Source organism: Sinohyriopsis cumingii, unplaced genomic scaffold (genome assembly GCF_028554795.1).
Source record: "Sinohyriopsis cumingii isolate HCF-2022 unplaced genomic scaffold, ASM2855479v2 utg000624l, whole genome shotgun sequence".
Classification (NCBI taxonomy): Eukaryota; Metazoa; Mollusca; class Bivalvia; order Unionida; family Unionidae; genus Sinohyriopsis; species Sinohyriopsis cumingii.
Genome location: NW_028315919.1, coordinates 754,771 through 815,718, shown reverse-complemented (window position 1 = coordinate 815,718; position 60,948 = coordinate 754,771). Strand labels below are relative to the sequence as shown.

General features: G+C 35.3%; 1 protein-coding gene across 3 annotated transcripts; it reads right to left on the bottom strand.

The window, feature by feature from the left end:
* Positions 1-277: 277 nt before the first annotated feature.
* Positions 278-23,003, bottom strand: LOC149773576 (uncharacterized). Of its 3 annotated transcripts, none has more exons than XM_089946356.1 (2): positions 22,928-23,003; positions 278-10,140 (listed from the first exon to the last, which is right to left on the bottom strand). In XM_089946356.1, the coding sequence occupies exon 2, from the start codon at positions 10,114-10,116 to the stop codon at positions 9,577-9,579; it is 540 nt and encodes a 179-aa protein (XP_089802482.1). In that variant the 5' UTR covers positions 10,117-10,140; positions 22,928-23,003; the 3' UTR covers positions 278-9,576. The 3 variants fall into 3 exon arrangements, with proteins under 3 accessions (XP_089802482.1, XP_089802481.1, XP_089802483.1); XM_089946355.1 differs by having other exon boundaries at positions 22,890-22,991; XM_089946357.1 differs by lacking the exon at positions 22,928-23,003 and adding an exon at positions 22,704-22,782.
* Between the last annotated feature and the right edge of the window lie 37,945 nt (positions 23,004-60,948).

Here is a 60,948-nt window from a genome sequence, read left to right as displayed (position 1 = left end):
AAGTTGCCAGCCCTCCACAAAGTATATCCCAGGTATGAAATTGAGAACTAAAGTTATTGTTCAGAAACCAATAATGTACATGTTATACACTGGTCATTGCTTAGTTTTAACACAGCATTGGCAAAATCATGCCAAGAAAATAGGTGCCTTTCACATAACACAATCAAGCAGCTTTGACTTTATGACACATGTATCTAGTCATCATCTCCTAGTAGGTTTTTATTGCCATAATTAAAAAAATTCTGATCAAACTTGGAGAAAAAAATGATGAAATAAATTTTTTCTTTTCTTTTAAAATATTTATTCCTGCAATACAATGGCAATACAGGTTTAGACACAATGACTAGGCTACATAATAAATAACAAGAATAGAGATTACCATAATATCAGTTTAACAAAAGCATACAGCCGAGATTTTATGCAAGCATACTCGACAAAAATATTTTTGTATCAACGTTTCTGTGCAATGTGCAACAAAATGTTTCAGTATTTCAAGTGAATTTGCCTCCATTTCATTAAATACCTTATATACTCATTTCTAAGTCAAGTCCAACCACAACAACCTAGCTCCTTCTTTGACATAGCATAATGTGCCTGTAGATAAGGGTATATGTTTGTTTTACTGATTAAACCTAGCAAACAGCACAGACTCAGATCTGCCAGTGCATTAAGTGACAGCAGATCTGGGTTTGTGCAGTTTGAAATTGTTCTTGTCTTATAAGCGAGTACATACACTAAACACTGCCATTAGCAATCTGGTTTGTCTCTGATGTCCCTTGTATGATGTGGAATTCCTGGTACTTGAAAGCTGTTTATGCAGTCCTATGTAGTACATTAAAACAGAAAAGTCAGTCAGATGACCTTTAGAATATGTGAACTGAATCAAAAGGGTCATGGTTAAATAGATGATAGTGCTGGCTGGGTCTCTTCTTTATAAACTTTTTTTTTAGGAGAGTCAATAAATTGGTGTTATAATAGCATCACTACAGATGGAGCCGTTTGTGAGAGTTGTCTCCCCTATTCTGCACATACATTAGTTCTTGTGCTCAAAATGCATATGTTGTACTGGCAGCTTTGATTTCAGGAGGTACAGGTATTCACTTTCACTGCATTATATTCATTTTATAAATTTATAGAAAGAATAAATGCAAAGGTAGGTACAAACACAAACATTCATGCATACCAATCAATACCAAAAGCCATATGACAGCCAACTCAGGATGGGTATCACTGTTGAAATACATATATATATATTGGTCCCATATAGGTAATGTAAAAATGCCTTTGAAACATGGTAACATTAGTTACTTGTATTTATTGGTACATGTTTATGATGCATTTTTAAATTATTGACTTTAAATCATTAATAATAGGTCACAATTTTTTTTAAAAATTCATTAGATCAGAAGAGTACAAAATGCACTAAGACTGAAAGGTTGTAAATGAAACACTTAATATAACTTATCAACAGAAAACTGTTTCAACACAAACATCCCTAAAGTTTCATAATTCTACCTTTCCTCAGAGCCAAGTAACTGCAAACTCTGAGTGTTGAACTTGAATACAGACTCAAAATTTAGGAACATTTAAAGGGTTTGGTAAATTCCATGACCAGTAGCAACTTGAATTTCATATCGCCTTCCCAAAGCCCTGTATGCGTGGTTAAGAAGGAATGGTTTGAATTTTATTTCATGATAATTTCCATTCTGACAAAATATGTAGAATACCTTCTACTGTATCATAATATTTCACTAAACAACTGAAATTGTTAAAAACAACAGGTTCTTAATTTAAAAAAATAAGTTTGTCAACTTAAAAACTACAAAAGCAACTAATACTGTTCAGAAACAACTCTTTTTGCCCAGGTAGCAACAAGTAAATCTCACTGATGGACTACCGAAATTTCATGCATATAGGTCAGTTTTACATAGCAGAAAGAATTACAATTTAATTGTTTAGACCAAATCTTTTCTACATCATCGTTTCTGGCTTAGTATCGTGTATACTTGCTTAGAAGTCTAGTCCAGCTGCAAATTGCCAAATCTGCCATAGCATAATATACCAAGAGATCTGGGTCTCTACAGTTTCTTAGTAGTAATCAGTAGAACAAACAACACAGATCCTGATCTGCAGCACATTATGCTACAGCAAATTAGGGTCTATGTTATCTGCAGTTGGACTTAAATTATATTGGAGAATATACAGCAGGTCAAAACTGGAATTGTCACCCCAGTAGACACTGAAGATTTTCTTCACAGCCATGAGGAAATTACCATCTGCATTGATTCTTTCCCTGACTCTTTTATCATGAAAAAAACCCACATGAAAACCAGGATTCTGACATTAAAATTAAACTTATTAAACTCTGGATGTAAGGTCTATAAGACTTCTATATAACAAAAAATTGCCAAATACTTAACACAAGGCTTCAAATTTCATCGGGCAGATTTTCTAATCTTTTGCAACAGATAAAAGAGGTGCATGACAGCAGAAAAATGTAATTATACATTTTATTTTTAAAAACAATATAAATAAAATTATAAAAACGAGTATTAAATAAATGTACCTTGCACAAGATCCATCCACCATAACTAAAGCTGTACAAAACATAAGAGGAAAGAAAACAAAAACTCCTAAAAACTTAAAAGCATAAATCTACAATATTAACAAATTTCAAAATATTTATCCTCGGAGCTGGATGTTTTACTATCCATTCCTTTTGATTTTTTATTCAGGAAAACAATATTAGTGCTTGTTTGAAAAAAATAATATCTTCCAATTAACATGCTATAACAACGTAACAAAAATCTTAAAGCATCTGGATTTGTGGAAACTAAAAGCCAAAGTGCTGCATTGAAACCTAACACAAGTACAAACTGCTGAGTTTAGAAACAATGGACAACCTACTGCTGACTTTACCTTATTCTTTTTGAAAAATGAGTCTTACTATACAACTGATAGAAAAGATTTAAGAAAGCTGAAGAAGGGAGAAACAAATTTAATTAATGGTTCCACACCAGATAACCAAACTGAAAAAGCTGGTTGGATTGCAAAAACAACTACAAATATTTAAAGAAATCATAATTAACTTATCTGTTATTCAAAATTTATTCACTGGAGTTGTCAGTAATTGTGTGAAAACATTTTTAATCTGAAATTTCATATACAGACCACCAATTAAGTCATTTTTCATCATGGCAAACTCTTCTTTTCAACCATTGCCATCAAACACAGGTTATTTATCTAGGCTTTGACTTTGAGACTTTAGGCTTCCCAGCTTGAATTTTAAGCTGTTCCAGCCATCCAGGCAATGAATAAAAATTCAAATAGACTCAAAGCAGTTTATTAAAAAAAGGCTAATATTTTCTAATTATTTACCTGATGAAAGAAAAATTAACTAAACAAATATAAAACAATAAATAGGCAATAAACAAAGTAACAGTAATTATCAGTACAAAATCAAAAATAAAGGTCCCAAATAACCAAACAGTAAAGATACTAAAATGTATGGATTGAGAAACAAAATATTTACAGCAAATGTGCTCATTAAAGTGTCTCCTTGAATTGTGCTCATTATTTTTTTCTAAATCTCTGTTCAAAATAACAGAGCTTAGGAATGAAAAAACAGCTCAAAACAAAATTACCACAAATGAAACAAAATAAAACAAATAAAAAACAAACTTCATAAATTGCACATGAAATAAAAAGAAACACTTTAAATCCCATACTGGTAAAATGACTTATACTGCCATACTATTAATAAAGTTTTTTATTCAATTTAACAACAACAATTTCTGCAACTGATTCATTTGACAATACAAGGACTGTTTATTACCATTAATGTGAATACAGTTTTCCGAATTTACACGTGAAAATTGTGTCATGTACAGGAACTACATGCATATAATTCCTTCTGTTCCATAAAGAAAATATACTGACTTGATATAGTGTTGATTACATGACAGGTTAGCATCATGTTATCAGGTATGAATGACGGTGACATAATATCATTGTGCTGTTGTCATACTACTGAACTAAATGTTCTGAGGTTTGATATAAAGATTATTCTTACACACAAAATGATCTGACAAGCAAATGAGACATAACACTACTTAATGGAATCTAATTAAAATAAATAATGAGGCAAAAGTGTTTGAATTCCAACACTTAATCATTGAAATTATTGCTGAACTACTTTTCACCTCCAACACAGAAATGACTTGAGTCAAATTCTTAACTATGTTCATACCATGAAAAGGCAATCAAAATTGACCAGATTAAAACCTAACTGCAAAGGCACATAAAAAGTAATTCGTAGACTGTAAAAAGGTTCATAATAATGGTTGAAAAATAAATCAACAAATGTGAGCAGTTGGAAACATGGCAAAAAGCAAACATTTTTGTTTAAAATAAGTGTCAAATTATGTTATATATTATAAAATCCAATCAAACTGAATATCCTAAATGCACAACACAGATCAAATGTATATACAGCATATGCTAAATATACAAAATATAAAACAGTATATATGACAAGCTTGAAGGATTTCACACTAATTCAATGCATATTCTAAAATGTGGCACAAGTTACAAGAATGTACATTTTCCCCTGCAAAAACTGCAAATGCATTATGAATTATTTGATGCATTTAATTCCTCATTTAAAAATTCAAGAACACAGTGAATCCTTTTCAATAATCTAGAGTTAGTACTTTAATGAATTGTAGTTACTATTTTTTTAAATCCATGTGCAACTTCCACTGAACTGTGACACAAATCTACTCTCACACAGTGTACCAGCAGATCAGGGTCTATGAGTTTTAATTTAAAATCATAAGAATGAAAAGTGTAGACGATGAATTAATAGTGCAACATGCAATAACAGATCCAAGTATATTATTCTTCAGTTCAATGTGTTATGAATGTGCAAATATGGTATTACAATGTTCTGACAATGGCAGTGCATGAGAGTGATGTCCCCTTCCACGAGGAAGAATACAATACATGAGCATTTATACCACTAGCAGTTATAAATATAATATTTGATTAACATCTACCATATATGCTTGTAAGTTCAGTCCAACTGCAAATGGCACAGAACCAGATCTGCCATCACATAATGCACCAACAGATCTGTAGCAGTATGTTGTAATCAATAGAAAAAGCAGCATAGACCCCGACTGGCTGGTGATTAATGCAACAACAGATCAAGGTCTATGCTGTCTGTAGTTGTACTTGACTTATAAATGAGTATATATGGTACAAACATTTTGACTGACAAGACTACTTGTTGAAAAAGATTAGTATGTCAGATTTACTTGCAAGAATAAAATAATATTAAATTTGATATGCATTGCATTATAGATGAACATTTGAACCAATTTTCATATTCATAAGAATAATATTTCTATCACAGAAAACATTCAAATTGCACATAAAAATTCATGCAGAAAACTGACTTAGAAGTACCAATGTTTCTTATACATTTGTTTCCACTAGATTATAATTGTTTTACCTATAAATACTTGGGAGTAACAATCACAACTTAATTTCCACATATCTTGTCAGTAAAGCAAAGTGATCAAATGTATTCTGGAACATTTTCACTGTCTTACTGTGGCATTCACCATTTTGATTTTGTTTTCTTCAGAACAAAACAACAGTAAGTACATCATCATGTAAGTAAACAGCAGACCTTCTAAAGTAAGATGTAATAAAATTAAGAAATGATTTTGGTTTCAACATGATACAACAATTTGGAACAGAGTATCTGAAAAGGTTTGTAAGAGGAAAAGGCTGAAACAGTTAAATACATCAAATTTCATACTCCAGTATGAAATCTAAATCCTAATCTCCTCTTGTAACCAAACTAATCAAACAGTGGTCTCTCACAATAAAGAACCTCTGTATAACATGATGCCCCATATACTGTTGCTAATTTATTTCCTTTTATTTTAGATCATAATGAGAATCAATCATGATGTGATTTGCTGTTAAAATCCGATGAATTCTGCATTCAGCATACTTCTTTATGCTTGTCACTGGTCTTGGAATAAAAGGAACAAACCTTCTACCCTATTACTACTCACATAATCAGTACTATAATTAGGAAGCACCTTAACTAACAAATCCATCAGCCATTTTTCAAAGACGCTATAATCCCTTCATACTAGTTTGAATAAATTCCAATATTACCCCTTATCAGAAATGTCTGTAACTAATCAAGTTTCAAGGACATATGTGTATGCTATAGATACTAAAACCTTTAAAGTGTAGCATAATAAGTTTTTTTTAAGTTTTTCAGCGATAAACTTTCTATCTGTAATTTGATGTGACTTCTGACTTCGTCAATATGACTTTTAGTTGACATCTTAAGAAGTCTATTGGTGAAAATAAGTTGATACAATAATCCATTCAGGAGGAGTAGTGATTAAACAAATTTCAAGATAGCAACTTTGTGGTGGCCATATTGGATGTCAGAATAGCACCAAGTTCATTTAAGACCAACTGGACATTATGACAAGTCATTTTATGAAAACTCAGATCGATATAACTTCATTTTTTATCTCAAACTAGACATCATGTGAAGTCTTATTGAAATTCCCATGTTGATATTACCATCTATTGCAGAAATGTAGTGATAACAAGATTTTCAAGATGGCTGCTGTGGTGACTATATTAGATCCCAGATCAGCACCATTTTCATTTAGGGTATCACAAGGAGTCTTTTATTTAAACTATCATGCAGATATGACCTTCTGTTCAGAAGGAGTAGTGATAACATGATTTTCAAAATGGCTGCCATGGTGGTCATACTGAATGAAAGATTAGCATCATTCTCATTTAGGACCAACTAGACATCATAAGAAATCTTTTAGTTAAAAACACCATTTTGACATGAACATCTATTCAGAAGCAGTAGCAATAATAAGATTTTCAAGTTGACGCCATGGTGGCCATAATGGATGTCAGATCAGCACCATTTTCTTCTAGGATAAAGCAGGATTAATAAGAAGTCTTTTAGAGAAATCCCTATGTTGATATGACCATCCATTCAGGAATGTAACAATATTTTCAAGATGGCTGCTGCAGTGGCCATAATGGATTACAGATCAGTACCATTTTCTTCTAGAATAAAGTAGGATTAATAAGAAGTCTTTTCGAGAAAACCCTACGTTGATATGACCATCCAATCAGGAAGGTAACAATATTTTCAAGATGGCTGTTGTAGTGGCTGTTGTAATGGCTATAATGGATGTCAGATCAGCACCATTTTCTTCTAGGACAAAGTAGGATTAATAAGAAGTCTTTTGGATATGACCATCCATTCAGGAAGATAATAAGATTTTCAAGATGGCCGCTGTGGTGGCCACATGGGATATCAGATCAGCACAATTTTCATTTGGGACCAATTAGACCAAGGGATGAATGTATGTCTCAAGTCTCTTGGCAATCCTCAAAGTAGTTTAGAAGGAGTAATGATAACAAACTTGTGCTAATGGATTGGCAGACAACGGCACTGGTCTGGTCTATTTCCAGATGAGCTAAAACTTATCCTTTAATAAAAGGGTTATTAACAGCTGTGAATATGCAGTATGTGTAATTTGTACTAATTTACTCCAAGTAACGTAAGTACTAGGCATCGCTGAGATACTTAGATTTGCTGAGAAATTACCAAAAAGGTCCAAATTTTAAATCTGGTTAGTGATGTGAGTCCAATTCTAATCAAAAGGGACCTTGTATTATAAGTTGTCACCTTGATCACCCTGACCAAACTTGTCGTGGACATTTTCAATTAAAGGAGAAAAATTGTATTGACAAAAACATGAAAAATCATATTTGGATATGGTTATGGTTTGAGGGGCCTTGAACTTGAAAATTTTTACCTCACATTTAAACTTGCACAATGTGTCAGTGTGATTAGTAAATTGTATTTAACATGGTGCTTTTCAATAATGGCAGGATATGCAATAAAATGTACCATATACAATAAAACTATGCAGCAGTTAAAATACAGCAATTTTTGTAGCAATATGACATACTGCATTACCTACCCTACCCTAATGTACTTACTGTATACACATACAGCACTGCCTCCCTACCCTACTGTACTTATTGTATACTCATACAGTATTGCATCCCTACCCTAATGTACTTACTGTATACAGCATTGCCTCCCTACCCTAATGTACTTACTGTATTCAGCATTGCCTCCCTACCCTAATGTACTTACTGTATACAGCATTGCCTCCCTACTCTAATGTACTTACTGTATACACATACAGCATTGCCTCCCTACCCTAATGTACTTACTGTATACACGTACAGCATTGCCTCCCTACCCTAATGTACTTACTGTATACAAATACAGCATTGCCTCCCTACCCTAATGTACTTACTGTATACAGCATTGCCTCCCTACCCTAATGTACTTACTGTATACACATACCACATTGCCTACCCTACCCTAATGTACTTACTGTATACACATACAGCACTGCCTACCCTACCCTAATGTACTTACTGTATATGCTCACTTATAAGTTGGATCCAACTGTCAACTGCACAGACCCAGATCTACAGCTGCTTAATGCTTTTTGTTGAGACTAATCAGTGTAGCAAACAACAATGTGCTGGCCGACCTGGATCTATGTTGTTTGCACTGGACCCAACTTATAAGTCAGTATATATGGTATGCATTCTTCTAAACACTTCTAACCTTTCAGGCATGCAAAGGTATTAGCTTTGCAAAATGATTTTAAGAAATTCATACTGCATTTTTTTTTTTAATTTTAAATTATTAATAGTTTTGATAATTAAACCCTGTGTAAATGTAATCAGTGCTTAGCAAGAATGTACTAAAATGGTAATTAATTGCGATCACAGCATCAATCTTTTCATAATTTTATAATATTTAAATTAACAGTATAAAGTCTGTATTGTAAATTGTATTGTATCAGGATTGTACTGTGACATGTATCTAATGACAACATAAGAAATGATACATACATAGAGTTAGAATAAAGCACAATGAATAAAGCCAAACTATACAACAGAGACTGATTACAAGAATTAATAATGCAAATTTTCAAGTACATGTATTAGCCACAAACTAATGCCAATACAAACAAAATCAATTTTTGGGTTACTCGTGTGACTAGCTTTATTTAAATGCTGGAAAACTCTTATTCTACTGAATACTTGAAGATGAATTTTAACTGCAGTTTAGAAATGAATAACACATATTCCCAAATATATTGTTGGGCTTGTAATAACTATTTTCATAAAGCATACAAGAATTATCAGGCCTTCAGAATGTCCATTTTCCAGCACAAATTATTTGACATGGGAAAGTAAACATCCATATAAAATAATCCATTTGAAATGATAACGTGTAATATCAGCATTATCTATTAAAAGGGAAACTGAAAACTCCAAAAAGGTAAGCAAAAATCATCTATTAATCCAAGGGCAAGTATAACTGCAAAACTTGTTTTAAAGGCCTGATAATAAAAATAAAAATGATCCATTCTTACAAAAATATTTAGCCATAAAATCATAGATGTATGAATCAGTCTAAGATTTATCTGTGCTAAGTACGACAACTAGGACAATGATTAACGCAATGGCCATGCCTGTGGCAAAACTGATATAACTCAACAGCACTGCCCTCTTGCTGTCCCTCTGGGCAAGCCCATATAAGCCCTTGCCCTGATGGAGCTTGGCCTTAAGGGCCAACTTGGCAGCAAAAGCCCCAATGCAGCAGCAGAATATGGTACTGAGATAAGACAATACAATAATTTGGTTGAAACTCTTGTAGGGTGCTGGTGTCAGATCACAGCTAGGAACTCTCTTTACATAGTGTGGCACTGTGACTGTTGTCTCACGGTAGGGATTCTCTAGTGTGTTATGAAAGGCTGGCTCCATGGAGTAGCTCATGACGACTTCATTCTCTGTAAGCTCACCTTGATGGTGTTCAATCAGGGACTTTGCAGCATGTTTTATTTCACTGTTGTTGTTGGCTGCATGATCAATCTCATGGTCTGCATCTTGCTCCTCTGTGTTACTATGTAGGGGCTGGCGTTCTGGTTCCGAGTGTCCAGGCAAATTTGACATGACCTCAGTTCCTTGTATTTATTACTAAAAGAAAGAACAATTAAAGTAGACCCTTTCCCACTCTGATAGAATTTTCATGTGAAGAGATCTTCTACCTTAATATATAATCTGATTTTGAAATGCATCTTCCAGTTTTCTAGTGGCAATTTGTTAAGATGCCCATTTCAAGTCAAATTAACCATGCTTTAAAAGAGACCCATTATAACACATGCTCAAATTCTCCCAATCTCACTCACCTAGCTTATATAACTTAACAATTAACCATTTCACAATGCTGTCTTATGCACTACTTTATGAATACATTGTATGTGAACTATCTCAAAAATGTTATATCGTTTTTTTCCCCCAACCTTTTTAACTATATCCTGTCAGAATTTATTTCCAAAATTAATGGGATGATAAGTATATATAATCGCTTGCCCATACAAGAAGTCACCCAAAACCTTTAAAAAAGAAGTATACAGATGAATTTTTAATGTGTTCTATACAGTTTCTTGTCTATATTACAATTTGAAATTGAAAGTTCAGTCATTTTATTCTTTTGATTCTCAATCAAGTCTTAGTAAATAAAATGTTGGAGTATTTCAGGACAAAGCAGATTGTGTTGTTTTATCAAAAGTCAGAGAGACAAAATATAAAATCCAAATAATTGAAGATAAGAAGGCAATAAAATAAAGCACAATACATTTTATAACATTTAAAAGACAGATGTTTCAGGCACTTTTACATGGCAATAATAGGAACTCTCATAATCCATTTCATTTGCTTCCAGATATTTAAGAATTTCAACTCTGACAATGTTTTTAGGGAAAACAAATCTAAAAGTAAACTAAATAAACTTAGATGTGGTGCTTTTTATATATACAAGAAACATGTTATTGCTGCATTGAAGTTAATATCAGCATAAAACACAATTACTTGCAATTCTGATTATTGATTACAACATTGCACATTGTTTATGCTAGTCTCCAACTGTACATTTTCTCTAATAATATTTATATTTTATACTTTTGCCTCCATTCATAAATTTAAAATAATTAATTTTAACCCCTAAGGTGTATTATTTGCCAAATTTGTATAAACTGCTCTATTGAAATTTATGCATCTTGAATTCTAAATATTTTTAGATTGGTTTTCATGAGTTTCTGCAAGAGGAAGAATTAAGAATCATAACCCTATAACTACAAAATTCTACAATCAACATCATGGGTTATTTCCTTTGCTTTCATTTAGAAAAGAGAGAGCATACGTATTTTAAAGCCAAACAATATTTAAATTATAAGTGATTTGAAAACTATTTCTTTCACCAATTTCATTAATATGTAAAGATCCTGATCATAATAAAATTCACTTGTTTTAAGTCTATAAATAAAGTGTGCTCATAACGACATTTTAAAAAATTATAGAGCAGTAGCAGTGGATCTCACTCATGGTCAAATTCATCAAGAGATCTTGCTGATATCAGCAAATATGCCAAGTTTAATCAAACTTAGGTCAGAAATACGGACTCCTGAGTTGGAAACAAGCTTAGCCAATCAGATGCAAGATCATTCTGGGAATATGAACAGATGTCACTCACTTCCTAACTCATATGATATACTGATATCATATAAATCTATATCCCAAGTTTGATCAAACTGGATAAAAACATGGCATCGAGAGTGGTAACAAGCCAATGTTGATCAACAGATAGATCTTGCACAGTAACTAGAGCATGAAAAGCAGCTCACTGTGACCTTAACAGTTGTTCAATCAGGTGATTAATATTCCTAATATCAATACACCCATCAAATTTTCATGATTTAGAATCTCAGCTAATGTGAACACTTAAAGTAATCACTGAAAATTGAAATATAGGTCACAATGACCTACTTTTGCCAGCAGTTAGCAGTACCCTCCAATATGAATACACACATCAATTTTCACAACTGCATACCAGTATCCAACTGTGCTGATTGCTTTTGGGGTTTAAAGCCATTTCATAGCAAAAGTTAGGCTATATGTGGCAGCCAGTGTAGCTGGTGGAGGAAGAACTTGGGAAAAACCACTGACCATGGGGAACTACTGGCAAGTTTTCTTATATACCCACACTGGCTGAGCCCAAGGCTCTAGCCTGCACAAACAGAGGTGAAAAGGAAGTGATCAGAAAAGATGAGTGCCTTAGACCACTCAGCCACATGGGGCCCTCCAAATGTATAAAAGAAATTAAACTAAATGCAATAATGTAATCACTGTTTGCATGAAAAGTGGGTCAATGCAGCATACTTTTTTCTGTATTTAGTAGTACCCTCCAAGAGATGAATACAGCCTTCATGGTTAATGACTGCATACATGAGTGTCAGAAAACCTAAACTAAATGCAAAACCTCAACATACTAGCTAAAATAGGAAATTAGGTCACAATTACCAAATTTTTCTTACAGGACTTGTACCCACCAAGATATTTATACTCATCAACATTCATGACTATATATGTATGTACAATAGTGTCAGTAACACTGATAAATACAAAAACTTATTTAAGTTGCTGGAGCACAAAAGTAGGTCAATGTCAAGTCTGTAACTGTACATAAAAGCTATAAGAATAATGGCTAAATGCAAAAATATAACATTGATCCCTATGACAATAACAACAGTGCTGTCACAAAAATGATTCCTATGTCTTGTCAATGCTTTACAGATGAAACGAAAACAAAATCGTTAATAATAGTCCCTTCATTCAGTACCACAGACTCAAAGCATATCCTCTATTTTCAAGTCTTACCTGTACAGAAGAAAACTAAGGTATCTAAAGCAATGGAAGATACCGAAATCCAGTTTATAATTAATGATATTGCCGTGATATGATGGTGGCTCAATACTGGAAATTACAAAAACACTGGCTAACAAATGGTTTGGTATTTTCCCGTAGCTGCATACTTTTTTAGCAATACTAATACAACACTTGGTACATAGCTCCTGGGTACCAGTTACCATTTACAGTATGCATAAAACTGGTCATAGTGCTGTAATTTAAGCAATCAGACAGAGACTGATTATATATTAGGGTAATTATATAACAAACAACACAAGGATAAACTAGTAAAATGTCACAGCTGACAGAAAGTTTGTTTAACAATACTGCAGTAGTGAATATTTTTTTTACCATTTGAAGAAATATCCAGACATTAATCCAAACCTGAATTGCAGCTGCATGCTGCTGAGAATTTAGCTGAACAGCAATTTGTGACATGAAATTGTGATGCTGTCCATGAATTATTTCAATATTGGCATTTTTCTTCACTGCTTGCTCAACCATATTATTTAAGTTGCAGATGACATTTAATTTAATTTAATGCCCACCTAAAATATGGGCTGTTTTCAGAAATACAGGATAACTTTGTTGTATTGTATTTTCTGGCCTATAAGTCGATACTTTTTTTACTTAAAAGTCAGGTCTTTGTCTTATACTCTGAATCGACTTATCTATGGATTATGTCATTGAAATTGCATTGACTTATATATGGATTACGATACCCGGTAAGCTATTAAAATTGCTCTATAATCGGCATAATAGAAAACAGGTCACATAGAAGTACAAATTCTTGTTAAATGACTATGTCAATAAATTGTTATAAGCTAATACAACTGCATTTATATTTATAAGTTTTTTCATTATTTAGTTTGCATTCTGCGTGTAATTTCTTATTTCTCAAACATGAAATAAAAGAAAACAATTACCGGTATAAAAAATTCACCGGGCCACATAGCACACTTACGGTCTATATACTCTGTAGTGTACTGTACTAATTCAAAGCATATTGTTTATTCCTTAAAAAAAGATATGAAATAATTTTGCTTTATTCATCCTTTATAACCATACCTCATTCTTCCTATCACATTTTAGCAACTGGTCCATTGATATTTGATTTTCCAGTACATGTATAATATTGGACACACGCGAGTGATTACCGGCATAGCTTTTTCATTTATCTAATTGATCCTACGAAGGGATGTAATCCATATTAACTTGAGCATTCATTGATTATTTATAAAATATCGTAGATTATGCTTTCTACTGAATCCCCCAAATCATAGTTTATAATTGTATTTGACAAAGTATCTCAAATAAATATGGTTTAAATGAAACTAAAATCAGATAAAAGATGGACTATTCATAGATCATCAATGATCCAATTTTAGTTTCACATTTCAGTGTAATGCAAATTGTAATATTAACACATCACCTATATTAATTCTTGACCAGCTGTCATTTCCAAGTCTCTCTTTGATTATACCAGTAGTCGATAAATTGGTATTTGGCTTCCAACAACAATCAAAGCCAGTTGCCACAACTGTTTAAACCCTGATATTGGCTTTGGCTACCGATACTAGTTACCGTATTTCTGGTACCCCATTGTTCTTTATCATTAATCTGCTTCAATTAATATCAAATGGATTGAGAACCACATGATATGATGCCCACTCCCTTTTCTGGATGTAAATAATGAATTTAGCCATGGACATTGTTCTTGTTGCTATAGCACTGTCACATTTTAATGAGTTACATATGTTTTGATCAATCTTTTCAGTCATAATCATTTATATAAATATCCCTGTACAAATCATACAACTTATCTCACAATGCCCCCCCATCGAATCACGCAAGTCTTACACAGTGGCTTTCAAGCTGGAAGTTGTAAAGTTAAGCAAGATGGATTTTTATTGAGGATAAATTAGAAGAATATGTCTTGACACCACGCTGCATCATGGAATAAACTCTGTTGATCTCAGACTCAAGGCAAAGGAAACTGCAACTGAATTAGGAATTGAAAGTTTCAGTGGAAGTGCACCATGGTGTTTTAGGTTCATGCAAAGAAGGGGACATAGTATAAGACAACGCACTATTATGGCACAGAAACTACTAGTAGACTTTCTGGAAAAACTGAACAATTTCCACAAGTATGTCCAAGACAAGATTAAGACTGACAATCTGGAAATGACTAACATGATAAACATGGACAAAGTGACGTTAACATTCGACATTCCAATGAACAGAAGAGTTGAGCTTAAAGGATCTAACAGTGTTACTATGAGGACAACAGGTCATGACAATGCAAACTTCACTGTAGTTCTCTCATGTTCTGCCAATGGTGGAAGGTTACCACCAATGCTGATTTTTAAAAGAAAAAAACAATGCCAAAGGAGAAATTCCCCAGTGGAATAACGACTGAAGTAAATCCAAAAGGATGGATGGACAATAACATGATGGGAAAGTGGTTTGATACATGTTTCTCACATGGAGTTGGTGGAATTTTCCTCATTAAGAAGTCTCCAATTATGGATTCTATGCGTGCACACATCAGTGCCATGACAAAGGTGAAGATTGAAACCAAGAAGACATCATTAGGCATCATCCCAGTTGGTATGACAAAGTTATTACAACCATTAGACATTTCCATCAATCGCTGTTTCAAAGCTGAGCTTTGGAAGTTGTGGGAATATTGGATGACAGCAGATGAGCACAGCTTCACAAACATGGGACGTATGAAGCGTGCTACATATTCCCAGGTTGCACCTTGGGTTAAGGATGCATGGGACAGGGTTCCTGAATCGGCTATTGTGAATGGCTTTGCTAAAGCAGAAATTGTCAGCGGGATAGAGAAGCCAGATGAGGATGATGAGTCAGATGAGGATGATGAGATGAAGGCAGATGATAATGAGAACATTTCCAATGATCTGAGCCCAGAGATGGTCGCCATTTTTCATTCAAATATGGAAGATGAAGACTTCGAGAGATTTTCAGACAATGAGATGATAAAGTGAATTCTTAACCATCTTTTTTCTTAATTAATATGTAGAACAGTTCTACCACAGGTAATAAAATGAATTACAACATCAATATGCTTTCAGTTATAATTGACATGTTAATATTTATATAAAACTGTTCATTTGTGTAAATTTTATACTGCATTTCACAGATATGTTAAAGTATAATAAAAAGTATTTTTATTTATTTTTCGTTTGTAATTTTTCTGTTTTCTGTCTCTTAAATTTCTTCACATTTTTAATTTCCCTATGGATAGCCTCATTTCTCACTTTGCTCTTTGATAAAATACAACAACTTATTAAACTTACCAACTTATATTCACCAAAAATGAAAACTGCTCATAATTTAATGAGAAACATTTTCTCACTAGAAGTTCAAGATTTCACCTCGATACTGAGCACATTCTGTTTCAAAAACAAATTTCAGTAATTGCAATGTAATGCTTATTTTATTTCCTTTAAAAAAAATTAAACATCATAACTGACAATCACACACCTTACCTCTGTGAAGCTTTTCTGAAGTCTCCAAAAGCTGCTGTAAACCTGAATTGTCAGGCAGAAAAGATACTGACAACAAAATGTTCGTATCTTTTCAAAGTAAATTTTTGGGCAATTTTATACATTTTAACTTTTAACTACAGTCACTGGAAGCATAAGAAATAGATCATGGAGACATTGTTTTCCAATACAGGAATAGTACATCTCAAGATGCATCCCATCACTAAGTTTTAGGATTCTAGATCGGATATCATGTAGACAGCATGACAAAAACTCATGTTGTCTTGAGAAGACCCAAAACAACAAACATTTAAGCAAAGCCAGAACATTTTCAAATATAGGTCACAATGAGCTTTTTTTATTTTACATGAGGAGCTAGCTGCAGTGGCTCAGTGGTTAGTATACCAAAATCATGACAGAAAAAGTAAGTGTTCAAATCCAACCACTCAATCAGCCCGATCAGACACCATGGTGTGTCATTGGGAATGGCACTTTACTCTCATTGCCTCAACATTAAATAAGCTACATGTGTTGCTGTGCCTTAAAAACACAAAACCAAACAAGAGCAGTGATATAAATGTCTACTACCATCAAGTTTGATGATTCCATGGCCTGCAGAGAGCAAGTAAAATCTAATGCAAAATTTAACCAAAGATGGCTTTGACTTAAAAACAAGGACTACTCTTAGCAATCTATTTCACCATGTCTGTTAAACATTTCACATGGTACTAATCATAATTTTTTATATAGATATTATTTACTTTTATAGATAGTTTGTGATACAGTACAACTTGTCTTAAAACACACACACCTTCTGCCCATGGGGTAGGTACTTTAAAAATCAATTTTGGACCTTAATCATGTCCAGATGAAACATAACGATAAAATATGCCCCCATCTCTTCTTAAATATGTATTTAATTTTTATCAAGAACTGCTTTTAATCACTGGAAGCAATCGTTAAATAGCCAATAGTGTTTTATCTGCTCAGGTAGTTATATTCATGGATTATAAATGTGTTGCTCTGACCAGGCATATTGCCGAAACATGTACATCCTAAATTATGCATTTGCATGCAATGTGCATAATGTCTAGCGATAAAACTAATAAAACTTGATTTCTGTTTTGCAACATTGTTAAATGATGTTTATATTTCCTCAGATTTGCTCGATTACATGTACATCTGAAACCTATTTTTGTTTTAATTTAAAATGTTTCGCTCATGTTTATGTTCAGCACTACCTTGCTGTCAAGATAGAACTGACCCAGAAAATGCACTTTATATATTTCTTGAAAAATACAGTGCAAATACTTTGTAAATTAATACTAGTTGCATGTTGATATGGTGTATACAGAAGAATTACAAATGTTCAAAACACCAGTAATAAAAGCTTTTTGGTTAATGTATTGTTCAGGGGATACTATTAATAAATCAAAAAAGTGTCCCTTATGATGATGAATTGATTGACCCTAAAATTTGATAGATTTATTGAGTTTAATGAGAGAGAGAGAGAGAGAGAGAGAGAGAGAGAGAGAGAGAAATAGCTGTAAACTACACAGCATGTGTGGCACTTGTTTGATATATATCACATGGTTCTATTACTTCATCAACTGAGGATAATGGGGGTTTTCTTTAATAATTTTATTGTCAACACAATTAGCAAACAGGCACTGGTTCCTTATTTTATACCAAATGGTCTCCAGAATGGATGGAATAAAAAAATAAACACTAAGACAGATTCATACAAATTTGTTTGCTCCAGTGCTCATCATACACTGGACTTTATCACTGACAACATTACTGTAGCATAATCAATTAGAACTCAACATTATCTCAAGTTTATTTGGGAGGGGGGCTTTTGTTTTGTTTTGTTTTTAAGTAAAGGGAATCTACAACTTAAGTTCCTGTATATTCAGATGTTCACATAATCTGAAAACAGCTTTAGATTTTGTTGTAGTGTTGTAGAACAATTCATGCCATATTATTGTATTTATTTCCCCCCCCCCTTTATAAATCTTATGCTAAATGACTTGGAAATTAGGGATGGTCCATTATGAATATCCATATACATCTGTGTGTATATATATATATATATATATATATATATATATATATATATATATATATATATATATATATATATCATAGCAATTTCTGTGTATAGTATGTAGTTTGTATTCCCAAACCATTTTACTTTAAAGTTATATGGCATTGAATTTCAAGTTGATGTGGTAACGTTTGTCTTGTGTAAGTACATAAAAACATAGAACTAAGCCTTGAAAACAAATACTCCAGATTAAACAATTAAACAGGAAAGCAAGCACACTTTCAGGTGTGAAAAATGTAAAAAAGTGTTGTTAGATGTGCATCAATATGAAGTCTATACTTAACAAGAAATTAAATATATTCACATGTGTGTGTAAATACACATGCACACTCACACACATACACAAGTCCAGGGACAGACGAACATTTTAAAAAGGTTGTTTGCTTTGGGATAAGGAGAGTTCTGTACTAGAGTGGAGGCCAGTAATCAAACTGTTCGTTTATAACTTAATTTGAAAAAAGACAGCAGCTATGACCGATCATCTTGTCAGTTTTTGATAATCCACATGTACAAATAGAACACACATATATTTTAGCTTAAAGATTTTTTTTTATCTTTATGACATTCAAAATCCAGGAAATAAACAATGGCAAATATAAAGTCAAAAAAGGCACAGTCGCCCAATTTCTTTTTTTCTTTGCATTTTCTCTCTCTCTCTCACACACATACAGGGTTAGTCTGTCCTTGAAGTTCTAGAACATGAATGAGAGACAAATAAAACCCCTGCAGTCAAAGGACTTTGAAAGAAAATATAAACATTCATTTGTTGCCATCTTATGTTCTAAGGCCATTTGGGAAAACTATCCAGGTTTCTTCAACAGAATGTATTAGATGTAAGTCAAATGAGAAAACAATAATACAAGTAACACGTGATACCATTAGTGCCATGAAGCATTTGAATGGGCCATTTGTACAAGAATCTGAGGATTACTTGGAGCAATCAAACAGCAGTTTACATGGCATTGAGTTGAAAGAGACACAGGCAGTGAAACAGTATTTCAAAATTTTGACAGTTCAATACATCAATGATTGTGTGCAAGGTATTCATAACAAAACAATTCAGACACGTGTTGATCTCCTGGGGTATCTGAATAATGTCTTAAATCTAATTAGGCTCCCCAAAGCTGTGGTTGGATGGCCTAATATGGACATGCACAACTTCAGCAATTAGTTGAGGTGTATTTTATGCCTAATCAGATCAGAAGAAAACAAATTCATCCATTTATACTTTCGAATTGAATGAAAAGTGATTTATCAGTTCAATTTTTTTTAACTGTCAGACGCATACCACTTGCAGTTATTTGAAAAACACATCTTTCAGTGATGGAAGAGTTTCCTGATTACAGTACTTAGGCAGAAATCATGCTGACCATTCCCCATACATCTGTTCCTGGTGAAAGTGGCTTCAGACAATAAAATAGAGTCCAGAATAAACCCAGAAGTATGCTGATAAATGAAAAGTTGTCCAACAAAATGACAATAAAAGCAACAAGGAAAATGAAACCAGAGGTCACCAACAATACAGCTGATAATTATAATCAAGCCAGAAAAAGAATGAAGTTGAATTATTTGTTGTTGTTGTTGTCGTTGTTGTTGTGGGGTTTAATAACATTTTTCAGCACACGATAGGCTATGCATGGTGGCCAGTACTAATGGTGGAAGAAGAACCCGGGAAAACCCAGGAAGAACCACCGACCCACGAGAAGCTACTGGCAAGCTTTCTCACATACCCACACTGGCCAAATCCTAGACTCACACCCACACTGACAGAGGTGAGATGGCAGTGATCCATAACAAAGAGCACTTTAGACCACTCGGCCACTCAGGGCCCCCATTTTACCATGTGAGGTTATATATATATATATATATAGATTGCATGTTGCCATGTGAGGTTCTTTTGAGTACCATCAATTATGTTCCAAACAAATTTTATTCTCCCTTTAGGAAGAAAAAAATACATTGAACATGTTTTTGCATTACAAACAGAGTAAAATTCATATCTTGTGCAATAAAATCTTTTTATTGACAAACTTCTTCAAAAACTATTGCAATCCATTTTATTTCTCCTGCTGGAGACCAAGATCTAGTTTTCAGTTTTCTCTGTTGCTGAGGCTGCTGTGAAAATGTGTACTGAATAATTAATCAAAAGGGAAAGCAATTAAGTAATGAGGCCAAACACATTGTAACACTAATTTCAGAAATTTTATAGCTTGTGTATGTATGATTCACATTATTATTTTATATTCTGATGATGTTTGTCTAAGTTTAAGATTGTGAATTCATACAGTGGTAAAATAAAGAATTAAAATAATATATGCTATTTAAAATGATCAAGGAAAGCAAAAAGATGCATAGTAATTGTCATTGCTATCTCCATTCCTTATCTTTCAGACCAGGTTTGGCAAATAATACCATCAGCTGTTTTTTGCTGTTGTTGTGGGTAGATTTCCTTCCTGTGCCTCTTCTATATTAAACTACCCTCACTGCAGTATTTATATTTGCAATAAAGAGTGTCCCAAAATGCAATTAGAAAAACTGCAAAACAATTACCAATGACAGCTTACATCAAATGTCAGTTATTTTTAAGGAAAAGATTGGAAAATTTACTTTTTGTGATACTGTGCAGTTGATTTTTTAAGTCCATATGGCAACTTCATTATATTTATGACATAATAGATGTCAGCAATTCTTGTGGTATTAATATTAAAAGGTCACATTTTCAGCCATAAGTCTTTATTTATGACCAATTTTTGCTGTAATCAAATTCATTATGCTCCATCTAATATTCTAATAATATAAAAACCTTAAGCAAATAATCATCCAAAATTTTAAAAACTACCTATGATATGCCATAATGTTTTCTAAAACTATTTTCTGGTGAATGCCTCATTCTTGCCTACAAATTATGACTTAAGTATGGGATTTCCATATCCCACACCAGTGCATACAATGGATTTATATCATTATTGCCTACAAATTCTGACTTAACTGGTTTCCCCATCTTACACCTGGGGCCCCAAGTGGCCAAGTAGTCCAAACTTTTGCAAGTAGCTTCTCATGGGCCAGTGCTTCTTTCCAGGGTTTCCCAAGAAATCACAGAAAACTATTGCAAGCTAGCTCCTTTCAAACTTTTTTTAATAAGTGGAGATCCTAAATTTGCGTTAGCAGCATTTATTGGTTTGCAAGAAAAACTAGTACATAATTAAGAAAAACTAGTACATAATTTTCTCAATAGCAACAGATTAATCTGTCATGTTTCTGTTGGATCCCAAGTGAAAGGCCAGAAATTCCCAGTTATATAGTCTTTCAACTGGAGATGTGAATACATATATATATATATATATATATATATATATACACACACACACACACACACACAAAGGTATCAACACAAGAAGTATGGAACCCAGCATTTTTAATCTATGCTCAAATATTTCTGTAAACAGTGTTACTTGGACCCCAGGGTCTGAATGGGTCAGCAGGTGTGTCAAAAAATGAGTTTTCTTTGCTATATAATAAGGGGCTTAGGAATCATAAGCAAATGGAAAGTTTAACATCAAGATCAAATGAATCAATTTGTGGGTCTTCAATTGTCTTTGCTACATAGTTATTTAACCCAAGTATAAACACAATCCAATAATGTGCGTTTCATTCCAAATGGAAGTTTTCAGTGAAAAGACAACCTGTTCGCCAGTCATTTCCAGTTCCTGGAAAAGTCTATTTTCAGCGAAGCGGTGTATGTACATGTACAACTACACATGAACATGTGTAGAAGGAAAATAATGTCATCTGCTTCTGATATTTACAATGTCGAATTAAGCAAAGAAAAAGAATGACAATTACAAATTTGCATTTCACGTAGATTTAACAAGCAGTATAATTTCTATGTATATGTGTGCATATGATATAACTCTAAACTCGCAACATTATGGTAATTTACGGAATTATCTGGCAGTTACCGAATAGGATGAACTACATCACAATGTTGACTGAGGAAATCAACTTACCCATAGTGTAAGCAACATGGTGCCGTGTTGGTATGGAAAGTACGTTAAGCAAGAAAGGCGCATATAATGCCAGTTTTACGGCCACTCTGGTCACATTCAGGTTAGAAAGTATAAATCAATTAATGTATTGACTAAGTTTTGTGCACTTTCTATGACATTAAAGATTACCGTTATTGAAATCAGAAGGGGTCGGGGTACAAACAAACCGGGATGTATAGTCAGACTATCGTACGACGAAGAAAGAAAATGAGTCATTGATAAATGACAGATTGAAGAGGGGATAAAACGTGCTTCGCTGACAATACAATACAAATCTATTTGATATCGATTTCAAATTTTGAAAGCAAATCATACATAATCTTTCTTATGAGGACAGCGTTAATTTTATCCACCTCTATGAAGTCGAGTTCATTAAATTATTTGATACATCAGCTTCTTCGGGGAAGTGACAGAACACCGGAAGTTTGAAAGTATATACTAAAACTCTACACGAACATTCCAGATGGTGATGCACGGAAAAAACTTTCAGAACAATTATATCAGAATAATCGAAAAAAAAAACCAGCCCGACAAATGTCATAGCAGTAATACTTTTCGTTAATCAGATTATACTGTACTGTATCAGTTATTTAAATGCTTTATATTTAGATTGATAAATAAACAGTACAGTATATGAGCATTATGAAGTTCTTACTTCTAAAACTCACTGACTGCTGTAAGAAAAATTCTCAAAGGGCATAGGAATTATTTTTTAAAAATCTTATAATTAAGCAACAATATGTTCATGTTAATTATTTAAGGTAGCTGATCCTCTCGGAAAATAAATAGGCATTATACGAGTTTGAATACTGCTCACGTACCTCGGGGAGGAAAAAAACCCACCGCAAACATTTTTAATGTATTCATACGTCATGAGAATAATAATTAAAGGTGGGCATTTTAGTGAAAAAGATATACGTTTATTTATGTGAAATACGGAATAAAATAACACGATCTGCGAATTGGCGCCATCCTTGGTTTTGCGCCACAGTGGTTGACCGCCCCTTACTACGGTCAAGCAGACCGTAAAATACATTTAGTAATGGAGGCCAATGGTAGTTATGTCAAAACTAACGCGCCCCATTTTGATTTTTTTTGTTGTTGTTGTAGGGTTTAACGCCATTTTTCAGCACAAGATAGGCTATACATGGCGGCCAGTATTAATGGTGCCCCATTTTGAACTCCCTTCTTAAAAAGGATTGCTTAAAAAGGATGCTCAGGTCTATAAATAAACATGATGAAAATAAACAGGACGTCATGGCATAGGCAATGGTGAATATGTATTTGAAAACAGTCGAATAATAATAATAGTCTGCGGTACGACTGGATCACATATCTTCTAGTGTCTCATGTACGAATGAAGTGTTGAATCTCAATTAAATTTATTCAGATGTCATTTCCTTCGCTAGTTTCTCGTGCAACTTTGAAACTATTGCGTTTTTATTCATTCATTCATTCATTCATTCACTGTCTCGAGCTATACAGCGCATTGGCAGGAAGAAAGAAAAAGTAAGTATTAGCAGCACATGAGCCCATAAACAATCCAGAAAATAAACAACTACATGAACATAAACCTTGGAAAGACCCCCGATCCAAGCATATAAAGGTTGTGCGTAGCAGAAGCAACATGTTCTAGTCATTATTCACGGCAGTTGGATTGGTCCTCCGATCACTTGCTTCTCATTATCACTAAATAGAATTTGTCATCAAACTTATTCCCAGGTACTTTCGCATTTTCACTATTTTGGGCGTAAGCACTGTTTACTTCAACAGTAATGATCTATCTATCTATCTATCTATCTATCTATCTATCTATCTATCATCTTTAAACCTTTGGGGAACGAGAAACTGAAATAACACCCATAATTATTTGATTTTAAAGGATTCGGATCGATGGACAGTGTCGTTTGTATAGTGTCAGCTCATTTCATCGTTTAATCCTAGATGGTAAAAGGACTAGTTTAAGAGAGATGTGCGACATAGAAATTAAATCAGGTTACTAAAATTTCTTTAATTTACAGATTGTTATTTCTTGCGTACGGAGTGAAAGCAGATCCATTTTATATTTAGGGAAGTAAAATGATGATGATTTTATGTTTCCCTTTCTTTTTTTCTTTTTTTTTTTCTTTCTTAAATATACATCACTTCCCCTTCCATTAAAATCGACGGTGTCACCCTGGAAGCAGTCAACAACTTAACTTACTTAGGGCCAACCATCAGCAACACTCTTTACCTCGATGCGGAGCTGGACAGAAGGCTTGGAAAGGCAAACATCATCATGGCATGACTAACGAAGAGGGTGTGGGAAAACAACGCGCTGATAGAGCACACTAAGATCCAAGTCTACCAGGTTTGCGTTCTCAGCACCCTCCTGTATGGAAGTGAGACGTGGAGCACCTATATGAGGCAAGAGCGTCGGCTCAGCTCCTTCCATGTACGGTGCCTAAAAGGCATCCTGAAAATCAGGCGGCAAGACCACGTCACAGCGAGATCCTGCAACGTGCAAGTATTCCCAGCATGTACTCCCTGCTGAGCAAACGCCGCCTTCGATAGCTGGGACACGTCAGACGCATGGAGGATGGAAGGCTGAAAAAGAACATCGTATATAGACGGCTGGCCACTGACACCGGAAGAGTCAGCCGCCCCTCACTCCGTTTCAAGGATGTGTGCAAGGCATGAAGGCATGCGACATTTCACCCGACGCCTGGGAAGTAGAGGCCGAGGACCGAAGCACCTGGAGACAGAGCATAGCAGTCGCTGATGTGAGGAGAGGCCAGCTGGCGGCAGAGAAATGTGAGAGAAAGAGAAATGCGGAAGCAACCACAGCAACTCAGAATTCCCAGTATGTCTGTACCAACTGCAATAAAAATTAGTGACATCAGAAAAATATTAAAATATAAAATATATAAAAATATGTTTTCAAAAAATCAGAGGTGGAATAAAGCATGGATCTTTTTCTGAACTTCTGTTACATTAACTAATATATATATATATAGTTATTCGGAATTTTATTCGTGGATTATTCTTGGACTATTTTACTATTTTTGGATTTGATTCTTAAAACTGTAAGTTCATATTTTTTCATTTCTACGGAATTTGTCCAGGGAAATAAATTATATTTTTCAAAGCTTGTTGTTTTCACTCTTTCTTGTGTTACTGTTTATTCGAGCCAAAGCACGTAACACAGACACACAATACAGACCTTCAGTTGGTTGCCCTATGTCTGAGACTATGTTACGGACAACAACTGCTTCCTGTCAGCAGTGTCATCCTCTATCCTTGTCAACGAATTCCCGTCAACCCCATAAGTTTAATCCTTCGTTATACACCCTATTATAGACGGTTTTTAATATATCGCGGAAAATGATGTACGAAGCTGATTGCGCATGTGTTGCGTTACAAATAATATGGGAGATATCCAGGAGTTGAATGAGGTTGATTGACCTGCTATAAAGGCAGAATGTAATTCGTAAAGAAAAAAGATAGGTAGTTTCACGAAAACTGTTGTATATGTGATTTACTGTAAAACAAAAGTAGTTTATGTAACAAGTTAATTATGAATTTTGTTTCAGCAAAACTGAGATACTAATAGTGTCGACTTCTGATATGAAACGTGCTCACCTTGTACAAAAATCAAACCCCAGTCTAAAAACTACACCCAAGATCATTGTTTACCCTAATGTTTTATTCATGAAATACGGATCTCAATAGGCATTCTCTATCCAAAACCAAGAAATATATCAGCTGAATTCAAATGTTTTAAACGTTGGACCCGAACTTTTCTCACATCCCTCAGCTTGTAAACGGTTGACTGGCCCACTGGGTCAATTGTTCGGGGTCTGGACCCCTGCGGAGATAAAGACACCTTCTGTCCCCTAGATCATTTCCCGCATTGAACGCTAAACAATGGTGAAGAAAATAGCACGCTATTGAGGTATCAGTTGATAGACTAACAAGCGATTTAAAATCTGATCTGGGCTACTCCTGTTCACCGAGGCCAGGCAAATATTGTATTAAACTCTCTCAATGAGAGTAAACCATCGTATTCATCCTCTAAAAGGATTATATTCTCTCCAAATACTATCTTTTTATGTTGAGTGGTACTTATATTTCCGCTAGGACATCTTGTTAACAGGCATATAATGAACTACAATAAAAAGCGAGTGAGTGATAAATCTATTAAAACATCACCTGCTTTTTACAGCCATTTTTATGATTTCAGCAAAATTCACTCACATTCAAAATGTGACTAAACTGAAGAGGTACTGTGACTTTGTTTTCAAAATTGATTTCTAAGGTGTTGCAGACAGAAAACAAAATAGCAAAAGAAAGAAAAAGTAAGCGCTTGTTATCGGAAGTAAAACTGTATAGCATTTTTTAAATTCTATTTTTTCTTTCTTCAAACTAATCCCTAAATGTTTACCAATATATTCGACGTAGAGACACCAGGATTCGGAAAGGATTATCTAATTTATGGAATCTTTCGATCGAATTACAACACAGTTTTCCAGTTTCCAAATCTTTCGAGCTAATCAAACTATTCGCTAGATGAAAAGTATTTTACATCAGTATAACAAACACTAACCAACACAAAGGACAAGAGAAAAACCTGGACGAGTACATGTTTGAACGAAGTGGAAGATTAGGAACAAAAGTGTTAAAGCAAATAATAAAGAAAAAGAAAAATCGTAAAACGACCTTAATATAAACTACATGTATATTTTGTGCTGTTATGAGAACAGCCAAATTTCGTAACGATGTGATATGATCGATGTAATTATGTGTGTATGGACATGAGAACTATATATATATATATATATATATATATATATATATATATATATATATATATATATATATATATATATATATATATATATATATATATATATATATATATATATATGTGTGTGTGTGTGTGTGTGTGTGTGTGTATACTGATAGATAGACATGTGAGTGCTTTAGTTTTCAATAAATTGTTATCTTAAACCCAAACATTCATTTTGCCTGCATCTGCATCTAGTCTTCTCCAGGCAAGAAAATTTCCTTGCATTTTAAGTCAAGTCAGGATGTTTTCGGAAGCAGCAAGTATCATATATTGAAACAAATTTAAATGAGTTGCATACGATGAGAGAAGGAAAATGTTGTTAACTCTTTGGCCCATATTTTGAATGCCTATTTGAAAACAGATATAGATATGCAATTAGTTGTATACTATACAGGTTATACCATTAGCTAATCGTCGTCTTTATTGTTGCTGCTGTGCTTGCATGTCACTTGTATGCAAGCAAACAATCATTTGAGTTCCTGTTTGTAGCTGGCCCTATAGTAAAACCTACCCTAACCGACACCTTTAAATGGACAATTGTTCATAACCGAGATGATTGACATTTTGCAGTTTTACCACATAATACTACAATAGGATGCCTTTTGTAGAAGATACGTGTTTAAAACAAAACAGAATGAGTCACTTCCTGAATGAGGATATTGCACATATAACCATGAAACATTTTTTTTACAAATACACTTCAGAACGTGATGGTAATAGTTGAATAAACATATACAGGACACCGTGAGATGTGAAATGTTAGCGGAATCATTAACACAGGACAGGAAGGATAGTAACGTTAGGATGTAGAGTATCTAATTGTCAATTACAGCATAAAATTATACCCTAGTTTGGAAATATCTTTATATGGGTTTGAATTGTACTTTGTGATAAGAATACTGCTTTCAGAATGCTCGGTATCATTACATGATGTTCAAAGCATTCGAATAAAGAAATTATGAATCCAGTATAATTCAACAGAATTTGTCATAATATCCATACTTTACCACATAATGATTGGCGATGTTTGAAAGGGAAAATTTAAAATGTATTAATGGGTCCAAGTACCTTTTATAAAATAGAGAGGAAAATGACTGAGGATGAGAGAAGTAAATAGGAAAATATAAACAAGGCAAATAGTGGAAGAGAGGATGGCATATAGGTATGATTACTAAAACTCTACCAAATGAAGAAACATGACGGATTTTGTTCTACACTATATCAACGGACTAACGCATGATATAATAGAACACCCAAATCAGAGTATTAGATCACGTGTTTGATCTATACAAGTAGATAATACAACAACATTTATAAAGCCTGGTTTTAGGGACAGTGTACAATTATTTTTGAAATATTGAGTTTAGATGCACATCGTTATAACTAAGATGAAAACACCACCCGAAGATTTTTCGTGACCATGTTTCCCTTTTGCAAGATAAACCACAAACTATGCAGTTGATGATGATGGCATAGTTTTATTACCCAATGATATCGTGATAGAAGTGGGTAGCATAATAGCTTGCAAAAACAACTTAAAACTGTCTTCAGATTAATTTTCACCTCGAATAAATGCGAATATAAACACCAAACATGGCAGAAAATATAATACCAGGAGGGGACAAACATTCTGCAACAATTTATCAGAAAATGGATTAATAGACCTCGAACGTGGAAAGGTTCGTAATAATTATGATGCAGACAGTACGTCATGACAATTAAATATGAACGACAAAATTATTGTTCTAAAACAGCACCTGTAGCAAATATACCTCGTGATATAAACAATATAGATCAGGAACTAAAGAAACTAGTATTTATTTTCCTGTCCATGGTTGCAGGAGCCGATGGAGTATACCTTTTGATATAGATTAACTAGTTAGTTCAGCCGAAATCCTTTTTGTTACTATAAATAAACTTCCAGCATAATTGGAAATGGCAAGATAGATATTGTATATACTCGCTGATAAGTCGAGTCCAACTGCAAAATTCACATACCCAGATCTGCCTTCGTATAATGTACTGGCAGATCTGGGTCTGTGAAGTTTGTTAGGAGTAATCAGTAGAACAAACAACATAGACGCTGAAATGCATGGACATCACGCTATGGCAGATCAGGATCTTTGTTGTTTGCAATTTGACTCAACTTATAATATAGCTCGGTAATGTAAGAATTAACAAATGACATTACCAAGTATTAGAGACATAAGATTTTTGGCTCGTGAATAAAGGTTGTTCATGACAATACCATTAATTTCAGTCATTTCTTCTGCGGCGTGTTGTCTAACTTAACAAAAAAGTCAGCAATAGTTGTCATGCCTTTACCAATGAGCGAATTTGTGGAACCACCGCCACTTCCTCCTTTTGTTAATCGCTTTATAACATTTGCAGTTGTTAGTAAATGACAAGCAAAAGAAAGTTTTATTTACCATTTAGCTTTAAAAATAATCTCTTGCTTTAAGTTGCAGTTGGCTAAAAAAAAAAGAAGATATTTAATTTTAAAATAGTTACAGAATACAACATATGGTTGGTGGGAAGTCAGGACTATTCATAGCACATATAAACCTAACTGAGTTTCTTCTGCGTTACTTAATTGTAAACCTACATAAAGCTGTAGCCTGTCATACCTAAGGTCCATTCTACTTCATATAATCTTTGTGCAATTGGGTAAAACTTTATACATCGAAAAAATACCTAACAACGACCATTTATTCTTTATAATTCCAATTTTCTCCTTTCTGTTGTTAACAAAGCATTCGATTTTATGTGGCTTGTAGTTTAATTTAGTAGCCTCTTCACATTGGACCGGTACACCTACCCCATCTTCGCTAGCTAAGGGTCGTTGCATCTTGCATGGCATTATAGACAGTGCAGTGTCACATCAGGTCAAAGCAGTGATTTGATTTTTTCTTCAGGGGGATAATGCGTTTTTCAACATTAAATATGCTGCCGCACCTGTTATTTTAGTGTTCGTTGCTGTTGCTTTCTACTCATTTAGATTTGTAAAATAAAGAAGAAGAAAAACATTTTGTGTCCATTTTTAAGTGGATCCACTGTTACATCCTATGATCACGTCCGACAATTAAAGCTGGTGAAACATTTTCGAAGAAACATATGCAGTAATATATTCGTGTAGAGCGGCTCGTAAAGTCGGCCATATGCTTTATTTGGCTACAGAGGTGAGTGCTTTAGTGCAAGAAGGAAATTGGTTGAAACTTCCAACTGACGATTTTGCAAATTTTTATCTTAAGTCACGGGCTTGGTTGCTTGTTGTCATTATTATGGCGTAAGGAGTTGGTATAGACAAGGATTCGCCTAAAGTAACCTGGAAACTGACTAGGAAAACGTAGTCTTAAAAATTATGGATGTGTAACAATTCCAGATCGGTATCGCATCACCATTTATATCCATGATATTGCAGTAAATTCTGTCAGTTCATAACAATCGGAATTATTATTTTATATAGTCGACACGAATCCAACAAAGACCAAATCAATTCATGATGGTTTCTATAATCTTGAAGTGTACATGAAAAAATCAAAGAAGGAAAAAGCGCTAAAAGCGACATTGAAGAAATCATACATACTGAAGGGCAAACACATTACTCAATAGTTTAAACATATTCTATTAACACTTACTCAATGTGTACAACCAAAACTGCTCATCAAAGTTCCTGGGATTTAATAAGTATAATATTAATTTGCCCTGTTCGTGTTAAATAATGACAGCATGCGTAAGAGGTCCTTGGGATTTTAGCGTTAAGTTCATAGATAAAGATAAGCTTTTAATAGTTATTAGTCACGTGATTACTGTTACTCATTCCATATGAGAAGCAGGATGGGTAAAAGTGAATGGATACATCTCATTCTTTCATCTTGAATTCTTTTTTCGTACTATCACGTTTAATTGAAAATATTTTCAATAAAGCATATGATGAAATTAAAGCTAAGAAATCATGTTGTATACAAATACCTTAGGTTTTACTTAGAACGTACAAGACTCACTCATCCTCACGTAACCTAAAAGTGTCAAGGTCATGAGATGCTAATGCAAAAATCACGGGTCTAAAAGCTATTCAGTTTATTGTATTCTAAAAGAAATGTAGAATTCCACTCGATTTTTAGATATTAATAGATCAATGCCTGCTGTAGACGGTTTTTTTTCCATCTTCAGGATCTGAGATTTCTAATCACCCTTGATAACGCAACCACCGGCAGTGTGGTCTAAGGTTGACATTGCCCGGGGTGGGAGTGAGAGACGAGCGCCCCAATCCTCCAAAATGCCCCATACGGCCTGCGTCTCTTACTGCCTCTGTCAACTAAAATCCAGCTCCTGGCCTTCGCGAGTGGCTTAGATTTGAAGCCCGGCAGACCATGTTTTCTACTAACAGGAGAAGGGGTGAAGGCGGCCCACTGGCGCCTTAAAACCAGTTGCTTCGGGTAGATGGGACTCGTAAACCTTGGATGGTAGCTCATCTAGGAGAAGGAAAACTCCGATTCCAAACCTCTGCTGCCTTGTGGCTATACCCACTCATGGGAAAGGCTAAGGGAGTAAACCCCGACAGAAAATCCGGAGATGGAGTCCCTAAGGCGGTATGACATTGACTTCAACGTCATTCCGGCAACTCCTGCGACGCCGTTGGTTCCAAGCTGTATCGGCATTCGTCGTTCCCTTGGGCACACCAGCTGCGTGGAGAGGGGGGATCTGCTGCATGGGCAACAGCTGATTCTCCATACCACCCTGCCCAGGCGTCATAGCTCCACTGGAGAGGACACTCCAGCGTCGTCGTACGGCGTCGGCACAACACGAGAAGTAGCAGTTTACCGGTTCTAAGTCAAAGCTCGATTGGCGTAGAGCTTGGCGCCAGGGGTTACTTCTGACGGTGGGAGAGATCATCAGGTCTCACTGGACAGCTACCGCCCGCCTCAAGCTGGGCAGCCCCCAGTCAGTAAGGTGCTGCCCGCCATGGCCTGCCTGCTTCACTGGGTGCGTGGAGCTTAGAGAACCATCTCGACAAGTGGGCCACAAAACTCTGCACCAGGAAAGACTAAAAGAAGAAATAAAAAGACTCCAACTCTTCGTTTTGCAACCTGGAACATCAGGACCATGTGTCCTGGATTGACCACTGACCTACAGCAGATCGACGATGCACGGAAGACTGCCGTCATTGACAGAGAACTCTCCCGACTGAACATCGACATTGCCTGCCTCCAGGAGACCCGACTGGCTGACAGCGGCACCATCAGGGAAGCCAATTACACATTCTTTTGGCAGGGGAAGCCCTTGGATGAACCTAGGCAGTATGGTGTAGGCTTTGCCGTCAAGAACACGCTAATCGCCTTCATTGAACCTCCATCATCAGGTACTGAGAGAATCCTTGCCCTCCGGCTGTCAACATCCTTAGGCCCGGTCAACATCTTCAGTGTGTACGCTCCAACCCTCTACTCCACCTACGAGGAGAAAGACAAGTTTTATGAGGCTCTGGATCAGGCAATATCCAGTATCCCCAACAATGAAAGCCTTTACTTACTAGGAGACTTCAATGCTAGAGTGGAAGCTGACCATGAGGCCTGGTCCACCTGTCTCGGCTTTTACGGAAGGGGCAAGATCAACGAGAATGGTCAGCGACTGCTGGAGATGTGCTGCTCCCACAGCCTATGTGTGACAAACACTTTCTTCAAATGCAAGGAGATCCACCAGGTGTCGTGGAGACACCCACGTTCACGCCACTGGCACCAGCTAGACCTCGTCATCACCAGGCGTGCAGAACTGGCCAGTGTCCTCCTTACCCGCAGCTACCACAGTGCCGATTGTGACACGGACCATTCCCTCGTGGCCAGCAAGGTGCGAATATTACCCAAGAAGCTGCACCACGCCAAGAAGAAGGGTCACCCACGTATCAACACCTGCTGTGCAAGCAACCCAGAGAAAACACAGCAGTTCATCAGCAAACTGAAGGAAGCCCTCACCAAAGTGACACCTGATGACACCATTGATTCCAAGTGGTCCCATATCCGTGACTCTGTGTACAATTCAGCCATCACAGCTTACGGGAAGAGGGAGCGAAAGAATGTCGACTGGTATGAGGCAAACTGGGAGGAGATGGAGCCCGTGACTGAGGCAAAGAGGAAAGCCCTCCTGGCATACAAGGCTGCACCTAGCCCCAGAACACTACAAGCCCTCAGGATTGCAAGGAATAACGCCCAGAAGACCGCCCGCCGCTGTGCCAACACCTACTGGCTGAACCTTTGCAACAGTATACAGACAGCTGCTGACACCGGGGATACAAGAGGAATGTATGAGGGTATCAAACAAGCGATAGGCCCCCCCAGCTACAAGACCGCCCCCCTCAAGTCCAAGACGGGCGAAGTCATCACAGACCAGGGGAAACAACTGCAGCGATGGGTTGAGCACTATCTCGAGCTATATGCAACCCAAAACAATGTCACTGGAACTGCCCTGGACGCCATTCCAGACCTGCCTGTCATGGAGGAGCTAGACACACAGCCCACCCTGGAAGAGCTCGGAAAAGCCATCGATTGCCTTGCCTGTGGGAAGGCTCCCGGAAGCGACGGCATTCCGCCTGAAGTCCTCAAGAGCGGAAAACCAGCACTGCTCCAGCCCCTACACACACTCCTCTGCCTTTGCTGGGAACAGGGATACATCCCACAGGACATGCGTGATGCCAACATCGTCACTTTGTACAAAAACAAAGGAGACCGTAGTGACTGCAACAACTACCGGGGCATCTCCCTCCTCAGCATCGTCGGAAAGGCCTTCGCCCGTGTTGCCTTGGCACGCTTGCAGATCCTAGCCTCCCGCGTCTACCCAGAATCCCAGTGTGGATTTCGAGCCGGCAGGTCAACTGTAGACATGATCTTCTCACTACGTCAGCTGCAGGAGAAGTGTCGCGAGCAGCGGATGCCCCTCTACGTTGCCTTCATAGACCTGACGAAGGCGTTTGACATGGTTAGTCGGAGTGGACTCTTCAGACTTCTGCAGAAGATCGGCTGCCCCCCACGTCTGCTTGCTGTCATTATGTCGTTCCACGAGAACATGCACAGCACAGTGTGCTTCAATGGCGCAACATCTGGAGCATTCCCAGTCGTTAGCGGAGTCAAACAAGGGTGTGTCCTTGCACCGACGCTCTTTGCCATCTTCTTCTCCATGCTTCTCCAGTACGCATTCAAGGACTGCAGCGAGGGAGTGTACATCCATACCAGGGCTGACGGCAAGCTGTTCAACATCGCCCGTCTTCGTGCTAAGACTAAAGTCACAGAGGTACTCATCCGTGAATTGCTCTTTGCCGACGATGCAGCCTTGACATCACACACGGAAGATGGACTTCAGCAGCTGGTATGCTGCCTCTCCCATGCATGTAAGGAATTTGGACTGACCATCAGTTTGAAGAAAACAAATGTCATGGCACAGGACACAGACTCCCCTCCCTCTGTCTCCATCGATGGGTACAATTTGGAAGTTGTCGAGAACTTCACATACCTCGGGTCTAACATCTCCAGCTCACTCTCCATTGATTCTGAGGTGGGCGGCAGGATTGCCAAGGCAGCAGCAGTGATGGCCAGACTTAACCAGAGGGTCTGGAACAACCCCAACCTCACAGAGAAGACCAAACTGCGTGTCTACCAAGCGTGCGTGCTCAGCTCACTTCTCTACAGCAGCGAAACATGGACCACCTATGCAAGACACGAGAGGAAACTCAACAGCTTCCACCTGAGATGTCTGCGGCGCATTCTGCACATCCAGTGGCAGGACAAAGTACCCAACACAGAGGTTCTAGAACGTGCCAACATGAACAGCATGTTCTCCATACTCAGCGAGAGGCGCCTTCGCTGGCTCGGCCATGTCAAGAGAATGGACCCAGGTCGCATTCCCAAGGACCTGTTATATGGGGAGTTAGCAGAAGGTGCACGACCAACTGGACGACCACATCTGCGCTACAAAGATGTTTGCAAGAAGGATATGAAGACAGCAAACATCAATGTCAACGACTGGGAGAGCTGTGCAAACAACCGTTCCAGCTGGCGATTAGCTGTCAGGCAGGGAGTTCAAAACGCAGAGGAAAAGAGAAGAATAAAGCAAGCTGAAAAGAGAGCTGAAAAGAAGGATAAGCAAAAGCGTACTTTGGAGCTATGCCATCGTCTCTCGTAGACGGACGGATGCCAAGAATCACCCTTGATAACGCATCCAAGTAATAGAAGATGCAAGCCAAGATTACAAACTGCAGAATATTTGTTTCCTGTAAGATACAGTTATATCTGATCAAATAGCTTATCATATAAGCTATAAGTACAGAAATTTAATTTCGTTTATGCTTTTATCACATGGCAGAGAACTATTTATATAACTGTTAATACGACATGAGCAAATGTAATACTTAATTATACCAAGAATGGGTCTAAAGGAAATCGTAATACCTCGCGAAAAGGACAGATAAACTAATGCTAAAAGGTATTTCAACTCAGCAATAGAAAATTTATTCACACTGGTATATATTATATCAGCAATGCACAAAAGCATCTAAATATATCTCAGCTGAACAACAAATATTAATGTCAATAAATTTCACATGATCACTATTATTTATGGCTTGTTCTAAGAAATACATATGGCAATATTTTGCTTGGAACAGGATTAGTTAATGTTTAGCAAGGAATACACCAAAACCGAAAAATAAACATACAAGAAAATGTAATTGCACATAAAACGTAGATCAGTTTTCGCGCAGTTGCAAGGGTAAATATTTAGAACAACTAAAGTCTGTTCTATTCTAGATACGTCGACGCCTTTTCCAGAGTCCTGAAGTCCTGCAAAGAGTCCTGACGTGCTATAATACAGCTATGAAATGGACCTAAAGGAACCCCGTAATATGCTTATATGTGGTGTCACGTATTGCAGAATGACAAAGTTTGCACTCTACTTGATTGAAACAATATAAGACCTTTTTGATTTTATTGCAATCATCTGTCTAACGCTTATGTACAGTAAGACTTACAAAAGAAAGTATGTTTTTATAATGTTTTGAATGACGACTGTGTAATTTGGATAGATCATGGTGATAAATTAGAATATTGACTTGAATTATTTATAAGAACATACAAGGGAAATAATACGCTATTTCTTAAAGACGATTTGTTAATCTTAATGATGTGAAAAAGAAAGCAGCCAAATTAGCAACGTTAGTGTTAAGTTTAGACATTATAGTATATCTTAATGGATAACAGTATAAAAGTTGTTGTTGTTGTTGTAGGGTTTAAAACCATTGTTCAACACAAGATACATGACGGCCAGTATAAATTGTGGAGGAAGAACCCAGGAAAACCACGGAAAGAACCACTGACTCACGAGAAGCTACTGGCAAGCTTTCTCACATACCCACATTAAGTACAAAAGTATAATTGTCTCATACCTTCGTGAAAATATTTGATGTATGGTTGTCTTTTATTCAGAAGAGAAAAAGTCCATGGAAAACATTTCTAACGAAAATAATGCAGTATTATTAGTTATTATGGTTGCAAAGTCAAATAAAAAAAAAAAATAGAAGTAGACTTTTAATGAGGCTCAAATATCCGTTTGAGTAAAATGTAGATGTATATCCAAATATATATGCATTCATCGTATCTACAAAATAGCGATTATCTTCACACGGTGTAAAAGCAACCTTATTTTTTGTGACATTGTATATGGTGTGATGGTGTGTTTTAATGGAATTAATTTCTTCATGATTTAGAGTTTGGTTAAATAAACATGTTTTTATAAACATCTAATCTGAGATTCTTTTTATTATAGATTTTTAATACATTTGGATACTTCTTTTCTGATCTGTTAGTTACAAAGGCATATAGTTTATTTATTAGACCATGTGATTCTTGGCACAAAACTTATCTCGGCATTGAACAATCCAGTTTGCCAGCTTATCGTATAGCATGCTTTCTTAGCTTTTTGTAAGATAAATAAAAATCTACGTCCTGGAGGTTATGTGAGCATTAAATCTGATATCAATTTCTTTTGTAGCAGATATAAAACAGCTTCACTAGGAAATCAGTTGTTGATGCCAAAGGATAATATTTTGAAGAGCCATGCAAATATGTGGGTACTTATGAAAAACCCTCCTGCTTAGAATTCCACCTTTTTGTTTTTAAAATATTTTTTTCACATACTGCAAAACACTACATTTCTTTCATTTTTCATTTTTTATTTGTTATCACATTTAAATGTTCTGAAAGGCATGGGTTGTAACATTATCCAGCTGATGGAAAATAATATGTAACTTTGGTTTTGATACATCGCTTTCTCCAGTATTTCTTGTTTTAACGTCTTTATAATACTAATCATTTGTTTTCGCATTCATGTCAGGTATCATCGGATTTCCTCTGATTCCAGATTAAATTATCAAAACATATCATCATGTGTTGCAATTTTAATTATACGGTAGTTATTATTAAACGTGCTACATGAGCTAGCCCTAGTGCAGTAAAGAGAAATGTTATGCATACTCGCACATCTATATTGTTCCTATCTATCACATAATGTTAAAGTGTCTATTCTTTACGTTATAGTCGTGAACATAACCAAGATAACTAAATCTGGAGCGTTTAATAACATTTTGTCATACTCATACCCTGATCCGGTGAGCTTTGACAAAATCTCAGCTGATAGTAATTCAGTTTCTTCAAATCTTTAAAATTAATTGTTTTCATATGGATAAATATATTTCATATATTTCCTTATAATAATCTCGATTCCATTCCCTCAAAATGAATTATTATTTCTGCAAATATATCATCCTGTAGATCATTTTACCAAGTTTCTCTGGTGATTCACACACACACACACACACACACACACACACACACACTACTTCTTTACCATCCTTTTCAAAAGTATTACCTATAAAATCTGTACTCAACGGAATATACTTTTCCTCATTATCTGGTATGGTTGATAGACATTTCTTGATTGGTATATTTTTTAATGCTCGATAATCGAATGAGAATCGTATCCTGATAAATTGGCAACAAATATTGGAATGTCTTTCGGATATTTATAAATAAAATTACACTTAATAAATGCATGACCTCTATATTTTCCAGTTAAATCATCATTAATCTTACTTTACAGTTCTCTTCGTCAACGGCAAAGTCTTTATCAAATGCATTACGTATATTCGTTGAATTAGATTACTGAATTTCATTGCAGTTCTTCATAAGCAGTGTCTGCATTCGATTGTGAAGATGCGTAAAACTGATGTGTGCAGTCTGCTCCTTTGTGAACTAAGTGAGCATGCTCTTTGTGAATTGACTTAAGGTCAACAAAAAAAACGTGATGGTGTATGTTTTGCTCTTTTCATTGTACATGTCGTATTATAGTCCTGCTTTACAAAAGGCCTGCGGGATCTGACGTTATTGAAGTTAGTTTTCATTTATAGTTCTGATTGACTCAATGTTACATACAAATTATTAAACAAAACCAACATAATCTGTAGCTGATTTTAGCATTTCTTACATTTAACTATACAACTCTCTTCTGGCATGGTGTCTATTATTTTTTGCTCTTTAGTTGCATAATGTTTTGTGTCCTTCCAATTTTAATTCAAGATTAAAAAATTAAATATTTCTTGCAAAAGTGTTTGTTTCGTTCGTCTTTGTTAATTTGAGTTGCCAATTGATAAATCCTCTATCACACGATAAATATAATTATACTTGCCCTTCACGTTTTTCAATTGTTTTATAGACATTAACATAAATATTAAATTCACTTTCGAATGTTCTATTTTGTGTATTTATTGGACAGTTATTATTAAACCAATTTATATATTTATCAAGATTTATATATGTATTCAATATGGATGCTCTCTGTGCGGATTTATAATTGATAATATTCTATAAAGAAACGTTTATTATCTTTATTTTGCATAGAATATACATAAAAGACAATCAGCTTGAATTGATACGCATTCCTTCTGCACGACGGCAGATTTAAAGCAATGGCTAGTTCTAGTTCATTTTGTATTTCATTTACTCGTTTCACAAAAAAATACAATTAAGTATTTTTTTAATGAAGATATTATTGACTATAAATCTGCATTTTGCATCCGCAACGGGCACCATTGTATCAAATACATTTACCCATTAAGAAGAAATTTTGTAGATACGAAATATTCTTTTTCTGCTCGTCGTAATGCAAAAATTACAACAAAAATCATTTGGAGTATGCATTGAAAATGGGCGAAACCGTCCATTTAACAAAGCAAACTATTCAGGTGCTGCTCACGTTTTGCATTTTAAGGAAATATTCAATTAAAAACGTATGGAAAGAAACATAACAGTTCTTGTATTATCGATTTGTCTTCCGTCTTAGAGGTTGGGTTTTAATATTATGCGCACTTAATGCCTCTCTTTTCACACTGCTACATTAACTGATGAAACGAACACGTAAGTAATAAATCAAATTAGGTACTTGTGAATTTGAAACGGTGGAACATTCGTCGAAGAGAAAGACTCGTTCTGACAGGCAATCTTGCTTCTACGTACTGGCGCGAGAAAGACTATTTTGTCATGCTGTTAAAATATGTACTCAATATTGAAATCAGGCCGTATAAAAGCAAGCAATTTGCATAGTCCACACATAGGCATGTTATACCTATTTGGTACTAATCTTATTCCAATTTGTAACCGATGACAGTTTTGTGCTTGGGGTGTGGAGTTCTTACGGTTAATTAAACCAAGATAGAGGTTATTTTTTGGGGTGCGATTTCAGCGCTTACAGCTGAGTGAAATGTGTCTTGTACAATGGAATTCCCAAAATCATCCAGACTCTTGGCTCTGACAAATAGCTTGAAAGAGAAGAGTAATATATGAATTTCACACATTATTGATGAGTTTATAAATTTGTTTTCGATTGATACGATTTCAATGAGCCATGAAGGAAAACAAATGTATTTTTTAAATATAATTAATGGAATTTTAATGACCAGCATATGAGTTTAGAATTCATTATGAACCTTCAGTCCTCAAGTAAATTTGTATATCTACGAATGTCTGAAAGTCGGAATATTTCTTCATTCTTCCCATACAATTTAAAGAAAAATGAAAATGTTCTCAGGCAGATGAGTTTAAATACTACAAAAAACACCTTAATTTGGGTATTTAGTTCAGTCCATTGTTCAAATTCCTGCATAGTGTAGCCTTTATTTGACACAAAAGAGTACAATACAGTCAAATCGGGTTTAGCAATGGACATATAAGATCAGGTATGGAAAACGAACCCATGTATTAACATGTGTAGAAGTGTAGCTAAGAAAGAAGAAAGTATGGAAAACGAACCCATGTATTAACATGTGTAGAGGTGTAGCTAAGAAAGAAGAAAAATAAGAAATAAGGAAAGAGAGATTGTTCCTTTGATTTTGTTTCAAGTGAGTGAAAATGATAAGACTAATTATACATATTAATAGGGACAGTCTTCAGTTAATATTGGAATCAGAATGATTTAAATTATCACTCTTCGCGTGAATCAGAATGATTTAAATGATCGGTTTACATGGAAGTTGAATTGATTTAAATTATCGGCTTGCAAGGGAACTGAAATTATTTAAATCATAGATTTACGTGGGAGTTGAAATGATTTAAATGATCGGTTTATATGGGAGTTGAAATGATTTAAATGATCGGCTTACATGGGAATTGAATTGATTTAAATCACCGATTTACATGGGTAGTTGAAATGATTTAAATGACAGGTTTACATTGGAGTTCGAATTATTTCAATCATCTGTTTACATGGGAGTTGAAATGATTAGAATGATCGGTTTACATGGGAATTCGAATGATTTAAATCATCTGTTTACACGAGATTTCGAATGACTTTAAATCATCGGTTTACATGGGAGTTCGAATGATTTAAATTATCGGTTTACATGTTGAAATGATTTAAATAATCGGTTTACATGAGAATTCTAATGGTTAAATCATCTTTTAACACGGGAGTTAGAACCATTTAAATAATCGATTTTCATGGGAGTAGAAATAATAAAAATGATCAGTTTACATGGGAGTTCGAACGATTTAAATTATCGGTTTACATGTGAGTTGAAATGATTTAAATTATCCGTGAGTTGAAATGATTTAAATTATCGGTTTACATGTGAGTTCGAATGATTTGAATTATCGGCTTACATGTGAGTTGAAATGATTTAAATTATCGGTTTACATGTGAGTTGAAATGATTTAAATTATCGGTTTACATGGGAGTTAGAATGATTTGAATTATCGGCTTACATGTGAGTTGAAATGATCTACAATATCTGTTTACATGGGAGTTAGAATGATTTGAATTATCGGCTTACATGTGAGTTGAAATGATTTGAATTATCGGCTTACATGTGAGTTGAAATGATTTACAATATCTGTTTACATGGGAGTTAGAATGATTTGAATTATCGGCTTACATGTGAGTTGAAATGATTTACAATATCTGTTTACATGGGAGTTAGAATGATTTAAATTATCGGCTTACATGTGAGTTGAAATGATTTGCAATATATGTTTACATGTGAGTTGAAATGATTTGAATTATCGGCTTACATGTGAGTTGAAATGATTTGCAATATCTGTTTACATGGGAGTTAGAATGATTTAAATTATCGGCTTACATGTGAGTTGAAATGATTTGCAATATCTGTTTACATGTGAGTTCGAATGATTTGAATTATCGGCTTACATGTGAGTTGAAATGATTTGAATTATCGGCTTACATGTGAGTTCGAATGATTTGAATTATCGGCTTACATGTGAGTTGAAATGATTTGAATTATCGGCTTACATGTGAGTTGAAATGATTTGAATTATCGGCTTACATGTGAGTTCGAATGATTTGAATTATCGGCTTACATGTGAGTTCGAATGATTTGAATTATCGGCTTACATGTGAGTTGAAATGATTTGAATTATCGGCTTACATGTGAGTTGAAATGATTTACAATATCTGTTTACATGGGAGTTAGAATGATTTAAATCATCATTCTGCACGTAAATCAAAATGATTTATGTAATCAATTTATATGGGAATCAATACGATTTAAATCCAATTCAAATCAATTTATTTGTTTATTCTATTAATTTTAACATTAATTTTAACAAGTTGTATTATGTTTACATTTAAAAGTTTTTTTTTTAAACCAATTTAAAATTTATTTCTTCTAGTATAGACACTAATTATAATGTTGTAGATTCGCACGCCGAAGGACAATTGAACATCGCCAGCAAGTATCGATATGACCCATTTGACAGTCTTGAATTTTTGGAAATTTTTGATAATGCTCTAAATAACACTATTTCTGATTCATCAAATTTTAGCTTATCTTCCATTACAGCATATCAGCAGGGGCAACAAAAAAAAATCGCAGTGGTTTTATCCATTTGAAACACTCGACTTGCACTGTCAAGGCACACGGTGGAAATTAAATGTGGTCTCTTTATTCCAAGAAAATGTATTATAAAAAGGAACATAATCCCAAGCCTTGACGACTTTTATGGATGTTTAAATAAAAGCATAGACAAAACGTCAGGTAGATTGGTACTTTAAAAAAAGATCCACACGTTCATCTATCTGTACTCTCACTCTTATTTCAACTTTAGCATCAAATGACCTTTATTAACTGCAGCCGCTTTTAGAACCATCCATCCTTGAAGCTGTCGACGTTTAAATCGTACGCACCTTGTCATTGCAAATTTTAGCGGACATAAAAAGATAGGCGCAATTAGTTTGTCCGTTGAGATATCTAAAACTAAATAACTTACAGTATCTAACTCCTTCTTTTAGTTGGAAACTTGGTAAATATTGTCCTTCATTTCGATTTTAAAAATATGCATTCCAATACTATTGTGGCTTAACTTGTAAGCATAACTAAATTTATCACATTAAGGAAGATCTAAGTAAAAAGATTAAGTTAATACCGGCCCCCTTTGGATTTGCTTTTTCTTTCCATATAGGATTGGATTTTAAAATTCAGTAAATGACACAGGCTGTGCATATTCGTTCTGTAAATATTTTTTTGTTATTACCAAAAACACAAGAAATGTTTTGTATCTAATAAAGTAGGTACAATATTAATGCAAGAAGTAAGATATAATAGAATACTTGTGTACTGGTATGAAAGATTACTGACAAGAGATTTCGAAAACACAATTATAATATAGTTGCCTTGGGGCGAATATTCTGAATATTAGGCAAATCAAATTGCAAATAGATATTTTTCAAATCGAATGGTAGAAGTCAGTGTAAAGCAAAGGGCGGCTGATGAGAACGTGAGAAGTCTATGTAGATCAAAGGGTTATCAGATTAGAATGGGACAAGTGTGTAATTCAACGGATGGGTGATGAGAATAGGAGGATTCTGTGCAAATTAACTGGTGTGTGATGAGGTCCTACTTTTTATTATATTCAAACAGCAATGGAAAAAAAAACTTCAAAAAGTACATGGAGATTTAAATTCAATAGACATATTCCGATTTATAAATAAGATCGGAGACGACTGCAGCTGTAAATACTCTATAGGTAATTCATACATTGTTCGCTTACAATGTCCAGAAATGGAAATTTCCTTCAAAAGGTTAACCGTAAATTAAATTACATGAAGTCTTATAGTATTCTACACAGATTTAGGAAAAAAATATTATTCGCTTAAATATTTTTTCTTTATCGATAAAAATCCTTAAATATTAGAAAGTCAGTCTTATGAATTGTAATTTTTCGTGGTTGTACTGTACATGTATGTATATATGTATGTATGTATGTATGTAGTCTGCCCCGGTGGCCTATATTGTTGATGATGATGATGATGCCAGTACCTTCCCCGGGGGGTGGGGTGACTGTGGTTCTTCCTGAGGGTTTCCTGGAGTCTTCCTCCACCAGTTATACTGGCCGCCATGCATAGCCTATCTTGCGCTGAAAAATGGCGTTAAACGCATGACAACAACAATAACAACCAGCTCCTTTACTCGCACGACCAAGAGTAGTTATCCCGAAGGGATTGAATGTTGTCGTGGATATAGGTGTGCGTGCCCAACAGATACAAGATAACCAGATGCGGGAGATCACGGGTTCGAACTCTGGCCGAGTCATTCCCATGACTTGTAAAAACGGTACTAGCAACTTCCTCGCTTGGCGGTCAGCATTTGGAGAATACTGCTAGGACTGGTCGGCCAGGTGTCAGGATAATGTAAATGGGAGGGACACAATGCTACATGTCTGCGACATTATGCCCCAGTGCTATACATACTTATAAACTGCCATGACACAGACACTGTAGTGAAATTGACTAAAATTGTTAAATTTAAAGTTACCTTAACAATCTAAATCACACACACACACGCATACACACAGGCGCAAGGCAATAGGTACCGTAATCAGTTGACCAATGTTTTAACATTAGTAAGGGTCGAATTATATATATATATATATATATATATATATATATATATATATATATATATATATATATATATATATATATATATATATATATATGTCCGACAATATACAATGAAAACCAGTCTAAGTGTTCACGGAAACCAGGAATTGCTTTGTAAAGGGTAAATTCTTATGTGAATATACGAAAAACAACAATTAATACATCAATAATCACCGTAAAAGTACGAGACATTTCATTTAAGGACTAAATTGTTTCTGAAACACTTTATACGTCACGATCAATCGATTGAACAAAGGTGCGGATTTCAAGCAGAGCGTCACAGTGTTGTGCCATCTATGTTCATCTGCCTACGTTCAGGGTACTTCAGATTATCTCGTGCAAAGCACAGCCATTGAACCGTTATCGCCGGACCCAATGCTGACGTGACATCAGTGTATACATAATGAAAAAGATCGTGGCAATCAAGAAATGTGAAGAAGCCACCTACACATTTCCTGGTCAAACCACTGGAGCTGGTTCTGAAACAGCAGTTTTGCGTTCAGTGGAATGGACTATTTCCAAATTAACGGAACGATTAAGAAACGTAAATGAAACCTTCGTACGCAAATATCTTTATGGGGCAACTCGATGGTAAACCTGTGGATTCTTGTAAGGTTAACACTGTATGTATGTTTTCTAAATGATAATAAAATATCAATCCAGGTAGAAAATGCTTAATTAATTCGTATAAATACACATAACATAATAACTCCATCAAGTTGACATCTAATTTTTACAATACGACACATGTTTCTAGACACACTCAAATTGTTGAGTACAAGCTCCATACAGATATATGGTACTTTATACCAACCGACATAAACTAATATTCTCCGATCCAGCTGTAGCATTGACAGAACATTCCATACAGCGCAGTGCCGGATATCCCTTTAGCATAATAAGCACGTGCTTAGGTCTCACTGGACACTTTATCTGCTGAATTTGCATCCAACAGTGACCAATTACAGAAAGATGAGAATAATTTTACACTGAAGATACAAATAAAAACAAACTAATGATTTTGTACAAAGCATACATGTGAGATTTTGACTGCAGTAATCAGGTTAATTCCTGATGCAACTGGTGGTCTTTATACTGAACCAACACTGCCACCAACCCCTACATTTTACATTCATTTTTGACAAGAAATAGCTGTTTTTAATATTCTCCTGTGACAAGGCAGCTAAAAGAATCAGTATGTGCCTTATGCATGGATAAAGTTCACTAGTACTATAATAAATTAGCATGCTTTTAATCACCCCTCAACCATCTAGACTTTTAGATATTTACCTCTGTAGCAGACACATAAATACGTAAGTCAAGTCGGTAGCTCATTTGCAGCCCAAGTTACGCATTTGATCTCCAATGTTCATCTAACTGTGACAGGTAGTCACCAACAAGCCAACCTATTTTCAAGCCTAACTCAAAGTAAATCTAAATCACATTATAAATTTAGCTTATGTGTGAATTTATGAATGCTAGGCTTGTGATAATTAGGTTCATACCTTCTGCTTTAAAAATTGGGGGGGGGGGGGTGTCAAAATACGAAAGTATCCAGTGAGACCTTAGTGCACCAGCCCAACAGGGGCACCAGAAAAAATATCAAATTAATTGTTGATGATAACATTGATTGAATTATATCTGACCATTTTGATCTGGACGTACAAGCATTTTGATTTGGAATGATGGCAACACTAGTATTTTCCCACTTTTTAACTTTTAATATTTTTTTTATATTTCACATTTGGTAGGAAGATGGGGGACACCACACTATTTTGAGTGCTAGGGCCCTGGAAGGCCTTAATCCGGCACTGCAGTCGGGCACTAACAATACGCGGGATCGCTCTGACAACGATGTATTTGAACGCAAATCAAAAGAACTGTCTTAACAGAAGCAATGTTATGATACGGTTATAGTAGCAGAGGTAATACAAGAGCTAAACGAAAAAATCCCACTGTCCTCTTGCAATACAAAGAAAACGCTTTCCAAGTACACTGCATCCTCATGTATCATCCAGGTTGCCCTCAAGTAGGTCGCATCATGAATAAATACTTGGCCACTGTTCAATCGTGCGAAACTCTCAGACGATATTCCCCCATAAACCACTTGAAGCTTACTGCAGACAACAGATTCTAAGAGACATCCTTGTCAGAGCAAAACTGAAGCCATCTTATAAACTAAATGCCCACTGGCACTTCCAACCTTGTAATTATAAAAGGTGCCAAACGTGTCACCATATGATTAAAACTAGCACATTTTCCGGCACAGCTGTGGGCAACAGATTAAATATTTAGTGCCCTAAATTACGTGCAAAATAGCAAACGTGATATATCGCATGAAGTCATGGGGATATGCTTTCTCCATTATGTTGAAGACAGAAGAACTCCACAAAAGTTAACCTCCACAGTTCTAAGTTGATGTTCGAAATAAAAATCGAAGAATAGCTGTTGCTTTACATTTCTCATTCACTCCTATATCTCGCTTCCTACTAAACTGGATTCGACAATTATAAGCGGTATTTTTAAGGGTAAGTTTACGTTACTAACATATACGTTCATGATAACTATTACGTACATATGTGATGCTAATACCAAAGCACATGATAACGTTCACATAAGTACGAGAAAGTAATACTTATATAACCATAAAGACAAAAAACGCTAAATGAATATATAAAATAAATGAAAAAAAAAAATGAAATAGTTAATTCATTAAGCTAATTATTAAGTGAGTAAGGGTGGGATTGATTCGAGCAAACGCAAATATAACACTGATACTTGAAGAGCTGGAGACCTATAAGTACAAAGAAACAAAACCAAACAGGTTTCATGGAAAAGTATATGAACATGAGTCTTCGACAGTCATAGGCACTTCCTCCAGAGTGCGGGCCAGATAAGTGATTTTTGCAACCACACCCTATGATGTAAATAAGCGGATAAAACTAGGGCGCGTGTAGTTTGCCCACTCCTGGTCTAAGACATATTCCCATATAAATCTTTAATTATCAACCAGTTGTTCACGAATAAGCTTTCCACTTCACCACTTTAATGTTGCTGTTGTTGTTGTTGTTGTTGTTGGGTTTAACGCTATTTCTCAGCGCAAGATATGATTACATGGCTGCCAGTATACGTGATGGAGGAAGAACACGGGAAAACCCTGGTACTGACAGCTTTTTCACATATCCACGTTGTCCAAGTCCGAGACTTGAACCCCGTGATTGGTAAAGGCAAGCCCTTTAGACTATTCAGCCGCCCGGGGTCCATCACCATTTTGATGAAAATGTTTCTAAAAGGAAAGATGGATGGTCATAAGGACAAATTAAATGTGTCTCAAAGGCCCACTCCTTTTAACGTTATCTTTTCAGCAAGTGGCGATACTTGGGAGTCTGAATATTATAAATGAAATCATACACATAACCAAGAGGCTCAATTGGGTTTGTTATTGCTCATTTGGCATATATTTTCGTTATCCACCATCTAATTAAACACTGTCAAAGAACAAAATGTCTCACAGGATTTTAAAATAAAGCTGAAAATGCAAAATGCATTGCAATGTGCCAATAAATATGTATACTAGATGGTGCTATGTAAACCAACCAGAGCTAGATGAACTCATTACAACGATTGGGTCTTTGTTATAGAATGCATCCAGGATGGTTTCAATACAAGGAAAGCTTTAGAAATTCTCTTTCTACACAAAGCATATTTATCTAGCATGCCCTAAAGTTTAGGAAATCATAGATCAACTTACCAGTATGCACGAACATTGCTTTATATTACTTTGAAATTACTATGCCCAGCTAAGACCTTCTGTTCATAAAGTTGCATTGCACGTCATTAAAATGTTTTTGAAAAATGAGGTTTTAGTGCATCCACAAGGTCAGTCAATCAGAGTTTAAACCACGTTAATGTATGCTAAGTTAAAGAAGATAATTTAAATATCTCATTTAAAGATCTTGTTGATTAAATCCAATAAGCAGGTTTCATCGTGATCTCTCCATTAATCAGTACTTTTGGAAAACCAGCAAACAGTGCCCCAGTCACCTAATTAACAAAAGCTGGGTTTTTTTCTAGACATCGAACACATCGATGATCTTCTTCACACAAAATACATAACACTTTTCATCCAAAACTGTCTTGCAACCAAGCTCATCCGAAATCATCCCAATAACATGCAACATGTTTGTTTTCTATCAAATATATGCAGAATCTTGGGGTATAGTGCCATAAAAGTTATCTAAATCTTTCAGTGAATTAAAGACGTCTAAATCTTTCAATGAATTAAAGACGTCAATGTGGCATTAGTAAGTTCAACCAGTCAAGTGAACAATATTTTGTATTTGTCTGCATTCCAAGCGAATTGATCGTTCTTGTTACTGACTTTTGAACTCTCGGTAAACACATTCGTGTCATTATTATATAGTACATATCACGTTGTTACTATCACATACGTATACGAGAGTTATCATGAACGTACGTATGTGTTACTATTACGCACGTACGTGATAGTTATCATGTATGTATGTGCTAGTAATATATAAGTATATTATGTAATGAACACTTACATGTGCATTTGGGAATTAAACATCTGTAACAGTTACGATTTCTTTCATAATACCATCAAGAACGTATGTAAAAACTAATACGAAAATAAGTGGTATTCTCACGTAAGTCCGTTAAGTATTACATACGTACCTAATCGTAGTAGTTACATGTACGTTCATTGTCAATGTAAATAGTAACTATTACATAGTAATGATGACACGGAAGTACGTTAGTTCACGTGATGGAATTAAGGTAATTGTTGAGTTCGTACGTGATGATAATTATTGCTTTGTTTGTTGTCTCGCGACAGCAAGCGCTTCCGAACGAAGCTAGCAGTGGATTTTGTATAAAAATTATCTAAAGTTAAGAAATCGAACATAAACTGTTTCCTGCACATATTATTTGCAAATGAAAGGTATTTTAGTCAGTCCCGAAAACAGGGAAAGTAGATCCGAAAAAAGGTAAGGATGACTGCGCTGGCTATAAAAAGAATTGTATGAGAAATACAGTGACACAGTCGTACAGGTCTTTTAATAATAATAATAATAATAATAATGGCAATGCCAGCTATTTTCATGATTCCCATGCTTAATAGTTTAGAATATTGTGATATTCTATGTTCCTATATCATTATGTCCATACATTAGGTCTGTCTTTCTAAATACCTGTCTGCTTGAATGGCCGTGTAAACTTTGATAATGTCACGTGTAATTTGTACTTTACAAATTAATGCAGGCATATGAAACTTCCTCCGGGCCGCAGGCTGGATAGAAATTTTTAAATGTACCCGCATAATGTAAATGTAGCCCGATAAAACGAGGTCGTAAATCGTAGGTTGCAAATGCCCGAATTAATGAAAATTGGACACAGTTTCTTAATAACTTGTTTTGTGTCTTTGTGATGGGTTCGGTAGCCTTATAATGGATTTTTTAAAATAAAAATGTACAAAGTGTAATGTAAAATGTAGGGTCATTCGCTTGAAAAGTTAGCCTGGTTGTATCCTCAAGATATTCAATAAGAAGCAAAGATAATGTTGCACACTCGAGCCATATTTATGTAACTTTTTAATGTCATTTCACTCCCAATGACCATCCAATCCACATAATTTAAACTGGGGCCAATATATATATATATATATATATATATATATATATATATATATATATATATATATATATATATATATATATATATATATATATATATATATATAATGTATACCACACGTAGGATTAAAATTGTGCCTTTCGATGTAAACTAGTGCGGGCGTTGGGGTGGCAGTACCTTAATGTCCTGTACCTCCCAAGTGTCTCACGTCTGAAAACTGGTACATGTAATAGATTATTGGAGGCAAGTTACCCACAGGGATTTGGTCCCGGAGTTGTAAATTAAAAGAATTCAATATCCCCCCCCCCAACCATGTACAGTGTATTCACACAGGGATCACATGCCACCCCTTGAAGTCAATCTATACGTTCAACATTTACTAAGCCTTAAAGACAACTTTTGATGGACAGATAATATTTGCCCTGGGTCCAAAATACCATCTCGTACTTAGCCAAATTACATTCACTTTGAAATGACAGGAGTCAGTGATATTCATTCATACGAACGCATTCTGGGGCATGGATAGTATAGAGGTAACACATTCACTTCACAAATGTATGCTCTTGGATTCGATTCCTGGCTCCGGTCTGAATGAGGGTACAGTTGTCACATATCCAAGGTCTATGGTTTTGTGCTAGTTCTCTCCTTTCGTTCCACTTAAATGACCATATTACGAAAACAAAGTGCTGGCGAAGATACCTGACATAAGCAGGGTCAATATTTCCAAAGCTAACTAACCCGGACAAATACAGCTCATTGTTGGGTTAGTGAAATGTCATGTATGTACTCTATTATGAAATATAGAAAGAGCCAAATTGTTTAACTTCTAGACCCTTTTTCTCACATCACCCCTGTCGAGTTAGGAAATAAGGACATAAAAGTCATTGTAACAAAACCTTTCGACAAATGTATTATACATGACCTAAATGACACCGTAGAATCCAAGGTATGAAACAGAGAACGTATACATCAACCATATTATGAGTCACATATGCTGTAGTTATATTTTATAATCCACGATTATTGACGATCGTAAAATTAGAGCTGAAGGAAGACTTTCATATGAAGTATGTAGACATATATCTGACATAATGAGTTCGTAAATTTAAAAAAATATATATATTTTTCGTCCTTTGAACCACACTTTCGCCTTACGGAAGTACCATCCAACACAGTAACGGAAAGACATCTTACAAAAATAATCGTCCACATTTAAATAGAAAATCATCATTTAGGAACTTTTGATAATATAGAGCAGACTTGTTTGTCTACATGCCAAAAGACAACTTATAATACACCATATTATGCGAAATCAATTCTATTATTAAAATCCTGTGTATATTAACAGCTAAATTTATTCGATTGACTGTAACATATTTTGACATAGTAGCGTGATGTCGATGGAAAAAAATAATTTTAGTACTAGTGTACTTGAGCAGTGTGGTGGGAGATAGCAGCGGCTTAATAAAGAATTATATAATAATTACAAAGCATTTAAATTCAATAGCAATCATGTAATAAATCTATCTAAAATTTCTCATAACAATTTGACTCAGTTTTGGGATTTTGAAGTGCCAAAGTTAGTATCGGTTGTGTAAAGATATATAATTGATGGTTTTAGAATACATGGCCGAAATTCTTTCCTACTTAACTTGTTCATACTTTGCCGCTCAGACAGCTGTATGCGAGTACACTATCTGCACTCATATTTACAGAATCCGATTGACGTCATATGACCTTAGTTAGCCAATCAATGTGTGTCCTTTTCAGGGTTAGCCATGGCTGTATCCAAGTCAACTGTTCAAACAGCATGGAAAAATCCCTCTGAATACAACATTTAAACAGAATTAAGTTGTCTTCTCAATGTCCGTTGTGTGCGTTTTTACTTTTAATCTTATTTATATATTCATACCTATGATTAAGCAGAACTGTGAACGAAACGAACAAGTGAATTTCGATGCGAATCGAGTAGAGTACAACGTACTGATGATGCAATGAGTTGTAATACGGTTAGAAATAGACCCTATCAAATGCATGTTATTTTGCTTATTAACGTAAAATAGCAAGTTCTACATAACCAAGAACTTACAATAATGAACAGTAACATTAGTTTTAACTTATTGTTCAACAAAAGTCTGAGAAGAGAAATGTGATTCTTCGGCTGAACACATTGATTCCATCACTAGCCTGCATCTCCGCTGTTTCGGTAATAAAACTCCACCGGATGGTTGAAGTCACTAATTTATGGACTAGCATATTTTTGGTTTTGATATTTCATAATAATGGAAGGTAAGATAATTCATTTCCTAAACTATTCATGTGAAATTCCAGTACAACACATTCATGGTCCCACATTGAAATGAATATGGCGCAATAACTGCTATTATACAAACTTCTTTCCACTTGATGTTGATGTCCCAAGGCTAGAACTGATGATGTCTTTGGATGAATTCCATGACGAATCCATTAATACTCATGACAGCAGCGTGACATAACGAGGACCAGAGAAAATTTTTATCTTCACGTTTAGTATAAAACACCGAGTACATATAGGAGAGACGTAGAACGCAGTCTAAGCAATGGTGGGTGGGTGGCATACTTTCAGGAATTGAAGAAGTAATTCACGCTTGGTAGATGTTTTCAGTGATAGATAAAAATGACATGATCAAATATGCCAAAGTCTCTTAGGTCAAACATCATCTCACCTCTCAGCGTTTAACATCAATAATTTTCACACATTAATTGGACAATGTTTATGCATGCAAAAATCCATTCACAATACCATTAAGGTATTACAACATAGTGAACTGCATAATGTTTCTCTGACTTTGTTCCATGTATTTACATTATCATTATTAGTATTAGTATTGGAAAAGGAGTGTAGTTCTTAATAGCGCCTAGTATTTTGGTTTGTTGAGTTAGGTATTACAATATGTACAGATACGAATAAATATTTGGGATATGTAGCTAATTTACAATAGTTTTCATCATCTTCAGACGGGTATTAAGAAGGAGCAGCAGAATGGCATGCAGTGAAACCACAGAGAAAAGCAAGTGAAATATCAACAAAAAGGATTAACGCAGTTGATAGTTATGTATATCCCTCATGTTTCGGAATTTTCTTCGAACTGTACCCATCACAACTTACTTCCTATATGGAAACTGACAACGATAGGGTTACAGATATTAAGTCTAATATGACTCATTCATGGGACTGTCTTGACAACGAAGACCTGTAGAAGTCTCGATTACACTGCCACGTGCTTGGTACATAAGGCCCCAAATGTTTGCAGACTTTAACGCTCGTTGAATCTTGAATAGTCTTTACAGAACACGATTATTACACTGCAATATTACGTATACATATGCCGTCATATATAGCGCGTAATATGCAATATCAAATTACCTTGCCAACTTCTTACAAATACCTTTTCCGCAAAACAGGTCGTGCTTGCTCATTCGATTGACAGTTCTGTTCTGTAAGTAATTTATGTATCACTTGCTTCTTATTAGGTTCTTCACGTGATCTTTGATGTGTCACACCCATCTACCATGCGAAGCACGTTGCCATTACCAACAGACCTTAAATTTCCAATCATCTTGGCAAAGTAATAATGTGACAGCTATCTTGTGCAGATACACAGAGCACGCGCTGTCCTTATCTTGCACATGGGAAATCATTCCGATTGAACGAGTTTATAAATTGTGTATGCGCGAGCACGTGCATATGCCAAGAACGAATGCGCGGTACAGTCGATAGACAGAGATTCTAAACGTGTAATAGATTGTGGAAACTATTTTCATAATTTCTTTTGTAAATATACAATGAGTTATATTAAAATGTTTTTAAAAAATAATGTTTAAATTGTAAATCGTGTCAAAGTAATAGTGAAAAGGGATTCAGCTGGAGAAACCACTCCAAAGGGCGCTTTCCTGATTTCTCAATTACCCCCACCCACCCCTTGAATGTGATATAATGAAGGAATCACATGTACAGTTTGGAGTGGCTACTCCAGCTTGTTTAGTTTTCACGATTTACAGTTTAGATAGTTTTTAAAGTTTACGAAAAATTGGGCTATAAACAACAACAAAAATCTTGCGTTTGACACCTCTCTAATTTCTCTGTTTAAACACACAATACATTTTTGTGTGGCATATGCAAGTGCTCACTTATACAAAGTTGGTAACCTTGGTAACCTCAGTTATTCGCCATCATATACCACACTTATACAAAGTTGGTAACCTTGGTAACCTCAGTCATTCACCATCACATCCCACACTTATACAAGCTGGTAACCTCAGTCATTCGCCATCACATCCCACATGCAGAACTAGCAGATGTCCATTACACAGTGTGTAAACACATGCAAAAGAACTGTCACCTAATTATTTCTTTATTAAATTGTTTTAATATTTTATTATCAAATTATTTCAGAATTTCTGTAGTATATCAGAGATGAGTTTATTACTATACTTTGGGATTTTGATGTATGAATCAAATCTATTTTGTTGATTCCGATGAGTTTGCATACATGTCACATGTCACACAGTTTTTTGTTCTTTTTTAAATTGATAATACAGTAGCATGACGATGATGCTAACATCATTGTCATTACGGGAATTTGTCACGTAGAAATATAACTTCTGTCATTTTCCCGTAAAACAACATCTTACACAAGGAGGGTGAAGATCACAATCTCCATTTATAGCGACATTATTATGATTTACGTCATCATCATCATCATCCTGCCTTTGCTATTATATTCATTGTGACTATACTGTTATCCTCTTCATTTTACATCTTGTCAACAAATACAAACAGTTTATTTTATACTTTAAAATATGAATTAGCAGGCAAGCTTTATATTTTAAAAAAAACTTACATTTCGTAAAGTTCAGATGAATCTTGGGAAGGTTCGTACCATTTGATAATTTCGTCAAGGAGAGCAATCTTTCCAAGGATACTTCTTATGAATTACGAAATAATTCTTTCCTAAAATACGTTCGTGACACCTACCCTGCTCTCTCTTTCTCTCTAACTGTATATGTATATGTATATATATATATATATATATATATATATATATATATATATATATATATATATATATATATATATATATGAGGGCAGCTTCTTTTAAGCAGCGATGCATACATTCAGAACATAGTCACAGCAACGGAACTGGCTGACACCTGAACGCCAAACTGAAAGCAACATGAGCTTCTTTGAAATCCGGGAACTTGAGGTCTCTCTTGACCCGGGTTTCGTCCTCTTCATTCGCCTAGCGATCAAAGAAAATACGGTGTCCAATAAGATCCCGCTATCATTCTTTTTTAGCCCACTGCAATTAACCATCTTCTGTACTCTATTCAAAGTGCAACTACAAACGTACGGAAGAAAACAAATTGTTCAGAGGCAAATGGATCTCCATTTCTGAATGGAGAATCCATGCGGGCTTTTGGAACCTTGATACAAGTGGCACATCCACTAGGTGTCAGCCACTTGACCACGTGACCTCCAGATCTTGCAGCTGGCCCATCAAAGTTGCAGCCACCTTCAATGGCACGGAAAAGAGAGATGTGTTAAAATTAATTTAATCCGCCCCTAAGTCTTCCTTCACGACATTTCAATAAGGTGTAGAGTTTCAGTTTCTTGATTTTACTCAAAATGACCAAACATTAAAATGTAACAATTGATCATGAAGTGGTGTACTTTATCAAACCACCCAGGTGTGTGGTAATTCATCAAAGTGTGGTATAACTCCAAGTACCTGCTAGAAGCCAGACTGAACTAAATTGTATTAGAAATTAGACTATCACAGGAACAGCTGTAACAATGTGAGCTATTTGACTTGATTTCCCTTAACAACAAGTAAGCATACATGTTATGTCAACAATCCATTTGAGTTTTACTGTTTGATCTTCTCTAAGATAAAATATTACACCACCTCTCTCTCTCTCTCTCTCTCTCTCTCTCTCTCTCTCTCTCTCTCTCTCTCTGATTTAGCGTCTTTGGATCCATCTAGTTTGAGAAATTTTCTAGAGGTCTATGTGATACATTTCCGGCACACATTATTTAAAAGAAAATAATTCAATCTTCATTGACATTTCTAGATACTGGGCTGATTGTCAAAAGGGTGCGAAAATGAGTGTGTGTTTTATAACCTCTATCAGTACCGTGATTATAAACATGCATTAATGTGAGCCACGACAACAAACATCCATGTTTAGAATCGAGCTATGTGCTATGATAAACGATTTACTTTGTTCCATTCTTGAAAGAGTGGTTATGCTCCTATTCGTACTTTATGCATTAGAGTCAGATTTCACTTTTATTTATCCCAGAATTCCCGTAACTCACAAAATTCTTCTAAACGCCAAACTGTATAAATGATTATCCATAGTTTTAAGTATTTCTCTGCATACACATTTACGCATTTAGATTCTAGGAGGGAAAGTGATTTCCTGCCATAAATAACGTGTTGACTATTTTTTTCTTCATTTCAAGCTTGTATTAATTTAAGTTTCAAGGAAAAGTGTGGCAAAGGATTGGATCAAAAAGTCACCCCAGTTATCTACGGTCTTCTCCCTTGTAATGATCAATTATTATATCAAGCGGCACCAGGTATAGATGATCAGAGATAGGTTCTTTATCGTGTTACATGCAACAATGATAGATGTATAAGACAGATAGTAATAAAAGTTATCAAATAAATGCAAAACAAATGAAGGGAAAGAAAAATAAGTAATTAAACAAAAAGAGTATAAAAGTGCAGGCCTGGCCCTATGATGTGCGGGGCCCAAGGTAGCATGCGGGGCCTAAGGAAACAAGCGTCGAGCGCGGGGCCCCAAGCAAACAAATTTTGTTGCAGAGTTGATTTCCTGAAAGCGCGGGGCCCAAGGCGGTTGCCTCGTTCGCCTTGCCCTAGAACCGGGCCTGGAAAAGTGACCGCAGCGCTCAATAAAAATAAAGGAACATCTTTCCTAACGCAGCATCCTTATTCAATCAGTACATCGTCGGCCTTTTCCGTGTAGTCGAGAGAAAAAATGTCATATGTATATCGTCGCCAATGAGAACTATATTCTGAACTAATTTCGTTCATATGGGACAATACAGCGCTGAAAGGAGACAAGTCTTAATTGGAACAACGTTGACCTTCCTTGTCGTAACATATTTTGGTGTTCTGCGCCGAAGGCAAGTCACCAAACACAGCAACTTGATATGTATTCCTACAAGTATTTCCCAGGTTATCACGACGTAACGGAAATGGTGAAAGATGTTCTGATCGCGTCCATATTTCCCTCGGCGTGTCTATTTTTTTTTTTCAGACAATAGGAGTTCTATCGTTAGTCGTCTTTTATAAACAATGAATTATTCGGTAAATTTACTTAACTTTGTGAGTTATATTCTTTTAAATTGTACACACGAGTTAAATTTCTAGCCATTCTTTATTTGCTCAATGTTTTTTTTTAGAAATATTAAAACTAGATATTGCAAATATTTGACGACAACGTTTTAACCTTATCCAGCTATCTCTGTGTGTGTGTGTGTGCGTGCGTGTGTGTGTGTGTGTGTTTGTGTGTGTGTGTGTGATGCCTAGAGAACTCAACCCTTCATTGAAAATTTAATTTTCCCAGAAACTGGAAATGCGATGATGCTTATTTTTATTTACACTGAATGGTTTGGCTTGTGGGTTTAACGTCATTTTCAGCACACGATCGACTATACATGGCGGCCAGTGTATTTGACGGAAGAAGAACCCGGTTAATATCCAGGAAGAACCACGAACCCGCGGGAAGGGAAGCTACTGGCAAGTTCTCTCTCTCTCTCTCTCTCTCTCTCTCTCTCACACACACACACACACACACACACACACACACACGCGTTGGTCGAGCCAAGACTAGAACACACGATGACAGAGTATCTAAAAAGGAGAGCGCTTTGGACCACTGGGTCATCAAGGCCCCATTTAACCCTGAAGACTCCCAATTGGTTTGAAACGCAAACAAGATGACAGTGCTAGGACCAGGTGGCGAGAATCAGGTTAGAAATTATAAATTAATTTCGAACTATACAAGATTCGCTAAAATGTATTGACCTCAAGAAAGAGAGCAAAATATTAGGGTTACGACGAATGATACATTTGAAATGACGTTTGATGGATATATCGCTTTTTAAAAATCAAATATCGGTTTAAAATGTACTTACAGTTCACAGTCTTCCCAGTTTAGTATATGATCACGCTAGCAAAATAATAGCGAAAGGAAACAGTCAATAAATATAGTCTATTATATATATATATATATATATATATATATATATATATATATATATATATATATATATATATATATATATATATATATATATATATATATATATACACGAAATTGACCAAAAACTTATACGATACTTCTCGGTCCAGTTATGACGTTGAGTTCGGGAGATGGATTTCAACAAATAACAATGCCACTGAAATGTCATTTAAATCCGTAAGTGGAACTGTTGTCCTCAGCTTATAACTTGAATGACTCATCGTTGCACCCTTTTTAGATTAAATTGTGTTTTATTTAATGTTTATCTTTACATCATTGTACATCGTTGTGAAAGGTTGAACCAGACATAATGGAATCCATTGACTGATCGTGGTTTTTTCGTTCTTGAATGGCAATAAAGGAGGCAGAAACCGTCACAAAATTAATGTGCAACCATATACATGTACATAGAGGGTGCCGGCCTGCTAAGTACGTACACTATTGGTGGTGGTAGACGACAAAAACTAACGCTGAGTCTGTTTGCTGGAGACACTGGAAATAATGGAGCTAATTGCATCGTCCAATTGTTCTGAGACTGTGTATTTTTCGCCGGTAACCTGCACTTGAAATAGATCGGGAATCTGATGATCAGTCTTAATTTGTATTAGGATTTACATTACACCCTCGTTCCTGGCTTCTGGTAAGGGAGCCCGTTGCCATTTCTTTTACTAATTTATTAAACTAGTTAACACCCATGATTTGCTTACATACAACACTACTTGTTTCGATCGGTATAACAATACAACAACAAACAAATAGTTTGCGAGTCGGGAAAAAGATCATGTGTGAGATAGGGTAAGGGTTTTGATCCTCCTTGAAAATCTCTTTCTCGCATTCCTATATGTGTATGATCGTGTCTTCCTGTGTGGAACACCTTTTCCCGACTCGTGGACTATTTTAACAGTATGCATAAAGTAGCAAATACTTCAGGATTTCCATCGTCACTTGAACATTCTTTCACAATACTCAAGATAAACATTAATTGTAAAATATTTAAATACTAAAGCGACCAGTGGTTGAAATTAAATATGCTACAAATAGACGGTTTCTCGCTGAATCGACCTTGATACATCTGCAGCTTCTTTAATGCAATTTCGACTCGAAAAAAATGTTGATGTGATTGTTTAATTATTTTAAAATTCTTATTCTCACTATTATTTATGAATGGTAATCCTAAATCAAATTTATCTCAACGTTGAATCAATGTATATTTCATTATTTTTTATCTGTCTCGATTAATATTATGGATAAAAGGAACTTTAATTTTAAAACTGTATCATTGCTCAAGCTATCTGCAGTAATATAATTCGGATTCTGTGTATTGCCATTATCTTAGCAGTTTCTGCCACTGTTGTTTGAAAGCTAAAATGTGTTAAAGCGTAAATTAAATTGTACACTTAACTATTCAGACATTTTTACGATCTGTCTTAATGGAAAGACATTTTCAATGGTTCTGCTGTTGAAAGTTACGTCAATATTCCCAATAAGCCATTTTTACTACGACTATCATTTTTCATTCCGAAATGTGAGAAAAGAATCCTTCATTATGCTTCAGCGTAGGATAAGAACATTCCATCCTTGTGATCAAACTTTTGCGTCAGACACGAGTTTGATGACCGTCTGACGTCAGATTCTGACCCTCGGATGAATTTTCCCATTCTACACCTTGGTAAATGAAGAATTGTATCAAATCGCACTGTTGAGGAATGTGTCGAATCGCTATCCTACAGCAACGCAGAAAATGGATTATTTGCTCAAGTTTCAGAAAACGTGGTGGAGAAGTAAAATAAAGGTGCGAATAATCGGTGACATAGTGTTTCCTAATCAAACTGTGAATATTTAAATATCGCATTTCGTGGCGTGCCGGTGTTCATAGATGTGCGGCGTAGTTCATATTAGTAATTGTTTCTAATCCACCTTGTGTGTGTGTATGTACGTATGTATGTATGTATGTATGTATATATATATATATATATATATATATATATATATATATATATATATATATATATATATATATATATATATATATATATATATATATATATATATATATATAACACAACCTCTGTACGTATATAACATAATTAA

Bases quoted from the DNA above. Each gene is read 5' to 3' on its own strand.
- LOC149773576 (XM_089946356.1), bottom strand. From the start codon at position 10,116: ATGTCAAATTTGCCTGGACACTCGGAACCAGAACGCCAGCCCCTACAT.